The 72,089-nt window shown below is 32.8% G+C and overlaps 2 protein-coding genes and 1 long non-coding RNA gene across 4 annotated transcripts in view; 1 reads left to right on the top strand and 2 right to left on the bottom strand.

Moving 5' to 3' along the window:
• Positions 1-710: 710 nt before the first annotated feature.
• On the top strand, positions 711-33,448 carry LOC143059496 (uncharacterized). Its single transcript, XM_076233005.1, has 20 exons — positions 711-817; positions 1,580-1,640; positions 3,605-4,159; positions 13,095-13,172; positions 13,763-14,317; positions 15,038-15,109; positions 16,219-16,773; positions 19,428-19,490; positions 20,663-20,932; positions 21,261-21,320; positions 22,012-22,236; positions 23,027-23,059; positions 23,682-23,873; positions 25,135-25,332; positions 26,172-26,336; positions 26,821-29,499; positions 30,626-30,978; positions 31,632-31,734; positions 32,481-32,557; positions 33,169-33,448. The coding sequence occupies exons 2-20, from the start codon at positions 1,580-1,582 to the stop codon at positions 33,217-33,219; spliced, it is 6,345 nt and encodes a 2,114-aa protein (XP_076089120.1). The 5' UTR covers positions 711-817; the 3' UTR covers positions 33,220-33,448.
• Positions 33,449-40,867: 7,419 nt separating this feature from the next.
• LOC143058767 (uncharacterized) lies at positions 40,868-43,521 on the bottom strand. The gene is made up of 4 exons (XR_012973222.1): positions 43,414-43,521; positions 42,505-42,587; positions 41,460-41,553; positions 40,868-41,130 (listed from the first exon to the last, which is right to left on the bottom strand). It is a non-coding gene; the product is annotated as an uncharacterized LOC143058767 (long non-coding RNA).
• Positions 43,522-56,208: 12,687 nt separating this feature from the next.
• Positions 56,209-72,089, bottom strand: part of LOC143058730 (lupus La protein homolog) — a 25,867-nt gene continuing 9,986 nt past the window's right edge. For both annotated transcript variants that reach the window (XM_076232179.1, XM_076232180.1), the window contains exons 13-14: positions 67,727-67,846; positions 56,209-56,259 (exon numbers count right to left, since the gene is read on the bottom strand). In XM_076232179.1, coding sequence (XP_076088294.1) covers positions 67,754-67,846 — 93 coding nt within the window. In that variant the 3' untranslated portion in view covers positions 56,209-56,259; positions 67,727-67,753. The remainder of the gene's footprint in view (positions 56,260-67,726; positions 67,847-72,089) is intronic.

Raw genomic sequence — 72,089 nt, forward strand, 5'->3', positions numbered from 1 at the left:
TCAATTTAAAAAGAAAAGACACAATGAAACATGAGGTATATATCTATGTATATACATTTGCATTCGACAAGGCTGTCTATTCAATCGCTTATTTTACAACAAGATTATGAAATAATATTTAAAAGAATCATACAGGCAAGTCAATGTACTCTTGAGAACGTCTAGACTTCTGACTTGCAATCAGTGACTACGATTCGACAAGGTTGTCCAATTAGACCTCTTCTTTGCGATAAGATATGAACAAATATACATCTTCATTCTACCAAAAATATAATGGAAAAATATTCAAAATCTAATTAAACATCCTTTTTTGTACAGTTATCAACATCTGTGTTTTAATATGAATAAGTTTATCTCATAAATGACCTATTTTTTTTTAAATTTCTATCGTAATAAAGGATTAAAAACATAAAGGTTATTGTAACTCGAGTTAATTTTCCCGAGGTTCACGAAGGTCTTCTCTTCTTCGGAACATTGTAAGTTAAAATAATCAATTTTCTGACATGTTATTATGATAGATACATCGTTACATCTTTTTTAACAAGTTCAAACAAATTTACAGTCAACCTTATATGCCCCAATGCCGTTTACAATAGAAACAGAAGAATCTGTCGCTGTTTACCTTTTGGGCAAATGCATCTTGACAAGAGAACAAATTCGCTATGCCCGGAGCAGATCCGGATCAAAGAAATCGTGATTGCCCGTACGGAGATGTATTTTAACGGGATGATTAAGAACTGTATGGTCAAACGTTGATGAGGAGACCGATCTGTGTGACGTTATGAGAAGCTGACACGGAAAGTAACTTTTGTCCACGGTATGAAACTTTGTATTTTTAATTTACTCTTATATTTTATTGTAATTTTTTTATATGTATAATTCGAGATTCTCTTGTTTATCTTATTTTTAATGATTAGTTTTTTTTCAATCTATATTTTTTATCACTTCAATTTCACAAAATTTCAATATTTCAATAACTCTATTTAAAAGTAACTGCGTTTCACTAAAATAAAACATAACAATTTTGATAAAATATGAAATGATAATGATAATGACAATAGTATTCATAGAGCATTATGTTATGTTGTTAAACAGTCAATGTGATATCAGCAATATTAAAATGGTCTCACTGTTTAAAAGAACTAGCATCCAGTTGGTTATTTAATTTTTATATATAAATGTAGAAATAGTTTCGAGTCATCTGAAAGTCTGTATACCAAATTTTACAAATGGTTTCGAGAAAAACTAAAATAAACACATTATAAGTTTTTATATTGTGATTTTTCTAAAAATTGATAGATTGATTGTTTGAAAGTGACAGCTAGCTGAGCTGGTGAAACATAAGCTATATATGTTTGTATAATGTAAATAGCTCCTCGTTTAAACTATGAATGAAGAGATGCGATTAATTGATATAGAATTATTGAATATATTAACTTGGAAACCTTTTTTTTTATATTTTAAAAATCAAAGGTTTTTTTTTCTTGAGAAGCACATTATTGTTTATTCTAGGGTGGACTGATAGTTTGACTATTTTTCAGATGAAGATACCAATATTTATAGTTTTATTATTTTTCAGATGAAGATACCGATATTTATAGTTTTATTATGTCTCATTGTACGGAATACACATCAACAAGGTAGGTTTTATTTGTTTTAAAGAGGGGAGCATATATATTCCACGGGAGGTAACTGTTATATGTTCGGTGTATATATTTTCCACGGGAGATAACTCTATTATGTTCGGTGTAATATTTTCCACGGGAGGTAACTCTTATATGTCCGGTGTATATATTTTCCACTGGAGGTAACTCTTATATGTTAGGTGTATATATTTTTCTTAGGAGGTAACTCTTAATGTTGTTATTTCAATACAAGAATAAGACAATGAAACTCATATATGCTTTGTGCAACAGAAGAATAAGAAGATGTGGTATAATTGCCAATGAGACAACTAAATCCATCAAAAGTTCAAATGAATTGTAATTATAGTCAACCGTACGGCTTTGAACATTGAAGTTTATACTGGCAATGAACAACAATGGGCCATATGTAGAGCAAACTCCTCACGCTGTTATTAGTTTTCAATGTAGTGTTAAGTAGTAAGTTGATTGTCTTTTCGTCTTTTTTCGCTTGTTTCCCATAGTACGCCAGTTTTTGCATAACCCTACGATTTTGGATTGTCAATTTAATATCTTCTGCACAATTGTGATTACAAACGCATTGAAAACTGTCCTCTTACCATAACAACGCGTTGTTGCCTGATACCAATGAAATGCGAATTTGCTGGTGTACATCGACATATAACTTTGAAATTATTTTATATTCAGCATAAATGAATAGAATGTCAAACAAAACAAACAAAACTAGCAATCTCAATTCTGTGGCAAGGCTGTCCTTTTTTTTGTATATGAAAAATACTTAAAACCGTTGTATCTTTGCGTTTCGTTAAAGAATGACAGCTGTGGGCATGTCGACTTCAAATCATTATTCCACTCTCTTTATAAAAAATCAGATAAATTGCAATTTGCACTTGAAAATTTTATTTTATGAAATTTAACAACCATTACGGAAGTTCGGTCCCATTAAACAGTTATTCAGTTCGAGAGATTGACAACATTTCGTGTAGAGAAGGTCAACCTAAAATCAAAGTACAAAAATGTACAAGATAATACTATTTAAACAAAAAAACATGACACCGCTCTTTTTTACAACGTGTGTGATTCATCCAATACGATGTAAATAAATGTTTATTTTTTTTATAATATGTTTTAACATGTGCTTGAAATCCATTATGAAAAACAATGAAATTAAAATTAAAGCAATTACATTATATGAATAAAATGTTAAATATATGTTTGTTCGATACATTTTAAGATTTGTGTTCGATATACAAATATGGAAATAAAACATATGCACCGCACCGTACGTAGCCAATATTTTCTTTTATTTCAGTTTCTTTTTTTTTGTGTAAACTCTATACAACTGTAAACATTTTAACAAATGTATTGACTTTCTTTAATAAAATTATGAGAGCGTTTAGAATGCGAACATCTCAATTTTGAATAATTCTTTATTTACTTTTTTACTTTTTTCTATTTCTATATCTTAAATTCAAGTAATTTGTTGGTCTTTTGTAAATAGGACAGGTCTTTTTTAAAAGTCCTCAAATTTTACTCAGTACTAGGAGAACAAAATTTGTGCTCGAAACTGCAAATCCAGTGATTGGTAGATTTCTGAAACTGAGTATTAAAATCGTACTCTAAAATTTTAGAATTGTAAGGCCTGGTTTATCTTAAATGAAATCGATGGAGGGGGCTTTGGTGGTTGGGGGTTATTTGATCTAAATACAACAGAAAGGAAAACAGTCGAGCCTCCACAAGTGGATGAGTCGAAAGAACTCACAAAACTATTCGACCGATCGAGTTATCCGAGGATGCGAGTTACAGCATGTTTTCCGAATTAAATATTGTTCTTAGAATTGTCCATGTTTTAAACTAATCCATTTGAATTGATGAAATAAACCAATGTTGTATTCTAGAATTATTTTGAAGGCTCAAACTTTTACTGTCCAGCTGAAAATGGAATTTGTTTTATTTTGTAGGTCTAAACTGTTATGTTCCGGCTGACATTTTAATTTTATTAGATGGGTCAGACAGCATACAAGACAGAGATTGGACAAATGCAAAGACATTTGTGAAACAGCTCATCAAACAATTTGATGTAGCTCCCGACGCTATTCATATGGGAATTGTAGTGTACAGTTCAAATATTGGAGACTATGTTAGTTTCGCACCTTTTAAACCCAAAACAATGTTAGAGATTATCTCAACGTCTCTTCGGCAACCTAAGCATTCTACGAACACTGCAAAGGGTATCCAATATGCCAGAGAACAATTTAAAAAAGATGGAAGACAAGGTGTGCCTAAAATTCTAATTGTGATCACCGACGGAAGCTCCGATTCTCCGCGTGATACTCATTCTCAAGCAGAATTGGCGAAAATTGAAGGGATTCGTATCCTAGCTTTAGGTGTCGGAAAACAGATTTTTAAAGACGAATTGCGACAGATTGCATCCAGTCCTAGGAAAGTTTACACTGCAACCTCATATATAACTCTACAAGGATTAATATCTGAGATCAGAAACATGGTTTGTCAAGGTAATTATCTGTTTATCTTTACAGCCGATTTCATTGAGTGTGTATGCAAAGGACATATCTTTGGTTAGCTTGCTGGTTAGCTTGCTGGTAAGCTGAACCGAGAATTCATTATTAGGTTAGGTAAAATACCCTCCTTTAAGAGAAGAGTAGTCCGACAGATAACCAATCTATCTGTCTGTTGGAATAGGCTACTTCGAAAGGAGGGTAATATACCTGACCTCATAATGACTTCATGGTTCAGCTAACAATCAAATTAACCAAAGATATTTCATTTCCATACACATTCAATGAAATCGGCTGTAATAGTAATATGGTTCGGAATGTTGCTAACTATTTGAAATTTGCCCAAATTTTAAAGTGCGTGGTTGTGTGGATGTGTGTGTTGTGGCTGGACGGACCAACAAAAACATTGACTTTAATATATCCCTCTCATATTTCTCTGTATGAGAAGTGAAAAAGGAAGATCTATTTATAAGGAGGAATATATACATTTGTTTTTCTATATATTTAATATAAGACTGCTACTGTTGTTTTATAACAAATATTGTACGGTTATTTGTAAACATAAAAAAGGAAAAAGGAGCACATGTAAGACATGTGATATGTTAATCACGACTCCTGATTTCACTAGTAATTTAACATCTAAAACTTATTATACTAAATCTTTCGAGCCTCTGGACTGTTCCACGGACAATGTCGTGTACGGAATCGAATGTACTTTGTGTGGACTACTTTATGTTGGTGAAACTCGTCAAACTTTGCGTAAAAGAATGAATCAACACCGGTCTGATAATAAAGATCCTCAATTTAGAGTTCTTTATAACCATTTTAATCAACCGGACCATGATCCTTCTTTATCTATGAAAGTACGCATCATTGAGAAAATTTATCACCACACAAATAGCCCTGTACTAAGTACTCCTTTCCGCAAAGATAGAGAAAATTTCTGGATAAGGGAGTTAGGGACTGCAATGCCATATGGTTGCAATGACAATATTAAAGGAGTAGGAAATTTGTCAAGTCCTGCCTGCAGTGATATTAATGTAATGAGTTTATTTAATACTACCTTACGACAACAACGTAGTCATGGGCAAAAACATTACCATCGGCCTAATGTTAAAAAGTCTTCCAAATCTAGATCACTCTCTGGGAGCTTTAATGACCTTCATTTACATCTTCATCATCCACTAGGGTTACATTACATAAGAACTATTCTCTTTTCACTGCCAGTTAATTTTCTAAAACGTTTGAGAGATTATGCACTTGACAAAGGAGGCACCAATACATTTTCTGCAATATACAGACTAGTCAGTATTATTTGTGATGTAGCTCTTTTCCGACTTTTCAAACCAGTAAGATCGGAACCTTTACATGAGGAAAAGAGGAAATTCCTTCCTGTTGATTTTGCCAATAGAGGAATTGATGCAATCAATCTCGGCAACGTTCTACATCACAAGGAGGTAACATCTAAAATTCCTATTTATTTTCAAAATCAATCTGTTCCTATTGTATCCTACAGTTACACCAAAACCATTGCACCTAAAATATTTAACTATAAACAAGCATTGCAGGACCTTGACTTAGAACAATACTTAAGAAGCCCTCCGACATGTAACTGTTCCCACTCGCCTTATAATTACAGCCCCTCTGGTCATGTTATAACTGGAGATCTAAACATAATTCAACATGAAAATCTCCGAAAGGTGATTTCTCATGGTCCTAAGTTTAGAGAACCCCAACACATCAATTGGAACCATAACTTCAAAATAATTATGGATTCCATTGAGGACTACGCCAGAGCATGGGCTAAACGAGAAGAAGTTGAACTGGACACTTTGTCAGAATGGGTTAAAACTATCAGGTCTCTGATAAAACGTCGCATTCACAAGTTGAAAAACTGTGTTAACGATCGACCTAAGTCCATTTTCAGAGACAAAGAGGCCATGAAATGTCTATCATCTCTTCATGATACGTATGTTGTTGTTCCTGCGGACAAAGCTTCAAATAATATTGTCTTTGTATGTAAATCGTATTACTACGAATGTCTTGTAAAAGAATTGGGTATAAAGGAGCACTCAGGTAATCCCACATACAAAGACATATCATTTGACAAGGATGAGATTTTAGCAAATCATAAGTCCTTCATGGCTTCCATAAACATTACATTGAACACCAAATCGGAGGACTTACCTTGTTTGTATTGGATACCAAAGCTTCATAAAATTCCGTACAAACAACGGTATATTGCTGGCTCATCTTCATGTTCCACTAAAGAATTGTCCATTAGATTGACTAAAATTTTATCCGCAGTGAAAGAGGGTCTTCAGAAATACTGTGAAACTGTTTACTCGCGTAGTGGTATTAACCATATGTGGATTCTTAAAAATTCTAAAGAACTTCTAGACAATTTTAAATCTCGGTCTATTTCTGAAATTAGTTCTATCAAAACTTTTGATTTTTCAACCCTGTATACCACCATTCCCCATGTGAAATTGAAAAATCGCCTAAAAGAAATAATCCACAATGCCTTTCAACATAAAAATGGTAGCATACGCTATAAATTTATTACTTTGGGATTTCATAAGGCATATTTCGTTAATAGTGACAAACAAAAAGGTAAAACCTGCTACACAAAAGAACAAGTGGTCAGTATGCTGGAGTTTCTTATCGACAACATATTTGTTGAGTTTGGAGGTAGACTTTTTCAACAAACTGTCGGCATTCCTATGGGAACGAACTGCGCGCCTCTCCTTGCTGACCTCTTCTTGTTTTCATATGAATCGGAGTTCCTTCAGACACTTGTCAAAAACAAGAAGATCAAAGAAGCCAGGTTATTTAATTTCACTTTCAGATATATTGATGATGTTCTTTCCATTAACAATCCTAACTTTTCTGATTGGGTTCCATTAATATATCCACCAGAACTAGAAATTAAAGAGACAACAGACACGGCTTCATCCGCCTCATTTTTAGACTTATACCTCGAATTTGACATACACAGTCATCTTAGTACCAGAATCTATGACAAACGAGACGATTTTGATTTTGAAATTATCAATTTCCCCCACCTTAGTAGCAACATACCAACTTCACCTGCATATGGAATATACATTTCCCAACTTATTCGGTATTCAAGAGCTTGCAGCTCCTACTCAGACTTTGTAAAACGTCACCAGTGTCTGAGCAGAAAGTTGATGAACCAGGGGTATGTCAAAGAACGTCTCGTCCTTTTTCTAAAAAAGTTCATCGGAAGGTACCCAGAACTTGTTGATAAATATTCCGTATCAACTTCACAAATAATACACGATGGTCTTGAAGTATAGATTTTGCGTACTGACGTTGTTTATCATCTTAATTACGTGTTATATTATCCCCTTTTTTTTTGTCTTTATTAATATTACTTTTACTGTTGTCTGTTTTTTTGAGATATCCTTTTGACGTAACTCTGTGCTTATGTATCCCATCATACTTTGAACGACAAAATTATTTTATGATGTGACTCTGTACCTATGTATCTTGTCATACTTTGAATGACAAAATTATTTTATGATGTGAATCTGTACCTATGTATCGTGTCATACTTTGAATGACAAAATTATTTTATTCATTAATATTACTTTTACTGTTAACCAACTTTTTTTGTGATATACATTTTACGTGACTCTGTACTTATGTATCACGTCATACTTTGAACCACACTATTATTTTATATTTATTATTATTACTTTAACTGCTAAGTCAATGTTTGTAATATCTATTTTGCGTGACTGTATTTATGCATCCCGTCATACTTTGAACGACAAAATTATTTCATGTCTACCTGTGCGAATTTTAAACGCGCAATTTTACACCAGTACCCATACCCTCCTTCCTTGATGGGTGCATTTTACATAGACAAATATAATCGTATAATATAATCAAAATGAGGATGTTAATTTGATGTATGCCTTTTTGTGCTTCTTCGTTACATTTGTTGTTTTTATAGTGATTAAGATGATAACACAATGTTGACTGCTGTACCCCTATTTTTGACATTTTTACCTATTATGTCTGTTTGTTTTGTTCACGCATCGGTGACTATATAATGGAATTTGATGCGACTGTCATACAAGTGAGAGGTTTAGCTAGCTATAAAACCAGGTTCAATCCACCATTTTCTACATTTGAAAATGCCTGTACCAAGTCAGGAATATGACAGTTCTTGTCCATTCGTTTTTGATGCGTTTTGTTATTTGATTTTGCCATGTGATTATGGACTTTCCGAATTGATTTTCCTCTGAGTTCAGTATTTTTGTGATATTACTTTTTATTTCAGATCGGATTCTGATCAACTTGGTACTTATAGAAGAAGCATTGTCACGGGTTTATTTCCACATTATTACATATGTTCATGCACCTCAAGAGAAAACAAAAACGAATGAAACAAAAGTAGAGCCAAATTATCAAATATTCTTCAGACCACTCTTTGTCTTTCAAAAAATGTCAACCAAATATCTTATTCCAACCAAAACTTTAAAATGCTAGTATGCTTTTGAAAAAAAACCATGTGTCTATATAAAAACATATTGAAAAATAATGCAAAAAAATGGGTACTACGTCGATGATCCTGACTTGGGACAGACGCAGAGACCCAATCTAATTAAAAAGATTGGCAGAGACCTCAACTCTGAGATTTGCTGATACCAAGTTTGCACATCTTGGTAAGAGTATCGTGTAATGTACTTAATTACTTTTATGACCATCTCATAAAGCAAATAGGAAACAGATAGCCACATACTGAATTGTATGAAAGTTGTCTATCTGCAAAGAACCATAACTCTGGGATTTTTCAAAGGATCAGGTTGCTCATCTTCATGTTAGAATTGTTTTATGATGAACAGGTTATGAAGTGTATAAAATGAGATTCGACCTCTGAGAACATAACGATGAGCAACACATATTTTTAAGTAATGGGGGATTTTTCTTTAAATCTGGAAATAATCAGGGGAGAAAAAAAATCCATGCTAAAATTCCATGCTACAAAGTTAACACATTAATAATCTGTAATTGTACAAAAAATAAACTGAATAGAAGACTCTTTAAAAAATCAGTTTGAACCTACAGACGGACAAACACACTGACTTGTTGATTTTTGTATTGACATCAAAACCATGTTTGGGAGAGTTGAAGAAATTGAATATAGCAAATTAAAAGTGAGACAATCAATTGACTGTATTTCAGCTCTCTTTTCTTTCATTTTTTAAGGTTTCGAAAATCTTTCACACTTATGCAATACAAAGCGTACATTTTACCTTGACCTATAATTGTTTACTTTTATAAATTTTCGAACCTACAGACGAACGAACACACAACACAGACTTGTTGATTTTTGTATTTACATCAAAACCAGGGAGAGTTATAAATTGTTATTTGGATGGAGAGTTGTCTCATTGGCACTCATACCACGTCATCTTCCTGTACCTATTTTAAGTTTCAAAACTATGCATTTATTTCTATATATGTTTATGATATATGATAATAAAATATCTGTTGCCGTTCTGGCACAGGTTACACGAAAAGTGTCCCCTTGGCTGCATGCATGTCATAAGTATGTATTTTAATATTCTTTTATAAGTTGTTTTCTCACCACTGTTTCGTACCAAAACCGTTACATTCAAGTTATTTTGACTAAAAGTGACTTTTATCACTCTCTTCACACTATTTTATCTGTGGGAAAAAGGAAACTAATTGTGTATTGCAGAACATTAGTTATCTAATTCAATTACACATGACATAAAACATGTCCTGATTGACAAACATAGTACAAGGTTCATGTCATGTTTTAGTATTGTTTGTGGATTAGTTATATCATTGAAAACCGACCTTGTTTGTTGAGTTTTTTCAATCATTTTAATTTCAATTTTATTAAGAAGACTATACAAGTTCTTTTTTTTCTCGAATAAATGATATATGAAGAAAAATAGTATATTTTCAAAAAAGACAAAAACATACAAAAAAAAAACAACTGCTGAAGATATGTTAATTTTAAGGAAAAAACATTTTATGCTATCAAAACGTGATCATTATCCCTATGTTAAACATCAAACTGTTGATGTTTTTAAAATTCTTCACATTTGAAATAAGCCGTCTTTTATGAAAGTATAGGTTTCTCAAATTTTAGCAGTGGTTAAATTCGTCCAAACTTCCAAGCAAAGACCGAATCAAAAAAAAAAAACTCGGCAAGTAACGGCAATACTTCGGAAAGTTGATCCTTACGTAACACCCTCATAAACCATGCAATTACCGTGATAATTAATTGAAACATCGTGTTATTAATTTCTACAAGAACCATTATTTACCCCTTATTAGTATTAACTATCATAATTGATATATAAACTTTATAAAGTATTGTTAAACACTATTAATATCACAATGAATAATTTGCTCCATCAACTTTTAAACATGAATAACTTGATTAATTGTCATGTAAACATGCTTGTTAATGATCATAGATGGCAAGGTACAACATAATCAACATAAAAATCAAAATACAGAATCACACATATTGATTTAAATTTGATAATTAAAAATAGTTAACAAATACCATTAAAATATGATTTTATGCCCAACCTACGATAGTAGAGGGGCATTATGTCTTCTGGTCTGTGCGTCCGTTCGTTCGTTCGTCCGTCCATCCGTTCGTCCCGCTTCAGATTAAGTGTTTGGTCAAGGTAGTTTTTAATGAAGCTGAGGTCAAATCAACTTGAAACTTAGTATACATGTTCCTTATGATATGATTTTTCTAATTTTAAAGCCAAATTATACCTTTGACCCCAATTTCACGGTCCACTGAAAAAATGAAAGTGCGAGTTTCAGGTTTAAGTTTTTGGTCAAGGTACACAGGCACTTGTCTCAGAAATTTTTTTCCCTATATACCTTAATATAACAAGTGTTATATTAAGGTATATAGAAAAAAAAATTCTGAGACAAGTGCCTGTGTCAAGGTAGTTTTTGTTGAAGTTAAGGTCCAATTAACTTGAAACTTAGTATTGTATGATCTTTCTACTTTAATGCCAAATGAGATTTGTTACCCAATTTCAAGGTCCATTTAACATGGAAAATGATAATGCAAGTGGGACATCCGTGTACTTTGGACACATTCTTGGTTTTTTATTGGTCAACATAATTGGTTACATTTCAGTTGATTAGATACTACGTAAATCCCGTAAATTAATATATTTGAAATTGGTTTTTGAACAACTACAATGTATATCGTAGTTTTCATATCAAAGTTAGATATTTGTTAAATTATAATTCAATAAAAGCTGAAAAATAAACAATTATGTCTACTGAATTTTAAACATAATAAGAAAATACCTGAAAACCTGTTAAAAATATCATTGTAAAACAATTGTCTGATCATGATCAATGTTAATACTTAGTCTAGTTTTCATAGTTACACTGATGGATTTTTTTAACGATACATGATTGACTGAGTTTCTACGAGAAAAAATTACAGCAGATTCCAGCGAGTATGAAGCTACAGGTAGAGTCTTTGGTTAGCTTCCTCGCTAGCTCAACCATGAAATCATTATTATGTAAGGTACACAAGCCTTTGGGTGGAGTCAGTAGTTAAACAGAGAACCAATCAGAACAAGTGATTGTACCATTATTAAGTACATGCACATAACTGTATTAAAATGAACTGAGTAATTGATTGAAATAAAATTGACAAATCAAACACACCTACAACCTGCTTATGAATTTGCTTATCAACAAATTTTGAAAACTTATTTTTAAACTGACTTGTAAAACTAGTTTTACATGACTTGTAAAACTAGTTTTACAATGTTTATATTCTGTTACTTGTTCTGATTGGTTCTCTGTTTAACTACTGACTCCACCCAAAGGCTTGTGTACCTTACCTAATAATGATTTCATGGTTGAGCTAGCAAGGAAGCTAACCAAAGAATCTACCTGTAGCTTCATACTCGTTGGAATCTGCTGTAATTGAATACATAACATATATATAGAAAATAGAAAACTTTAACACCTACATTGCAAATGAGTAAAAATAACTATACAACGGAATTTTTCAAATTTTTATGAGATAAAGAATTTTTCAATGTATTTTTAAACGCACTGTAATCAATTTTATTATATCTTGGGTAAGGATATTATATTGTTTTATGTTTGTTCTTAATCTGAAGACGAATGTTTTGAATCCTTTAGCGAAAAAAACCCAAGAAGAAGTGTCAATAAAAAGATAAACTCATACTCTCTTCATATTAGAATGCTTTGAAAGGGTTTATAGAATAGAAAATAATGGGCAAACTATTGAGAATAAAGGGTCAAATATATTTAAAAATGTAAGAAATTATATAGGTCAATGAAACTAAGATTTGAACATTCTATACTAAATTTTCGTAGCAATAAAGAGTCATAACCTATAATATAATTCAAGCTTCCTCCTAGAAATAGTCGTTAGCCTATACCAAACCCTACACTACCTTCAAGTAGCACGCATTTGTACTGCTCACAATCTATAGATGCGTACGTTAATCACGCTTTTAGAAAAGCTAATATTTGTATCTAATAATGACTGTGGTCTTTAGGTGTGTATGTTTTTATTTTGAGTTGATTTGAATCGAAACAAATACGGTCTTTTAGGACAAATGACACAAACCCATTCGTCATTTTTGAATCCAAAGGATTGTGTCTTAAATGTCATTGATTGGAATTCCAATATATATACTTAGGGTGTTGTTAAAAAGAATCAACATTTTGGTATACTGTATGATCCAAAATTTAAACATCGTATTCTGAAACAGAAAATTACATACATATTTTAACTATGGGAATAATTGATGAACAATTTCGACCTCATTTTATTTGGTATATAGATATATATATTATGTAAATTTCTTACTTTCATATTTTCAAACATTTCTTTCAGTAATTACAACAACTACAAGTCCACCATTACAAACACAAATGGTAACTCTTCCATCGATACACGTTGCCAATCCCACCGGTAAGTCTCGGCTACGCCTCGTATGGCATGATTATTTATTCAATAAAATAATTGAGAGAAACAGAACAACTGATCGTTAACATGTAAGATACCCCATACAATATATGAGGGGTTTTAATAAAGGGATATAGTTTACTGCAAGTTCAATTTACATATCAAAAATTAATTATCACATAAATTAACTGATTTGATTTGTGAAAAACGAACACACTAAAAACAAATGTTTTTCTTGATTATTCTTTTAGAATAGTTCGTACTTTTTTGGCCATATTTATAACGATTATTACCTAGGGACAGATATTATATTTCTAAACTTCGATGTTCGAATCTGAAATCACCTAGTGAGACTAGGAGATGTGAGGGAATTGCCAGGGACCATAGAATATAAACAATGAGGGAATAGGTGATGAGTTCCATATATTGTTTATCTGTAAAAATGCTAATGTTTCTGCTCTTAGATTAAAGTTTATACCAAATTATTACGTAATGAATCCAAGCAAGAACAAATTTACTGGTTTGCTGTCTTTATGTAACGTACAAGTTCAAAAGAAAGGTTATGAATAAAAATCTTGAAAATCTTATTTTTGCAGATAAGGTTTGTAATGTGCCTGGGGATATCGTATTTTTGATTGATGGATCAAACAGTATGAGCAATGCAGACTTTCGGAAACAAAAGAATTTTGTAGCAAACATGATAGATAATTTTGAAATTGGAAAAGAGTTTATACATGTTGGTATTGTTGTATTTAGTACTGTGATTGGAGACATAGTCCATCTACAACCATCAAGATCAAAAGATTTATTGAAAATTTTAGCAAACAATTTACGACATCCAAAAGTTGGAACAAATACCGCTTTGGGTATTGAACGCGTGCGCAAAATGATGCGAGAAGAAGGACGTTCTTTCGCCCCTAAAATCATGGTCGTGGTTACCGATGGTCGATCCGCCTCACCCGCTCTCACATCTTTGCAAGCATCTTTGGCTAAGGCAGAAGGACTGACTGTTATTGCCATTGGTGTGGGAAGTGCAATGTTCAAGGACGAGTTGGAAAATATTGCTAGTGACCAAGGGAAAATGTTCCAGGTTACCAGATTTCAAGATTTGGAATTGATTATAACTGCAATGAGGAATTTGATTTGTCAATGTAAGCACCATTGTGGTTGGTTACCGGCAATGATAGAAAAGCCAGTATAATTATAGATCATTATATACTTTAGTTTAGGTTACGCATGTAGAATCTTTTAAACACATGCGTTAGTTAGTAATTGTTTCGGTAAGACCTCATTTTGCTATTCAAAACTGTATCCAAATGTGTAAAGCGTACTCTTATAAGACGTCATGGATAAAGAATGAAGCTAAAAAGGCTTACAAATGCCAAAAAAAAAAAAAAGAACTTACAACTGCATATGTACAATTGATGAAAAACAAACGATACTTGAAACTTTTTTTGTAATTGAACAAACTTGTCACGCTTTGATTTAAGTGGATTTTAGCTTATAGAAATACAACTTCGTTTTGGGTAAATATTTTATGTCTAACAAATGATGTAATGCTGTTTCTTTCAAACGATAGTCGATAGCATCTCGTTAGAAAATTAAAAACAAATATTGAAGAATTCAACTTTGCATGAGAAGCGTTGGGGATTCGTCGTTTTATAATTTTGAATGTTAAATTGTCTACTTAAAAAAAACAAAAAAACTATCAATGTATGAGGCCAATTTCCGTGTGCGGGATCTGCACGCGGCACTGAAGACCCATTGGTGGCCTTCGGATGTTATCTGCTCTTTGGTCGGTTGTTGTCTCTTTGACATGTTCTCAATTTCCATTTTTAATTTTATGTTAAAAAAATCTATTTCTTTTCCAGCCATAACAACGACGACATCTACGACAACAACAACGACAACACCAGCTACGATCAACGTACCGTATCCACCAGGTGAGATTATAAGGGGGTCTCCACGGGGTTTACTGAATAAAAAATAACGGCAAAAAAAAGCAGAATAAAGGGGGGAAGCAGAAAATATAGCAAAATTGGCAAAGAATTAACGATTTGAGAACAAAGGGCCTAATTACATAGAAAAGAGAAAAGGGGTATACAAAATTAAGAATAAAGAAATAAAGTACCCCCTCAAAGGAAATGTATCAAATTGTGTTGTATTTTTTCCCAAAGGAAAACGATCATTAATTATATTTTAGTATAAAAGATTCATTGTGAAGCACCAGCTAGTCTGGTGCTTTGAGTAATTTAAATGTCTATGTGTCCTCTTTTTTTCGCTTAAAGTAGCACATAAAGGTATATTTCTTCATTACATATTTGAACTGCTTACAATGTAGGTGAAAAATATCTTGTTTGCAAATTTTCGTAAAAACCACCATGGGATCGAAACATTATCGTTTGCCCTTAACGCCAATGATTTTTTTACAAATACATAGAACTTTGTCATACTAGGCTCTTTTATCATTATTATTTAAAAAAAATAATTCCGAGTTGATATCAAGCGACATCCAATTCTTACTCGTTATGAAAGACTGAGGGTGTGAATGGGGTTTACGGAATAGAGAATATGCAGTTTCAGAATCTAAAGAATCATGGGTAATTTTATTGTTCGTACCCCAAAATGAAAATATAACGTTACGTCATTGGTTGAATTTCTATTGTTTATCTCGTTTTAAACCCAACACAACGTTTTGTGTGCACTTTTGGAAATATTACCCAGGATGCATTAGGTTCTGAATTCTGGACATTGTATGACACTTGTGCAGAATAAAGGGCAAAAAAAGAATAAAGAATAATTGGGTGTTGTTAAGAATAGAGAAAAACGTTCTAAAAAATTAAAAGAGTACAGACTTCATCAAACCTATTTTGCTCTGGATGACTTTTCATTTAAAAATTCTGAATGAACGAAAACGTATCATATACATCGACATGTGTTTTTTTAAGAGACAAAATTGTTTAACTACGAACCAAAAAAAAAAAAACTCCGTAGCAGAGAAGCAGAAAGTATTTTGAAATACGTCTGATGACCACTACGTCTTATGTTTCAGGTCTTATTTGTGACGTCGCTGCTGATGTTGGTTTCGTGATTGACGGGTCAAAAAGTATTTCCTCTGGAGATTGGCCAAAGGGACTTAATTTCGTAGCGAACCTAATAAATAACCTATATATCACCCCGGAAGGTATACATGCTGGTATAGTAGTATACAGTACTTTTATAAACGAAAAGGTTCCTCTGAACCCCTTTAAATCAAAGCCGTTATTGATGGCTATGACTAAAAGTTTGAAACAACCTAAACAGGGAACCAACACCGCATTGGGTGTTGATACTATGAGACAGATGTTCCGTAACCAAGGTCGATATGACGCACCCAAAGTTATGATTATCGTAACTGATGGAAAATCAACAAATCCTGGTCAAACTAAAATTCAAGCAGCGAGAGCAAAGGCCGAGGGTGCTATTATTATCACAGTCGGTATTGGAGGTTCCAGTATGTTTAAAGATGAAATCCGTGACATCGCTACCAAGAACAAATACTTTGAAGTGGCAGATTACAGGTCGCTCACAACTATTATTCAGCAACTTAGAGATCTGATTTGTATGGGTAAGTACCTCTATCATTTTAGTGATAGTTTGACGAATCGAAGTAGGCTTATATGTTTTACAAGGTTAGGTTTCAAGTAGACCTATAGAATCGTTCTTTTTCAGTTTATTATGTAAGCCGAATACGCGACTGTTTGTGTCCGTTTTCTAAAAAAAAGAAAATACTTGAAAATCAAAGAATGTTCAATACAAAATTTCCCTTTCCATTAAAAGTTTGTTTGTTTTGTTAGAGAGCAACCATTTAACTTGAAAAAAAGGGGTAAGGATTTTAGTCTGAGTCAGAATTTATTTCGAGCATAGCACGCGCATTTGTTTAATTGTTTTGACGAAAACAATCAAATTATTGTTTTCAAAATTTAATACTGAAAGGCAAGCGGAAAATCTGGAAACAGAATAATTTTTATTCAACAAATTGTTGATCAAAAAAAATATTTTTTTAGGAAAAAAATACACTCCTTGTGAAGTTAAGTGGTCGTTCCCTTAAGTTTTTTATATGGTAGGTGGTAGCTGGAATTGATCGTTGATATCATCTATAATTCACACGTTTTCATCTTTGACAAAATTGTGCACCTGTTTTATCTCCATATTTGGACATATTTCTCCGATGCACAAATACATTTTTAATTTCTACGTGTTCCCAGACAACACCTGCTAATATTATTAATTTCTGTCCTGATACATGTACTATGACATGATGCTTACATGTATTTACGCCTTTTAGACAGATTAATATTATTACAAGTATTGTGTATCGTCATACGCCCATATAAATGATGGTTCTGTCACCTGACCACAAGTCCGCAGTAAATCATTATCCCGCAGTTAATTTCTCTACGGGCATCGGTGATTAACGTTGCAAAAAGGTGAAAAGTTTCAAAGTAAGAAATATGTTTGTCATATTGAATAATTAGTTAACAAATGCCTTTGAGATGATTTTCCTATAATATGTACCTGTGATGAAGTATAGTTATTTGTCTTTGTAAAACAAGTGAAATGTTTATTAGTTTTTTTTAGACTACTTTTAATTTATTTCTGGATCTTTTGATTTTTCCCACAACATTAATTGACATATTATTTTATTAGAACAAGATTTCTCTCATCTGAGCTAAATGCCGTAGAGTTTTTTGCCTGCTGGTTAATTCATTAGAAAACGAATTATGGGCCGCTCACGCATATATTTTTCAAAATATTGATTTCAGTGTATTTTTCAAAATATTATAATCATTAAAAATGCAACCTCTTTATTCAATCAATCTCGGATTTAATATACATTTTTTCAGGAAAACAGAAACCTTATCTTTCTGTTTCTTCTGAAATGCCGGTATCCATCCAACGAAAATTAAAGGTTTTCGTGGCCAATATTTGTATTTGAACAAAATGTCGATCTTGTTCGTAAAATTTTCACAGTAATATGGTGAAGACAATTTTCAACTGGTCTAAAACTAATCAAATTAAAAAAGAGGGGAAAAAAGACGCATCATTGAGTTTCCAACTCTTAACTATTTGTGGGTTATATTTTCAAAATGTCGTAATAAACAACCGACTGTTTATGTTGCTTTTAAGCTGAGTTTTTCTTTGCAATGACTGCTATTTTTTGTACAAAATTATTATTTGTTGAAGCTTTAGATTAAAAAAAAAACATAACACGAAAATAAAATACAATAGAGGTAGGTTTGGGATAAAAAAAAAAAAAGACGGATTTGACTATCAGAAGAAATATATAAAGGGTTGGATGGTATCTATGGGGAAACAGGGGCGAATCCAGTCATTTTAAAGGGGGGGTCCCAACCCAGGACAAACGGGGGGGTCCAACTATAGGTCCCCATTCAAATGTATTTATAGACCCGAAAAAAGGGGGGTTCCAACGACGCGCGAAGGGGTACATACTTTGTTTTATATTACTGATGTAAATAAGGACCTTCGCACTCTTTGTTTCAGTGTTTCACAGGGTATGGCATGACCAATTGTTTGATATTAAATGGACATTAAAGTGCAATTTTAAATGTAGTATTTTTTCCAAAAGTAATGACTTCGTATTTATTTGATGACATCAACGAAAGAGGATAGTACACTGAGAAAATATAAGCACTTTCTCGGGTTTATTTTGGTGTGATGTGTGTATTAATCTTTAGTCTGTGTGTATGGTGTTTTGTGGACTTTTTTTTTGGGGGGGGGGGTCGTCTTATTTCCTTTGTTATTCTATTGTTTTTAATTCTTCGATGTATTGTTCTTGATTGCTACCTGGAATCTTCAAACTCTTGGATCGCGTATCCACTATTTCTCATTCGTCTCAACTCGGCCGATTCCGTACCCTCATCTAACGGATAGAAGGCCTGAGAGTAGCGGATTCTACCGAGGATTGCCGACTGCGCTATTTCTTTGAACGAAATAAGGTTGTCTCGTTGATTTTCATTTTTGGAATATTTTAGTTTAAATTCATTTGCGCTTCAAACATTGCTCTAAAATGTACTATGTATGAAGAATAGCATATACAAGTTTATTATGCTTCACATTTCTAGTTATCTGTCTACACATTTGCATATTTGGATAATTATGTTTTAATTTGAAATGTGTTTTTATGCAATAAATGTAATTTAATAATATGCATTTTATGAATATGAAATACGCACTAAAGTATACCTATTTATATTTCAGTCATTACAACAACACCTCCAGTAATAAGCACAACACCACAACCAGATCCATTGCTACCACCAAGTATGTACATTGTACAGTTAAATGTATACAATATAACATATTGCACGGTTAATATAAACTATTTTTACAAAAGCCGTGGTGTAGTGGTTAGTGCATCGGACTACTAACACAAAGGTTCCTGGCTCGATTCCCGGTCCGGGATGAAAACTTCAGGAACTGAATTTTCGGCTCTCCCTTGACACCATTTGCGAGTATGGCCTTGATGATACGATGATAGTCCGTCGGAAGGGGTCGATAAATGGCTGACCCGTGTTAAGAGAGAGCCATATCTCTTGCACGTAAAATACACCCTTGTAGATTACGAAAAAGAGCAGGCGAATGTCGCTTCAAGGCAGCACTCGCACCCGCAAAGTCGAAAGGCATTAAAATAAGTTACAAAACTTGTTTCCCAATCCATTATGAATAAATAAGTTTGAAATAATGTAAACTATCTATAACTCAATCTGCAGGTGCGTTCGATTCAAAACTCAATTAACTAGGATTTTAAGTTTTCCTGCCGGTAGTGGCTCTTCGTCTTCCACCACCAAAAAGATAACCTGACAGCCACCATTTAAAAAATCGGACTGGAAGTACCGTTTACCACAAGCAATCTTTCAACCAATCAATCAATCTTGATTATGTACAATTAGACGCACAAGTTTAAACATGTGTTTGGTAAGAATTAGAATAGAAAACCACTGCATGGACAATAAAATTGAGAATGGAAATGGGGAATGTGTCAAAGAGACAACAACCCGACCAAAATAAAAAACCAACAGGTGACTAAGTTAGCTTTTCATAAGTAATTATTGGAAAATAACGTTCAGTTTGTTTTCATCTCCCGATTTGTTGATTAGTTTATTTATAGCTTTAGCTGTATCTAAATAATACAATATAAAAAGAAGATGTGGTATGATTGCCAATGAGACAACTATCCACAAAAGACCAAAATGACGCAGACAATAATAACTATAGGTCACGGTACTGCCTTAAACAATGAGCAAAGCCCATACCGCATAGTGAGCTATAAAAGGCCCCGATAAGACAATGTAAAGTAAAGGCCCCGACAATACAATGTTACGAATGACGACATCAAAGTTGGTGCATATTTGAGGCTATCGGTAGCAACCTTTTAAATCGTTGATAAATAAATTATACTTTTGATAGCCATAGCTTACATTTTACTTTTTTAGTTCCTGGTTGTGATATTCCTGCAGAAATCATGCTTCTTACTCACGGCTCAGAAAATATAAATGAGTACAACTGGAACAAAAATAAAGACTTTATTGTTAGCTTAATAAGGAATTTGAATGTCGGTAAAACACAGCATCACGTTGGATACGTTGTATATAGTAACACATATGGCGATACGATTGGTCTAGAACCATACAAGTCAACCTTTGACCTGACAAATATGGCCAACTCTTTGATACATCCAGGAAAGGGAGTTAACACAGCTATAGGTATGTTTATTGTAGTTGATAAAATACAAATTAGAAAAAGACGATAAAATACAAATCAGAAAAAAGACAGAGATCGAGGAGTAAATTTAGTTTGATTTCTTATAAAACAATTTTAATTGGAAAAAATGCAATACAATAATAATTTCAACCGAAAATGAATTATGGGGAATTCACTACCCGGTAAAGATCGAACAAATTATCAATGTGTGTCAGTAATTTATAGTCCATACATATAATAATATTTTATTGTCGTATAATCATTTTCAGTTTTCATTTGAAATGTTTTATAACGTGAAAATAAATAATTTTTATTTATTTTTAATTGCAGGTATGAAGAAACTAAGAGAAATTTACAAGACACAAGCACGTTCGAAAGCACCAAGAATTGGTAAGTACACTTTTTTTTCTTTATTGTGTCTTATTATCAAGTTGCAACGATGGTCTCGTTAGTCTATACGAGATCTTGTGTCTTATTATCAAGTTGCAACGATGGTCTCGTTAGTCTACATGAGATCTTGTGTCTTATTATCAAGTTGCAACGATGGTCTCGTTAGTCTACACGAGATCTTGTGTCTTATTATCAAGTTGCAAAGATGGTCTAGTTAGTCTACACGAGATCTTGTGTCTTATTATCAAGTTGCAACGATGGTCTCGTTAGTCTACACGACATCTTGTGTCTTATTATCAAGTTGCAACGATGGTCTCGTTAGTCTACACGAGATCTTGTGTCTTATTATCAAGTTGCAACGATGGTCTAGTTAGTCTACACGAGATCTTGTGTCTTATTATCAAGTTGCAACGATGGTCTCGTTAGTCTACACGACATCTTGTGTCTTATTATCAAGTTGCAACGATGGTCTAGTTAGTCTACACGAGATCTTGTGTCTTATTATCAAGTTGCAACGATGGTCTCGTTAGTCTACACGACATCTTGTGTCTTATTATCAAGTTGCAACGATGGTCTCGTTAGTCTACATGAGAGCGGGCATAGGCTGTTGCTTCTATCTACAAAATCAAGCACTTGAAAAATGATCATTGCTTGTCCTATATTTTATTCTCTTTTTTATCTTTGATTTCAGGAATTGTCATTACTGATCAAACATCAACTGATACTGCGGCTACAAAACGTGAGGCAGAGCAAGCCAAGAAAGAAGGAATCACTCTTTTAACTGTTGGTATTGGTAACAATATAAATCCTCGTGAACTACAAGGGCTATCATCTTCTGAGAGATTTATCCACAGAACTGACAACTTTAACAGCTTAGAGATGATCATGCCTCAAATTAGACAGCAGATTTGTGAAAGTATGTCATTTAAGGATATTTGCTTGTCATGTTTTGGAATTTTTGTCAGATTTTCGAAATACTCTGGTTTTATCCATTTGAATGCCTCAAAAAATTTTGCCCATGGACCCCCATTTTTCTTTTTATAAATCTTTTACATGTATAATTTTAAGCCATTTGTAAATGCCTTATGAAATCCTATTTTTTTTTAATAGTTTTTAAGAACTTTAACTGGTCGATGGTAAAGCTATTAAAAGTCAAGAGAGAACATTTTCCCGCCAAAATTCCAATGGCTAATATCACGAAAACAAGCGCATTGCACACTTTATTTTTTGGGGGCTTTTTTGATTCCTCAATTAATCACCCAAAAATATATACTACTTTTAAGGAAAGTTATTTATTTTGAAACTGAGAAACTTCCTTAAGGGACCACTTAAGAGGGGTAGACCATGGCTAAATAAGTTCATAATAGATACCAGGATTGAAATTTTGTATTTGTGCCAGATGCAGGGAGAATTTCAGTTTTTATTACATTAAAAACGCATTTATAACAGTCATTTACATAGGGGTAGACCTGGGCTAAAGGATTTGTATAGTTTTTTTTACATCAGTAACGCGTTTACAACAATCGGTTAGATCAATGCTTATTAAGCGTGCTTATGATACAGACCAAAGTTATCTGTGTTTTGTTGAAGCTTTGATAACATTTATGAAAATGATTGACAAAAACGCCGTTTGCATCGTTTGTGTTAGAAAGAAATGCACCCTAAGTGTCAACCAATAACTAAATGTATTGATCTTTTTATTTCAGTAATCATGAAACCTCCAGGTGATTCGTTTACAGGTAAGTTATTGTGTTTTCAATTCGCCTTTTTCAGAATCTAGAGGACTATGGGCAATTTCATTGTTCGCACACCAAAATGAAAATAACGTTATGTCATTGGTTGGATTTCCATTGTTGAGAACGTTTTAAACCAATCACAACGTTTTTATTTATGATTTTGAAAATATTACCCAGAATACATAAGATTCTGAAACGGGGTATTACCTATTCAACGCAACGGCTAAGTACTATATGATGTTTTGTAACGAAAGCGTGGCAGATATTTTGAATGCCTAAACGTGTGGCTGATATTTTGAACCAAACGGTTTGTATAAAATGGCAATACAATTTGATTTAAAACGTGTCTTCTTGATTTTCTTTTTGTTGTAATTCCAAACAACAAAATTGTTTATACAGTGAAACCTGACTAAACCGAATCCTGTGTAAACCGAAAACCTGTCTTAACCAAAAATGTTCGTAAGCACCGTCATATCAAATAATGTGCATTGTGAACCTGATAAAATCGAGCATCGGCCAAAACCGAACAAAATCTGAAGTCCGGAAGATGTTCGGTTTAAACAGGTTGCACTGTGTATACAGTGCGTTGAGATAAAAGTTGTAAAACTCGTATATTTTTTTTCAGAATTGTGTTCTGGTTGCTTGATAGACAAGGGAACAGGATTTAACCCTTACCCAGGAGATTGTACAAAGTATGTACAGTGCTGGCGAGACAATAACAGGGTAATGGGAGCTATTAAATCCTGTCCATTTGGTCAGTTCTGGGACAGAGTTGCAATGGCTTGTCAACCATCACTTAGTGTACAGTGCCCAGCAGGTATGTATAGGAAATGAGAATAGCTATCAAAGGTACCAGCATTATAATTTATTACACCAGACGCGCGTTTCGTCTACATAAAACTCATCAGTGACGCTCAGATCTAAATAGTTATAAAGCCAAATTAGTACAAAGTTGAAGAGCATTGAGGACCCAAAATTCCAAAACGTTGTGCCAAATACGGCTAAGGTAATCTATGCCTGGGATAAGAAAATCCTTAGTTTTTCGAAAAATTCAAAGTTTTGTAACAGAAATTTATAAAAATGACCATATAATTGATATTCATGTCAACACCGAAGTACTAACTACTGGGCTGGTGATACCCTCGGGGACGAAACGTCCACCAGCAGTTTTACGTTGTTTGAACCTCTTTATATAAAAAAGAATGTTTAAACACAAGGCTTTGTAATATTGAAGTAATACAATTTCAAAAGAGCTCTCACGAATACTGACACAAAATAATGTAGTATTGAGAAACAGAGAGCGTTAAAAGGGAGTTGAAATATACCAAATAGACATACGAACTCCTTTGTCGGAAATAAACTGAAAACACCATGACTCAAAAATAGAAGCCAAAAAAAAATGCTTCACCAAAGAACTCATCATTCACTATGTCACATGCGTACTGTAGTTAGACGTCACAAGACTCATCAGTGGAACTCGTGGGAAATTTGTCCAGGAGAGAAATGAACATTCAAGTAATTGTATCATCTTGAATTATATTATATACCAGGAGTTGATTTTTTGGGGTTTTCTTATGAACTCATTTCTTGAAGACATATCCATGGATAACGGGAATATGTAGATCGAGATAAGGAAAATCACGTGACAGAACAGAAAAAGGATTTTGAGTAGGCAGTTATTTTCGGAGAAGGTATAGTAAGCGAAAACACATCGATCACGTGACAGAACAGAAAAAGGATTTTGAGTAGGCAGTTATTTTCGGAGAAGGTATAGTAAGCGAAAACACATCTATCACGTGACAGAACAGAAAAAGGATTTTGAGTAGACAGTTATTTTCGGAGAAGGTATAGTAAGCGAAAACACATATTATTTTTTTTTATGGCCTGACTTATGCGTTTCCCTCAGGTTTAGTTTGTATCCCGGATTTGTTTTTTCTATCGATTTATGTGTTTCGAGCAGCGGTATACTACTGTTGCCTTTATTAGTTTTTATTATAACAAACAAACCCATCAGGGATAGTTATATTAAACTGAAATAGAAAGAGTTATTGTACACTGAAATAATATCCACTTTGCAGACGTATGTCGTCATTCACCTGACGGGTTTACCTATGGTATGAAGAACAAAGGTTGTAGAGCTTACTGGTTGTGTGTAAACGGACATAGTGTTGGATCATGTTGTCCCGAAGGGAGTTATTATGTAGAAGGAATGGGATGCATGAGAGGACAGGCTTGTAAAGAACCTTGTCCACCAGATGGCGGTATTATTCTTACTCGTAAGTATCTATATGATTTCAGTTGATCTATTTTTCTTATTCGTTACTAGAACACCCTTACACTACTGTTGGCAATACTTGTTACCTTGTATTTTGAGGTTAAAAAGTAAAAACACAAAAATACTGAACTCCGAAGAAAATTCAAAAAGGAAAGTCCAAAATCAAAAGGCAAAATCAAAAGTCCAAACACATCAAACGAATTGATAACAACTGTCATATTCCTGACTTGGTACAGGCATTTTCTAATGTAGAAAATGGTGGATTGAACCTGGTTTTATAGCTAGCTAAACCTCTCACTTATATGACAGTCGCATCAAATTCCATTACATTGTCAACGATGCGTGAACAAAACAAACATACTCATAGAGTAAAAATGTCAAACATAGGGGTACAGCAGTCAACATTGTGTTATCATCTTAATCACTATAAAAACAACAAATGTAAGCTATTCTTGAACAATCGAAACTAATGTTTATTTCTCCTTGAAGGGATCATTGAAGATATGAAAACAATAAAATAGAAAATATTTTCATTTTATCTTTTGATTTTGCCATTTAATAAGGAACTAACTTTCCGTATTGAATTTTCCTTGAAGTTCGGTAATTTTGTTAAATTACTTTTCGCGAAAAACCCGTCAAATAATTTTTGTAAGCTACTATACTCCAGAACCTACCAAACACATGCACGGATATCATGTAATGGGATTCTCCGTCTTATCTTAGGTCATGCATGTCAATGAGGCGTTAACACATTCAATCAGTCGACCAAATCATTGCATTCCGAACTTTTCCTGAACAAAGCACCTCTTACATCCTGTCATATGACTAATCTATTTTTAGCTGACTGCAGCAAGGAAGAACACTGGGATCAACGTTACTTTATTGAGAAGGTTCCATTCTATGGGAAGGTAGTAAGGCCATGTCCACCTGGAACAGTTTATTCCACAAGTTATTGTGATTGTGTCGTGAAGGGCACCAACGGCATTATTCCGATACTTCCTGGAGGTAAGTAAGAGTTTATTCCCAGTGTTTAGTTACATATGTCCTAAAATCAATGTGTATGTATTTTTTTTTATAACCCTGAGGTGTCAGAAAACAATTGCGGTTGCTAAATATTGTGTTTTAATATTAAAAACCTCTTCCAATACTTACCTCTGTACTCGTCATGTGTTGGAGCGACTTTTGTTTGTAATGTTATCAACGGGAACTACGTGTTCATTAAATTTTGAGTTGTGCTGCTTTTCATTCAAAAGAATACATTAATAGCACTTTGAATATCAATAGAATTGCCACACAATGCACGTGTTTGATGTCTATGATCTTTTCACATAAATTTGTTTGTTCTTTTTTAAGTTTTATTATTGCAAACAAAACTGTTATGAAACCGATATGCATTTTTAAAATGTCCTGTATTCGACATAGAAAGCAGACATTGGTAGTAGTGTCATATAATTGAGTAACATAAAACTGTTTTGTCTTTTTATTACAGATAAATGCAGAGCAAAGGCTCATTTCAATTTTGACGTTGATATGAAAGATAAATCAGGTGGATCGGTACCGATCTCATACCGTAATGTTCAGCGAACAAGGTACGGAACAGCACACTTTACCGGAAACGGTGAAATGAATTTGTGGAAAAATAGAAACATTAATGTTAACAACAAATTAGTTCTTCGGTTCAAGTTTAAATTAGACAGATGGACGGACCGTTTTGACTACGGTGGTGTCATTGTCGATATGGGGAAAGGTGGCGACGTACACTGGAAGTACGACATTGAATCTGGATGGACAAGAAACATCACTGTTGGTGGCGGCTGGGATATCCGAAATTTGGTTAAGCTTTTCCGTACACTTGTCAGTTCGAGGACAGAACCGGAAATGAAACAAAATATGTGGAAGGTAGCTAATTCAATGGATTTTAAGACATTACTGTATCAGTTAGGATTTGTACCAAACACTTCCAGTGGAATGCAGTTATTAAGATTATTGATGAATGGTAATGGAGCAGGTATCTTACAGAAGATTGTTATTGCACTAGAAAAACAAAAATCACCTTATGATATGCGAATGACCTTGAAAACAATGTTATCTAGACCGGAAATGAGAACATGGATTCTACAAAATACTCCTAAACAATATATTGATATCACAATGAAGAATTGGAATCGTTTCTTAGAATCACTTAGTTTACCTGAAAACCAATGGAAAACTGGTAAAATCACGTGGTATAAACCTGCTGATAAAATTGGAACTGGAAGTATGTCATCTATTGCAATAATTGCTGATTTATGGAGGACGTTTGCTCGGGCGATGGGTATGGACACGCGCGATTGGCAAAACTTGCTTCGAATCACTTTAGGGACAGATATTATAGGAGAAGGAGGCCGTGTAGATGTAGAATTTATAAATGAAATGAAAAATGTTCTTGGAAGAAACAATACTATTTTACAAGCATGGCATGACTTCCTTCGCGGAAAAAATGTGCGTCTCGACTTCGAGGGTAAGAACCCAACGACATCGTGGTGGGAGAAAACATTTGGTATTGGAAGAGGCATGGCGCCAATTCCTGGTATTGATAGGGGAATGTCGGTGGGAATTGTTGCTGATCTCTGGCGAAAATTCATTCAAGAAGCACAACTTCCGGAATCAATGAAACAAAAATTAACATGGACATTTGGTGGACCGGATGCTACTGAGGACGATCTTTTCAAAGAAATAAATACTGTACTTGGAGATGATAATCTCAAGAATAAGTGGATACACTTTATTCAAGGTCATTATGCGCATGGAGGTCCAGGTAAAACAGAAGCCCAATTATGGAAACCAGGCCCAAGGGGAGAATTATTCTGGAAAATCATATTTGGTCAGGGAAAAGATGGCTCTGGAACTGGTCCTGGAACTGATGGCTCACAAACGGGAACAGGTCAGACTTCTGTTGATATTAAAAAGCTCGCTGACTTGTGGAGGACATTTGTAACCCAAAGTAAACTGGAAGGACCACAATGGAAAGATCTTTTAATCTTCACAAACACCGATAAACCTGGATCTAAAAATATAAATGTTAAACTACTATTGAAAGAGATGAAGAACGTTCTGATGGCTGATGATAACGTAGATACTGCTTGGCTGAAATATCTTCAAGACAACGGTATAGATAAATCATGGTTCCTAAGGATACTTTTCTCTGATCAAGGAGGACCTTTCAATGAAAACTGGGTATACTGGTACCTTTATCGTAACAAAGAATATGCCGGAATAGGTAACTCAACAGGTGGTATAGGTGTTGGAGGAAGTGGAGGTGGTGGACAAACAAATAAGAATCAAATCATTGGTTTATGGAGAGATTTTGTTACACAATCCAAACTAGGACCAGAATGGAATGGTATGTTAACATGGACACTCGGAAGTGGTAATAATGGCGGCCCCGGTGAGTACATGGAATGGATATATGAAATCATATCCGTATTGGGAAACAAGGAAATGAGAGGCAGATGGCTTAACTTCCTCAACGCAAAGAATGTTGGGAACGAATGGATAAATTGGTTCATGGTTATATCTGGTGATTCGAGAGGTTCATTTGAAGTAGACCAATCTGGTCTAAACTTGGTAATGAGCTTGTGGAAGAGATTTATAGGCGCATTAAATCTAAATGGACAAGGAGGACAAGGCGGACAAGGCGGACAGAACTGGAATCAAAAACTAATTTGGACACTAGGAGGAGGACTTACAGATAGATATATTGATTGGTCAAATGAAGTCGTCTCTGTCCTTCAAAATACTACTATTCGTGATCATTGGTTTAATTACTTACAGCAAAACAATGCAGGTAATGTTTGGATAAACTGGTTCCGAATGATCCTAGATGTAGGAAGTACATCCAGTTCGTCAGGTAACTGGATATGGCATTATCTAAGCAGTGGAATGTCTGTACCACTCGATGTTCTGGCTAATCTTTGGATACAGTTTGTTTTTGATAGAAATCTGGGTTACGGTCAATGGGCTGATAGTCTTTGGTGGACATTGAATGTTATCCCTGGTGCTATTTCTGCCGATGAATACATGCATCTGTTTAATGAGATGACGATATTGATGATGGACGAGATGATCCGAAATGATTGGATAACTTTCTTACAGGGCAATGATATAACAGCCTCGTGGAGCTCAACAGGTAAGTTTGTCCTTAAATGTTAGATTTACTTATATTGCGCGGTTTTGTCGCTGTCTAATGAAATTGTACCTCTTTTGTATTCATATGCAGTCGTAATGAGAGTTGATCAACATATATGTGATTATAACTGTGTTTGTACTAGGAACTTTTTACTCTTATAGTCACAAAAAAGAATTGGTGTTCCCGAGTGCCAATTGATAGTTTCACATTAAATGCTTTGTTCGGAGTATTTTTTTGTACTGTATTGTGTTAACGTCTTCGTGTTTGCGTGAATCGATATTATCATAGTAAAATCAAAAGTGCTTACAAAATAATCGTCAAATGCACCATAGTAAGCAACTCCCCGATTACAATCGGCAAAATGAAATCAAATGTGGGCAATTCGTTTGAATGTTATTGTTTGTATTACTCTTTTGCTAATAAGAAGACTTATGGTCATGGCTGAAACACAACATATCAAAATCGAACAAATATCCATAAATAATGCTGACAAAAATAGACATAAACTCCAATAAAAAAGGGCTGATCAAAGAATCACTGTTAGGATTAGCTGTCCCTTTCATTCTTTTGAATATTTTTAGTAAAATGTGGACCTTTAAATTGGAACACAAAAATGATAAGGTTCATAGTGGACAAATATGGAACACTTATTTAGTTATACGTATCAACGATATGTTAAAACTGACGACCTAATATTTTCAAAACGAGTTTCTAATATTGGTTTTCTTGTAGTCGATTTTAACATGTTTAAACCGTTCTAATGCCAAACGATATATGCATATTACATTATACCTACTTTTGACTCCGAAATATATGTTTTTTTCGACTGGTTAACTTATTTGTGGTTGACCATACTGATAAACAAAAAATCTGTACACTTTGGGGGAAAGTATACTGTTTTTCGATTATTTTGTCGTATAATGAAAAAAAAAAAAACAGTTTTTATTTCCTTTAAAAAAAAGTTACCGATTAAAAGCTTCAGTTTACTTCTATACGTTGGTCTTGGTTGACCGACTACCAGAATGTTCTCCCAGAGAAAAGTTAACCTGTCGAAAAAATGTAAATTCCGAGGTCAAAAGTCGGTTATATAAAAAAGACTATTGTTCATTTACATATTGTACTTTAGCTGGAGCAGGAATGGCTGGAGGAACCACAGCAGAATCCCTAGACGCCATCTTGAATAGCCTTAGTGGTGGGACAGGTTCCAGTTCATATGGTACTAGTTCTGGCAGTAGCTCTGGTGGATCAGACTTTTTCTGGGGTCTAGGAGGAGACTGGGATATGGATGGTGGATTTTCAAGGAAACGTAGATCAGCTAACAGACAGAAACGGGCAATTGTCGACAAGATGGCACATGTAGCCTTAGTAGGCAATTGTGGGAATAATGTTAAACCATCAATTTCTGTCACAGCAAATGAACAGAATGTCAAAATGAGCTTGTTGACACAAAACATACCAGCTGAACTTGAAATTCCATTGGTGAGTGTAGGGTAGTTTCCCTGAAGTCTAAGCGAAGCGAGGCCATACCTATTTAAAGGATTGATAGCATCTTCTTTTAAAAAAGACTAACCCGTTTTTGTTTACTGTTTTTCTTTATTTTCAGTGATTGTGCATGAAATAGCCAGAGGTTTTATCAAAATAAATGTCTTATATGTTTTCCAATATAATGCTATTATTATATTTTCATCTTTCCGTTCGAAAAATAGAAGTCCTCCCCCGAAGAAAACAAACCAAAAATCGCAAAATTACTATAGATTTGTTTGTGACAGCGTATCCAAAGATACAAATCATTTTAAACCTCGATTGTATTTTTAGATCATTGCCATAAAAGCGGGAGGTTTGGCATGCCACAAAACTAGGTTCAACCTACCATTTTTTCTTCTTAAAATGTCCTGTGCCAAGTCAGAAAAATGGCTATTGTTATATTATAGTTCGTGTCTGTGTGTGTTACATTTTAAGGTGGTGTTTCTGCATGTTCTGTTGTATTGTAGTTCTCCTCTTATATTTGATGCGTTTCCCTCAGTTTTAGTTGGTACCCCATGAATTGATTTTTCTCAATCGGTTTATGAATTTCGAACAGCGGTATACATACTAAAACTTGCTTAATCTTATCCATGTCTTGCCTCTTTTAGATACAAGGATGGAATGAAGTCACTATGGTATATGACGGCAAAAATCTTCATGGAACTGTTCAGAACTGGCAAGGAAAAAAACATAAGAAAACACCGCTAACAGGTAATTAAACTAAACAATACCAATTTAGTAAGGGGGGGAAATGCAATTGACGGCAAAAATCTTCATGGAACTGTTCAGAACTGGCAAGGGAAAAATCAAAGGAAAACACCGCTAACAGGTAATAAAACCAACAATACAAACTATGCAATGAAACATACAAAAGCAATGATGCCAATAACAGGTAATCATATAACGTCTACATAAGGCAACGTAAAACATAACAATTGATGTCGTAAACCGATGTCAAAAATTACTTTTAAATCAGCTTTGGATTTTTAAATATTTTGATATCGAGTATCACTAAAGAGACATTGATTATTGAAAAGTGCCTTTGGTGCAGAAAAAAATGTAATCTTTTATTTATGTTATCACAGAACTATGACTGAAAACAATAATTTAAATCACCTTAATTAATCAATTAAACAACTGGATAAAACTCATAAATAAGAAGGTCACATTCAGTCATGGAGCTTAATTAGATCAAAATGACTGTTAAATGCTGAAATTCAGTTTTATTTTGTTGGACACACAAATTCGTGGATGAAGACACCCGTGAAAACCACGCGAATTGGAACCCACCGAATAAAAGTACTTTCACAGTGCAAAAGATTGTACAAGTGTACGGATTGATATCAGGAGTGTTGGCTAAGTGATATATTTATTAGTAACATACTTAGTAAATGAAAATATCAGAGTAAGATTTGTACTATCAAGATGCTTTAGCTAATATCTTGAAAATTTTGTAGGAAATATTGTACAGAGACAAGGCCTCACATTTGGAGCATGCGACAAATATCCAAGGTTTGCAGGTCAACTTGATGATGTAAGTGAAAATAGTGTCAAACTGATCGTACTTACGGTGTCATGTGAAAGTTGCTAAAATTTTGCGTTGTTGTTTAACAAAAACCCAGTATAAATCATTGTTGTGTAAAAACGCTATATTAACAAGGAATATGCAAATCAGTATAGATCCTGATGTTATTATGACAACGTATTAACAAGTGTTCTGTGAATCAGTAAAATACTTCTGAAGACACCATATTAACATGTGTTTTGTAAATCAGTATAAATCCTGGTGTTGTAAAGGCAACATATGAATAAGTGATCTGTAAATCCGTGTAAATCTTTCTGCTTTACAGTCAACATGTTGCCAAATTTTCTATCTATAAGTGCAAGTGTTGGGCATTGCTCATTATCTTATGATGCCTTATATCCTCGTCATTGGTCTCTGGTAAATATTGGTGTCTTAACTGCTGCTTTGATTCTGATCAACTTGATGGTTCATGAAATCATTCCAATGAAACGCTTAATGACCTTCAGTAATATCAATAAGGGTGGTATCGACTTACTGGGTTGTTTTTTGTATCTATTTTAATAACTGCTCCACATACGACACATGCTTGTTATACATATATTATTGTTTTTCTTTTGTAGATTTTGCTTTACAACTGTGTCCCACTGGCATTAAAGAAAGAATTACCTTGAACATCGTTGCTTCAGTTCCCATCATGCACTCAAGATAGTTTATTTAACTTCATTGTAAAAGAGTCTTCCGGTTTGTCATCAGGTCATAAGCGGGTAAAATGATATAAAACGATACTGCAGTATATGGAAGGAGATACTACTTAGTGTTGACAACAGTCTTTGCAAATCCATTTAAAGTCACTTGGTTGTTTATAATTTTATACATAATAAATTTGTTTTCATACTTTTATCCGTCAAAAAATAAATGAGATTTAAAAATGTCACCCTCATCCATAAAAAAAAGACCAGAGTTGACTTTTTAATAAAAAAAAAATCAACTGAATGTTGTAGATGTTAAAATCAGATAATATAACCTTGATCCAAACGGATACCCGTTAATAAATTGTGTTTCCCAATACGGCCTGTCCACATGAATAATGTAAAACGATTGCGTCCTCAATAGCAGGTACAGCTTTCAATGACACTATTACATCAATGGTTTTAAATGATCGATTGATGTCATCCCTTCGCTAGATTGACGAATGTAATCACAGCTCGCAATATATATATATATATATGGTCCACCTGTCGCACCAACAATACTGTTTTCTTATCTTCGATTGTCGCAAGGCAATTAATCACTGTCGTTTTACGTCTAATGAGTAACATGACAGGTAGAACTTCGAGAACAGGAACTATGGAGCACATGAGTTCGACCCGGTTTTTCTTGAGATGTTAAGCCCAAATATTTGTTATTTGTGTAGTGTTTTTGGTTTAATTTTCATCAATTTAATATTTTAATTTAACTTATGAATTATGATTACTGCGTTGGTTTTTTCATCTTTTTTTCAAAACTGAGGATTTTCAACAACAAAAAAATGAAATAAAACATGCTGAATTAACCTCCCCCAAGTTAGCAGCCCGACATTCAGTGGTTATCGTTAATTACTGTAAAAAAAAATAAGAATACTAATAATATTTCAGAATTATAAAAGATAACCAAAAATGTCGAAAATTATAATAATACTGATCGACGTATATAGTATCGGGCTCCATGTATCGTGTATTGAATTTGGTGTAAACAGGAGGAGACCTTGTTTTTTACAAGCCAAAAAAGACGAAGTATGCTCGTATCATATTCTATTTAAACTATGCTTAATAAAGGCAGCTGTAGTATACCGCTGTTCAAAAGTCATCAATCGATTTAAAGAAATCAAATCCGGGTTACAAACTTACACTAAGGGAAACACATCAACTATTAGAGGAAATTAACCAAAACAACAGAAACACTTAAGTTCAACAAAAACCAAACGACTATGCAACATACAGAGAAACGAACTATTAAATAACAACAAAAATCTTGCGCATTCCAATATTTAAAAAAAGTTTCACTTCTTCTCTTAATAAGATTGAATTACAATTTATGAAACAGTGATGCAAATAAAATATGAGCTTTAGCATGAAAGGTTGGTCATTTAGTGTTTTAGATATAAAGTTGCCCATAGTTGCTTATATCCACTTCATTTGATCCATGGTTGATTGCTGTCTCATTGTCATACAAGTGAAAGGGTTTATCGCTATACAACCAGGTTCAATCCACCATTTTCTACATTTCAAAATGCCTTTACCAAGTCATGGATATGACAGTTGTTATCCATTCCTTAGATATGTTTTATCATTTGATTTCGCCATTTGACTCGGGACTTTCCGTTTTGAATTCCCCCGGAGTTCAGCATTTTTGATATTTTACTTTATACACATCTCCTTTCTTTAAAATTGGACGTTTTACTTAAAATGAATTGATGAAACATGGCATTCTATCTTTAAAGCATCCTTCTGTAATTTATAAAAGAGATGCGGAGATATTAATCGGACATTCAAACGTATAAAGTGAAACAAAACTGACAATGCAATGGCTAAGAAACGAACTAGAAAAAAGAAGAAACAACAGTACACAAAACACAACGTACACAGCTACTTTTGCATAGGTACTATTTCTGTACTAAAAAAATGCAGTACTGGAAATTTACTTTTAATATTTAGTACTATTTCTTTACATTAAAACTATTGTAATATTTAGGTACTTGTATTTTACAGTACTTGATTTGTACTAAATATTTTGGTACAGAAATCATACAATATTCCGTGTTTGGAAATAATTAACTTTGAGAGATTTGAAACAGAAAAACATTCAAAATGCTGAAAATGTAACGGTAGTAACCAATAATCTGTAGTACCTAAATTTCAAGTACAAATAAAGTACTGTAAAATACAGGTACCTAAATATTACAATAATTTAAGAGTAACAAAATAGTACTGAATATTAAAAGTAGATTTCCAGTACTACACATTTTTAGTACAGAAATAGTACCTAGTATGCAAAAGTAGCTGTGTAGGAAATTCAAGACAGAGCAACACGAACCCTACTTAAACCCTGGAGTGATGTCAGGTGCTTCGGAATTTTAATCTTGGTATCTATGATGAGTTTCTTTACTATTTATATACTTGTTAAATAAAGACTAAATGTTTAACAAGTTTATGGAATTCTAACAGACCTTTCTTTTTGACTTGAAAAAAAGGTTTAGACCATCGACCCTCTGTGAAATAATCCCGAAAAATTGAACAACAAAGATAAACTCCATGTCACCCGTATTCAAGGTAAGACTAATAGCCTTCATATTCCGATCAGTGTGAAATCATTGAGCAATCTTTAAATAAAAGGGAAAGTAATGCGACAGCAGTTCGTCGATATTCAAATATCGTAAATCGATATGGACGAGAAAGGTCAAAGTAACTAAAATACAATGATGGAATAGTTATCAAAGGTACCAGGATTATAATTTAGTACGCCAGACGAGCGTTTCGTCTACATACGACTCATCAGTGACGCTCATATCAAAATATCCATATTGCCAAACAAGTACAAAGTTAAACTCATAAAGATAGAGACAGGTTGCGCGCGTAGCTAGGGTAAACTTATTATGCTCTTCATGCCCAAAACACCATGCGAATCATCGCCCAATAAAATATCATATCTGAGTTGGACACAATCGGTGCAGATCAAACGACTGCAAGTATATAGGTATCTAAAGCTACAAGACTAAGAAAACATGAAAGTAAAGAGGCGTATATATCGTATCGATTAACCAAATAATATTGGTATCCTGGTCAACGTATTCCGTTGGAACAAATACTCTATACCCTAAAAGTCTGTTTAATGTGAACATGCAAAGAGCGAAATGTATTTCTGTGGATTCATTATTATTAGTTGAATACCAATTTTCGTGGTTTTCGTGGGTACAGGTCAACCACGAATTCAAATGTTCAACGAATTACACATTTTCTATAGGATGTGTATGCAGAGATAAGTAAAATAACGAAATCAAATACCCTTGAAAATGCAATTTTTTTCTCAATCCACGAAAATTAATGACTCCACAGTAACAAATCGAAGCTAAAATCATTTGATGTTTTATTTATCTAACTATCTAAGCTAATGTCAAATTAAAATCTATAATTCATTTTCATGATTAGAATAAAGGCAACAGTAGTAAACCGCTGTTTAAAAGTCATAAATTGATTGAGAGAAAACAAATCTTGGTTACGAACTTAAATCGAGGGAAAGACATCAACTTTAAGAGGAAAACAACGAAACAACATACTACTGATTTGCAACGAAAAACAAACAAAAATGCAAAATACATGTACATAGTTAACGAACTATTAGATAACAACTGCCATATTCCTGACTTGGTACAGGACATTGAAAGAAAACATTGTGGGTTGTACTAAATTAAGAAATGCATTCTGTGAAAAATTTTCACACACGTACCCAAAATGTTTTGAAAATTAGAAAGGCGAAATACATTTCAGGTATATAAGACATCGTGAAGTTGGCGTACTAAGTTATAATCCTGATACCTTTGTTAACTATTAAGCATAGATCTTCTCTTGATTTTTGCATCTACAAATGAAATTTAATTGGTATCGTTTATCTAGATGTTTAAGTTTGTTTTTTTATTCAACTGTTATTTTAACATTTTAACCAATTCATTAAAATTCAAAAAGTGATATTGTTTTGTTTTTATTTTCTTCATTTTGTAGTCTAAAACAAATTACAAAAATTGATTTGATATTTTTTAAAGTAATGTTTATGAAATATAATAATATATATCTTTATCTGGACGTTTGGTCCTAATTCTCGTTTGTTTTTATGCGTTTTAATCGTGGATAAAACATGAGTGTGATACAATGGTCTTCGAAAGAAAAGGTTTTATTTAGTTGGTTTCAATGAGAGCTTTGAAGATAAAACATAACTTCATTATTTCTAATACTGGATAGGGGGAAAATAGCACAAAGCCATTTACTCCGTAGAGGTTCATATGATATTAATACAGCGGGTTTTGGTCGATCGGTCGAACTTTTCACCTATCTAGTTTGTTTTCTTTTTACATTTTCGTTAAACGAAATTTAAAAAACAACATTGCGAAAGTGAAACAAAACCCTTTGAACGGTGAGAAAACCGGACAGCATGATTTTCATTAGAAGAAGGGCAGTCTTATCTTTCATCCTATACATTTCTAGATGACCGTGTATATTCCATATTATGTTAGTTGGGTTTCATAATAGGATAGTAGGCGGGGCATATTTCAACAGACGATGAAATTGATAATGAACGATTGACATAAATGCATAAAACATATTTAAAGCTAACAATTTGTGATTGTTGGCATTTGTTTTGTATAGACCAATGGAAATAGGTTCCTAATACTAACGGCCTCTAGTTTAAATACTTCATAGACAATCGGTTAGAAAAATTCGTTACATAGTGTGCCAGTGACCTAATACGATATATTTATGGGGTCAGTAAATTCCATATTGGGATTCAAGCTTCGCTTTCATCCCATATGAAATTTACTGATCCCCTATATATCGTATTAGATCACTAGCACATTATGTTAATAATAATACACACTTTTGTAAATACGTTATTCACACATCTCCTCTTTATTAATTTTTGATTGAACTGCCGGGACACTCGAAGCTTTCGAGGGGTGATTCGAATAATGGAGTAAACTATCAGTATAAACATAAAAATGAAAATGTGGTTAAAAAAAATTAAAAACAATACGTTAAATAATTTCGTGTGTCCGAAGCGCTTTTCTGGATTTACCTTCATCAGGAACGCTCAAAGCCAAACATTTGAAATCCGAAGAGATACTGTGGATTCATTTATTTTCGTGGGAACCAATTTTCGTGGATTAAGGAAAATTTGCATGTTCGTGGATATTTGATTTCGTGGTTTAGCAGAAATCTGCTTACTAGCCTATAGAAAACGTGATATTCGTTGAACATTTAATTTCGTGGTTTACCTATTCCCACGAATACCACGAAAATTGATATCCAACGAATAATAATGAATCCACAGTATATGCCAAAATACCTTAAAATAGCCAAATTCATATGATGTATGATTACCAATGAGACGAGTCTTCACATGAGACCAAACGACACAAAAATTAACAACTATAGATCACCGAACGGCCTTCAAGAAGTAGCAAAGCCCATACAGCATAACCAGGTATAAAAGGCATCGAAATGACAATGTAAAATAATTCAAACACTAAAACACGGTATACAACATCTCCGTAAAAATGAGGGTGTGCTACTACATTTGAAATACAAGTTTTCTACAAGTACAACAACACACCCAAACCAAATATTTCTATTTATCGAATAACTAGGTAAAGGTTTTTAGTAGTTTACATATATAACAAATAAAAATAAGGACATTCGATATGATTGCCAATGAGAATACGACCCAATCACTGTTATTCCTGTGTACCTAAATGTAACTTGATTATTTTACTTGACAATATAGCATTTAAGATATTATCTTACCTCCTATACCATTCTAGGAATAAGATTAGTTAAAAGCAACCGCGAGCAGACTGTGTATTTTTCATATTAGGTTAGTAGGCGGGGCTTATTTTAATATACGGTGTTACGTCCCTTTATAAACACAACAATGTGTTGAGGAAAACTCTTAAAAGTTCTACCAGACGAAAAAATTGATGATGAATGATTGAAACAAAATCACTTTCAAAGCTAACAAATTGTAAATGTTGGCATTTGTTTTTGTATAGGCATATGGAAGTAGGTTCTTAATTCTAAGTATTGTAGACGAACTCATTTTTAAAAGCCTCAAGTCTGAATACCACATGTTATAAGATAGTCGGTAAGATAAATTCGTTACACATTGGTCTATTGACTTATTTAATACGATATTTATTGGGTTAGTAAACTCCATATGGGATTCACTGACCCCATAAATATCGTAGTAGGTCACTACCACACAATGTAACTAACACTATTGTATCATCCGCCCAAAAGTCAATAAGTCGTTCGAATGAGACCATGAACTACGCACACATGGTATACTTCCTTAAAGTGTTTGTTATAGTTATATATCTTATGTTATGATAAGTTAGATCAAGTTTATCATCCTTAAATTTTAGCAGTTTACATTGTACGTTGTGAACTTTAAAAGAAACACAATATATCATTAGGAAAATAGAATATCACCGGCCAAAGAAAAACAAACAACACCTTGATAGAAAAAACAAGTGAAACTGTAGGCTACTGTTCACTGATGATAACCCCGCTGAAATATTTCGGTAAACAGGAAGTTGTTGAGTGATGAATCAGAAAACGCATCACTTATATAATCCCTGAAACCAAATTTCAGATATCCTTGTATTGTAGTTCCTGAGAAAAATGTGACGAATATTTTCAACTTGGCTATCATGTGTAAAATAATACTAGTGTTCGGTCAACAGGAAGTTGTTGAGTGATGATTCTGAAAACGCATCAAACGGTAGAGCTGACTTATATAAAAACTGAAACAACTTTCAGAAATCCTGGTATTGTAGTTTCTGAGAAAAATGTGACGAAAAGTTTCAACTTGGCTATCATGTGTAAAATAGTACAAGTGTTCGGTAAACAGGAAGTTGTTGAGTAATCTTCTGTAAACGCATCACACGGTAGAGCTGACTTATATAAAACCTGAAACCAAATTTCAGAAATCCTTGACAAGTAGTTCGAAAGGAGCGACGAAAATATTCATGGAACGGACGGACTGACTGTATGGATGGGCTGACTGATGAACAGTGAGAGGTAAAACAGTAAACCCCACTTTTTTAAAGCGGGTATAAAAACGAATGTAAGACAAACAAGCAACACCTTGGTCAAAAACATAAATTACGAAAATACAAACAATCAACACCTTTGTCAAACATCTAAACGACGAACAGATAAAAAGACAACACCGTTTGTCAATAACAAAACGAATGAACAGACAACCAGACAGCACCATTTGTCAATAACAAAACGAATGAACAGACAACCAGACAACACCATTTGTCAATAACAAAACGAATGAACAGACAACCAGACAACACTTTCGTCAAACATAATAAACGACAGACAGACAGACGAACAAAACCTCTGTCAAAAACATAAACTACGGACAGACAACTAGACAACACCTTGATCAAAAGCATAAAGGACGAAGAGACAAAACGATAACACCTTTGTCAAAAAAATTAAACGACAAAAAGAGAAACAATAGTTTACAAAATACTATACAGAAAATTAACGCAAAAATCTCAATATTTTATATATTTATTTATTTCTCGCAAATATAGCCTCCAAGTAAACCACCCATTGCACACCAAACATTGTGGAATCTGTATCCCCTAATAGCAAAGAAAAACATGCAATCTTCCGCCAAACTAAGTGATCCATTGGGTTCTCCTCTATCAAATGCAAAGTAAGTCATCTTGACCATATCTCCGTTCTTCTTTATCCATCTCCAATCTCCACCGGGCTTATATCTATTGATGTTACGTCCGCCGACATAATAATGAATACCTGTGAAATAAACAAAAGTCACAAGTGAATATCTCGAATTTGAATACGTCTTACATGCGAAAAAGACTGTCTTGAATTTCTGATCCCTTCAATACATTAGTCTTGTTTTCGACTAATCAAGATCGATCGATCGATCAAACGAGAGAGAGAGAGAGAGAGAGAGAGAGAGAGAGAGAGAGAGAGAGAGAGAGAGAGAGAGAGAGAGAGACGCATGCTCACTCTTATTCATTTATTTCCTGTGTAAAATAAAATTTGTTTTGTCTATTTTTTTACTTTTTATTCCTACAGTGCTGTAATAACATTAACTACTAATACATTATATTCAGTACCTGTGTTCATCTTCAATAGTTCATACTTCATTAACATGGCTTCATTTATGTTTTCAAAGGTCGCCAGGTGTGTACCTCGTCGTAAGCATTTAGCCTAAAAGTATAACATTCTGATACTGTAAATAAAAGTGTATATAATTTTATATTATCAACATGATAACTGTACAGTTATTAGAGAACAAATCTCAATCAAACTGAAATTGTATAAAAGACAAGGGGTTGCAGCAGCTACTTCTTTCAAATATAAAAATATAAAAATGTGGTATATTATGCTGTTGTCTGTTCTATGGTCGGGTTGTTGTCTCTTTGACATATTCCCAAATTCCATTCTCAATTTTATTATAATTGCCAATGAGACAACTCTCAAGTGTTCCGCTGTATACTCTAACTGTTAATTAAATAATTGACGAACTCGTATTTTGAAGTGATGATTATGATGTCAGTAAATGTTGCATAAAAGGTATTAATAAAATGTACAAGTTCAAACGTTCACTAACTTAAGTTATTTTATGTCATATGATGTATAAATTGTATTACTAGTATCTAACAAAGTACCACATCAGTCAATTAGATAGAAAGGGAAAAAATGAAAAAATACAACAATATATATATATATAATTTTTGTTTATGTTCTGTATTGATTTACAATTGATTGTAATGATTAATATGTGTTCTTTGTTTGTGTGTTGATGACAATGCAAATTTTGGATTTGATATCAATAAACCCTTTGACTCTTTTGAATAGGTCTTATTTTGGGGTTTAAGCATGACCCGGGGTTGCCGATTATTTGTAAGCGTGACACGTGAAAGTCAAATTATTGTGCCATGAAAACAGGAAATGAAGTCTAGCGGGGCACGGAAAATTACAAAAAAAAAAATGAGAATTGCTTACGTACATAGTGTAAGCGGGATACGAGAATCTGAAGAAAAAAAACAGTAAGCGGGACCCGATACCAGAAACTACTCCCCCAACTTTCCCCCATGGGACCGACTTTTGATTCTTTACTATTAACTGTCTGTATGCGGATGACTGAAAAAAACTTACAAAAGCATCATCGGCCGATATATTATCTTTTTGAATAAGATAACATCCTTTACCTACTCGGCGGTATGGGTAACTGCATTCATCTATAAATATAAATAACTGGTTAAAACAAGATTCGTGCACTCTGGTGAATAAAGAGGAACATAAGAGAGCCAATAAGCTACTTGTATTAAATAGAGTCAGAAATAAAAACATGCGTGTCCACAGAGTCTGGATATTATATGGTACTTTTTATAAACTTCCTGTTAACAAAACTTTGAATTTTTCGAAAAACTAAGGATTTTCTTATCCCAGAAAGAGATTACCTTAGCCGTATTTTGACACATTTTTTTGGAATTTTGGGTTCTGAATGCTCTTCAACTTTGTACTTTTTTGGCTTTATAAATATTTTTATCTGAGCGTCACTGATGAATCTTATTTGGACAAAACGCGCGTCGGGCGTATTAAAATTTAATCCTGGTACGTTTGATAACTTTTTATAATACTATAAGATAAACATATGGCCGTTTCTCTTGTATCAAAAAAAATGGTGACTGCCTAAATTTATTTGTTCATAATGCAATTGTACACTCATTATTTCTTTATAAAAGCAGATTTGTTAAAGCAAAGATATTGTATCTACAGATTTTTTGAAAAATTGATAATGTTTATAATATAAGGAATACTTGTTAGGTTCTTTGGTATTTAGAAGAAATCAAACGTCTATAAGATTAATACAAATTCATTAAATCATGAAAACGGCAATTATTCTGTATTAGTAATATGTGTGTGATTATAATACATTTATAATTCAAATAAATATATATATATATATATATATATATGTGTGTGTGTGCGTGTGGGTGTTTGCTTATGTGTAAGTAATTTCTTTTTTTTTTCAGAAATAAACGTATAAATATTTTGACTTACCTGCATGACATCGAACCAGAAGAAGAACAAACACATGGCAAATGAATTTTATCATAATGAATACCGCATGTATTCCCAAATAAAACTACGTTCTATCATTTGGTATTTATACAAAATAACATAATATCTAATTTCATTTTAATTATGGAAACAGATTTTGTTAAATTGAAACCTATCTTCTACGTACTTTAATAATTTCATTACAGTAAATGTTCTCATTATGACCTGTCATAAATAAAGGCAACAGTAGCATACCGCTGTTCGAAACTCATAAATCGATAGGAAAAAAAATCCGGGTTACAAACTAAAACTGAGGGAAACGCATTAAATATAAGACATGTACATATGTAAGAGGAGAACAACGACAGAACATTTCAAAGTAACACACACAGAAACGAACTAAGCATTAGACAAAATCCGATGAGAATAACAAATATAACATCAAAACTAAATACATGAATTTGGAATAGAAAAGTACCATGACACGTTACACTCAAATATAAGAGGAAACAAACGACACAACAGAAAATAATGCATTCTTCAGTCCTGTTTTGTCAAACTTAAAATTCAAATCCCACGTTATAAAATTCATAACGTGACATTAACAAACTATTGTTATTTCGCTTGAACTAGTTGGAGGTTGATTATTAATTTCATATTTTTTTTACTTCCTCGTTTATCATAAGGCATCATGGATGACGTGCACATTAAATTATCGATTATTTGTGTATCTGATGACGACTTCGTGTTATTTCAATCTTTACCAATAAAAAGTAAAGTGAAAAGTAATTTTCAAAAAGGACAAAATGCCTGTTTGTCCTTTTCTTTTTTAGGCAGACGTTGTCAGTTTAATTGCATGTTCTTTTTGATATTTTTCGCATATATCTATTTCATGTATGGCCATTTAAAGTGGATATGTGAAGGACTTATTCTATGCTTTATCAGATATATATAAGAGTTTTTCATTTCAAATCAATGCAGTTCAAAGTGAAATTGTATATATAGATTAAATTAAAATTACCACTGTTTAAAACACTACCTCTACTAATAGTTCATTCAAATATAAACACAGTTTTAAAGATAATTGTTTATACGCAATTTAAAAAAAAATCAATTGACTGCTAAAAAAAGACACAGGCGAGAAATGAAGAAAATGCATTCATCTATATTTTACAAATAAAGGCAACAGTAGTATACCGCTGATCTAAATTCATAAATCGATAAAGAAAAAACAAATCCGGGTTACAAACTAACACTAAAACTGAGGGAAACGTATCAAATATAAGAGAACTACGACACAACAGAAACACAACATTAAAATGTAACACTCGAATCTACTCGTCATTTAAAATTAAGCTTTCCATTTTCACAAGCCCAGTAGTCAGCACTTCGATTATATGGTCATTTTAATTAATTTCCTGTTGAAAAACTTTAATTTTTTTGAAAACTAAGGATTTTCTTATCGCAGGAATAGATTACATTGACGTACTTGGCACAACTTTTTTGGAACTTAGGTCCTTAATCATCTTCAACTTTGTATTTATTTGGCTTTATACTTATTTTGATCTGAGCGTCACTGGTGAGTTTTATATAGACAAAACGCGCGTCTGGCGTATTAAATTATAATCCTAGTACCTTTGATATATAACTATAAAATAATGATTTTTGTAAAATATGTTAAAGAATATCTTTGAAATACCATGACTGTCATTTATCACTAAAACTGTCAAACTACTGTGACATATACATGTATCTCACGTAGACTATCTAAAAGTTTTTCCACAATGTGGATGCTTGGATTGGTGGACAATAAACTGATAAAATCAACAAAACACGAAAAAAACTGCTGTTGTAATCCGGACAAGTGAAGACATTTTCATAAGAAACTGAAAACTATACAAATGGTATTGTCATAGAGGATATTAGCTGTAGCCAACAATAAAACTTGTGCAATCTTCTACTGAAAAATAAAAACAAAGTGATAAATGAGGGGGGGGGGAATAGGGGGTCCGTTAACATGTTAACAACACTTCTAATTTGGCAAAAATAGTTAACAACAAATGATAAAATGATGATAACAGTTAACACAGTGGGTTGAAAACAGTATACAATTTAAATTTATCTCAGATAACAGATCGCAACACCTAAAAAAGGACAAAAAAGGTAAACACAGGTATTGGTCGCCCTCACAAATATACACACATCAATTGTGTATATGAACAACTATCAATAATAGTTCTAATCTAATTTAGTAGTTTTCGAAATGGTGTTATATGGATCAAAATTAAAATCAAAAAGAGATTGATTATTTTTTATTCCTTCTATATCAAGTCAGTTTCCAATACAAACAAATGATTTGCTAACATGAAATACCTTAAAGAAAAGTAATTAAAATACAGTCCATTTATTACTGTATCTGAATGTTTGAACTTTTGAACATTTTTCTTTTCTGTTTGTAATGTCCCGTATGAGAATATTAGGAGGATTCCGCTTCAAAATAGCAGAATTCCAGGCGGAATCCACCCAAAAGTTAAGGCTTATAGACGGAATTAAGGCGGACATGGAATATTGAAAACAAATCCGCCTTATGTATCAAAGACCTTAGGTAAAATATTTACTACTTTCCTGTTGAGTTAACAGGATTTCTGTATAGTTCAAGAAATATCATAGACGGAATGCTGGACTTAGTTTATTTGTTCAAGTTTCTTAGGAGGAAATTGGACTGATAAAAAATTAAATTTATGAGGCGGGAATTGGTACTCATAATTTTTTTCAAACTTATGAGGCAGAATTGTTCTTTTTTTCAAATGAAAAATATATCATTACTGATGAGAGAGCGCATGCTGATTATTTGGGCCATAAAGCCAGTTTTTGTACCACCCTGAAATCCAACATTTATTTAAAGAGTCTTAGAGATGGCATATGAACTTCAATCAAATTTAAATAGTGTCTATAAATTGATAGCATTGTTAGGTAATTTATAACTTTATGCTATGTGTTGCTATTTATATACATTTATACATATATAAAGTGACTAGACTCAGAAATTGCAGGTTAAAATTGATTTATTTTCAAGTACAATTAATTATTAAGTGTATCTCTATTGTACATTTCTCATAAATTTCTTCAATTTAAAATATAAAATAATAGATAAAAATTGGTGAATATTATCTATTTATCATTATTTGTATCAAATATTTAAGATTTAGGTAATTAATAGTATGATTAAGGAAACATCTCAAGGAATCAAACAACTCCCTAAACAACCCCAACGCTGGTCAGATACAAAATTTGAACTTGCAGACATTACAAGAAAAGATGTCTTATTTATCTTGACCAAAATGTGAATTTTACCATTGATGTAGAGCTGTAGACTTAAAAGAGCCAACGTATTCTATTAACATTAAAAAGTGCAGATATATTCTTCTGATGACATGACTTTTGGATTTGTTAAGATTGATGTTATCATATACTTTGGATTAAATCTTCTAGTAAGTACAAATTATGAATAAGTATTTCCATCTTTTTGAATATTATGAAACTGCTATTTCCCTCAAATAAATTGTGACATATATAAGTACCATGTATGATCAAGAAAATAACTATAAAACCATGCATTTTTTGCAAATACATAATTACTTTGGTATTGTGTACAACACAAAACTTATATCTTTAAGACAATCTCTTTTATAAAATATTATTGAATAGTAGTTTTGGCAAAATTGGAGATCTGTAGTATGACAGTAATAATTAAATATATATATATAGACATCTAGTCCAAAAAGCAAAAAGCATTATCTTTTAAAACTAGTACATATGTACTCAATTATCATGATTATGTATCAAATTCAAGATTTCAAAAATTGCAAGACCTACATGTAAATATGGGCCTATGATGTTAAAGTAAAATAAAAGACCAATACTAATCAAAGTAAAGAAAAATATATACACTTCATGCACAGAATATGGTTTAAATGCATTTTTTTAAATATATATATCAGGACTGGTGAAACAAAAGAAAAATGTTTTCTGATAGGACTGAAGAATGGACACACAATCAAACTTTGAGTAAGTAGTTTTATATGAAAGAAAATCCTTATTAATGCTTTTTAAGTAATTTTTGCACATATTGGACTTTCAAAACATTTTGAAAAAAATCAAAAGTTGTAAAACCATCTGTATTTTTTGTTTAGATATAAACATGATATATATAGCTTTGAAATTAGCAATTTTAAAACGGGGGTCACAGTCGACAGTTCTTATTTTATTGAGAAAAACCCTAAAACAGGTCATAGTGAATTCATTATAATTATCTGCCCTTGATTTAACAGGTTTTTTTCTAAAAATTATAATTACTCTGTATAACATGCTTAACATCTTATTTTGTATAGTTTGATCTTATAATTTTAAGTTTTAGGTGTTTCTGTTGTATATTGAATGATATATGTATGGTAAAAATAGTAAATTCAAGTCAATATGTCAAAATGGTGGAAAAAATACAAAATATATATTGGAATAGACATGGCCAAATTAAATAAACCAATGAAGGGATGCATAAAAAAGTCAACCCACCTTATTAGGCAGCTCACAATTTACCTGTATAACATAGACCAATCTGGAAAATTCTTTTAGTTTGATCAATATAATGCATTGCAATGTTAATTTATGTCCTCATTTTTTAAAGATTATGAACACATTACTGCTTGGTGCACAAAACACAACAGATCCATGCAAGATGGTCAGATTAATGATGTTGTTACAGAGCAAATCAGTTATGCACGAAAGAAATTCAGGTACTTGTGATAATATTTTATATTCAAAGAACACTGAAAAGATCATATAATATGAACAATAACTGAAAATGAAGAAATTGTGAAGAACTAAAAATGTCAAAATTATACATATAATAATTTGTAGTTGCTTAAATACTTTCGATCAAGTTTGATAACAATTCTAGCATTTAATTGTATGAAGGCCTAGTTTTTTTTTGCAAGAAGGCATAGAAATGGTAAAAAGCTGAATCTTTGGAATGAAAAATTTCTTTCATTGAAAGCAGAACTTTTTCATATTGTTAAGGTGGATTTTGTTCCATATTCTAAGGCGGATTTTTTTTCAAATTCTTTATGCATATTTTTTTCCGTTTCTTTAGGCGGATATATTCACTGGGTAAAGCTGATGACCGTAACTGCATTCAAGGTCATCCCAAGATGTCGGATGAAAAATTAGGTCAGTTTCTGTATTGTCTGTTAAAGTGTTTCTATATCATTTTCTTTACAAATCATACATTGAAACGATGTAAATTTATAAAAGAATCACTCGGAAATCACTAATTACTTCCGAAAAATGTGCATGAAACGGGAAATTCGATTTGAAAAAATCGTTCAGATGACCGTAAATCATAATCAAAATATTTTCAAGATGACCGTAACATAAAACAAGGATGACCGTGATTGGTAAAAAGATGACCGTAACTTGTAAAGGATGACCGTAATTTGTAAAGACTGACTGTAATTTATATAGAACGATCGTAACTTTTGTAGGATGACCATCAATTCTAATTAAGAAATATCCGTATTGTATTCAAAGCTTTTTTGTTGAGTTTGTCGATATCAATAGTGGATCGGTTAGCGGATATAAATATGTTTCATAAATTTTTTTATAACTATAATATAATTGGCCGTATTTTGGATTTATGACAATGATAGTAAATTGCATATTTCTCGTAAATAATGAAATATCTAAATATTGATAACGACGGTAAAATTTTAACACAAATTGACAGCGATACGACGAAAATTTGAAGAAACATGAATGTGTCCCTAGTACACGGATGCCTCATCTACACTATCATTTTCTCTGTTTATTGGACTGTGAAAATGGGATAAAACTGTAATTTGGCATTAGAATTAAAAAGATCATACCATAGGGAAAATGTGTACTAAGGTTCAATTTTATTTAACTTGAAGCTGGACAAACGGACAAACAAACAGACGAACAGACGAACGTACACACAGACCAGAAAAACATAATGCCAATAAATAGAGCATTAAAAACATTAATAATACATACGAATATTTGGTAATCGAGTCTGTGTATGGTTCCAGAGGGCAGATTAAAATCTTAATTTGTCTTGATATATGCATGCGGAAACACTTTTGAAATAGAACAAAAGAATCGAAGCTTTGGATCCTCAATGCTCTTCAACTTTTTACTTGTTCGGCTTTATAAATATTTTGACATGAGCGTCACTGATGAGTCTTATATAGACGAAACGCGCGTCTGGCGTACTAAATTATAAACCTGGTACATTTGATAACTTTTATCGAGAAAGCGATAAATGTTTACTGTAATGTTTGATATAGTAACAAAATTTTAAAAAGTTAATAGAAACAAATAAAACGACAATTTTCTTCTCAATTACGAAGTGTTTTACTTTTAAAACACCATTTGCATAAGTTTTCAATGTATCTATTACATAATAATGCAAAACAATAAGATATCTAGTCGACGACATGGGTATCTATAAGTTGGATGTAGAAAATGCATAATCTCCGATTTTTTTTTACCAGGAGAACATATCAATCTTTTAGTTCAGAAATATTCGTGTCTACCCTTCCATTATGTGAATCAAGAAAAAATTCCCCAAAATAGGTAACGATTGTATCGAAAAGAGAAAATCGAGTGCACATTTTTATGTTAGGGCATGTTTGGGGTGTATATTTTGTCTTTAAAACGTACATAGCAAGAGTATTTGATATAGCATCTGGCTTCAGATTCTATCATTTTCATATAGCAAAGCTACAGGTTGACTTTATAACATAAAAAAATTACAGTACGAAAAGATGAAATATATGGGTCAAGTGAAATACCTATCTAGTGAATCACAGAGTAGGTGTGTTCGAATTGCTATTTTTTTCTAAAAGTACTTGACGACAGTCTTTTAATTTGGATGTTGAAAATGGATATCTTCAAAAAATATGATTTTCTTGTGTGTGATAACTAGGGTTTATAATCTTCAACCACTGAAAATGTTTAGTCTGCCCTTCCACGAAATATTTAATTAGAATTTTTTTAAATGTTTAAGAATTTTCGAAAATTCCACCTGACATCCAAACACAATATTTTTTAAGTTTAATCAATGCAGACAAGATCATTAACTGATGCTCATTAGCTAGTAGATACATTTGTCTTTTAAAATATAACTGACATATAACGATCAAACGTAATGGTGCTATGTGGATAAATTTATCAGTTTTCAAGAGCAAAATTGGCAGAGAGTCATCCCTACAGTGGCTTCCATTTCTACGATTGTGAGCATGAACTGGCGTGATAGGGAGATAATTTTGAAAAAGTAGAATCCTGACTATATGAATAACATTTCTGTATATATACAAATAACCAACAACGTTCCCCCTTTTTCGTACAAGACTATTTTAAGGATCTACTTTGCTGGAGCTCACCTTCACTAGTTTAGTCGTATGATATTTTCAAAATATTTCTGTTATTTTATTTGCACGACAAAATGGAAGACGATATAATATCAATTGATGTACATGCATTGGTATTTTAAAAATGTGTATTTATTATATGTCATTAAAAGGAATCCCAGAAATAAAAAAAAATCTTTTGTCGAGCAGTTGCATGGAGGCTGTGCACCGCATTTTTTCATTATACTTGTAAAGTGTCATTTTATCGTGCTTTTGTAGCATGTTTTCCCTACCTATTCATTTGCATGTCTTTTTGCAAATTCATTTAAAAAAAATGAAACCCTCTACTGTAAAAAAGATACATATGGTAATCTTTGCATTTGAAGCACGTCTTATTTTCTTCTACCTATAGGATAATACTCTCATATTAATATGTTTATACAAACACGATTAATCATTTGATACAAAAATGTAATTATATAAACACGGATATTTCTTAGAATTGAGGGTCATCCTTTAAAAGTTACGGTCATCATTTACAAATTACGGTCATCTTAAAAGCAATTACGGTCACCCTTGTTATGAATCGCTGATTCTGTTACGGTCATCTCGATTTTGATTTACGGTCATCTGAGCGATTTTTTCAAATCGAATTTCCCGTTTCATGCACATTTCTCGGAAGTAATTAGTGATTTCCGAGTGACTCTTTTATACATCGGTTCAATGTATGATTTGTAAAGAAAATGATATAGAAACACTTTAACAGACAATACAGAAACTTACCTAATTTTTTATCCGACATCTTGGGATGACCGTGAATGCAGTTACGGTCATCAGCTTTACCCCAGTGTATATTTTCCTTCTCTTAAGACGGTTACTTTTTTGTCGGCCCTAATCCGCCCTGAACCCGCCTGTAATCCATGTAAGAAAGATTTTTGTAAAAGTGGACTTTAAACGGATTCCCTCTAACATTTCCGTCTGGAATGCATGTAAAATACGTCTGGATTTTTTCGTACAGGGTGTTTCACTCGTTTGTAAAAGGTAAAATGTAATGTGATAGGTTTTTTTTCAAAAATAATCTTAGTGAGTTTATTTGAAGGAAAATTAATGCCTTCCGAGAACAAAGCACATTTATTCCGTCGAGGACCATATGATTAAATGATGCAGTTGTTAACTAATCAGTTTAGCCTTAAACCGTGTTGTGTTCGTAACAGGAAAACACGATTCTCATTACAAAGACATTATTGAAAATCAGCAAGTACTAAGGAATCGTTGCCCAACCACAAATGTCTGCAAGTTTTGGGTTTTCATCAAAATAGCATTGTGTAATAGTTTCATAAAATTTGAACAAGGCAAATTTAACATTTCATTTTTTTTTAATAAATAAGGCCGTTAGTTTTCTCGTTTGAATTGATTTATTATCATTTCGGGGTCTTTTATAGCTGACTATGCGGTATGGGCTTAGCTCATTGTTGAAGGCCATACGTTGACCTATAGTTGTTAATTTCTGTGTCGCTTTGCTCTCATTAGCAATCATACCAAATCTTCTTTTTTTTTTATATCGAGTTTATCGAAAGATTGCAGGTATTCTTATGGAGTATTTGCGCTCCTTTAATAGTAGACTTGTTTTTGTACTATTATGAATCACAGTTTATGACCAAACTCAGTAAAGACTCGTCGAAGTTGCATTTAGTTGATAAATTCAACAACACTTACTGATCATGGTGATATGTTTTCGTTAAATAATCGAGCATTTTCTAAATATACTGCTGAAGTTTACCCAAAGAAACTTACTTCAGATAAATCAAATTTAAACGGTAATAACTGTTCTTTCCTAGATTTAGATATTTTGGTTTTAAACGGGAAACTCCGCACTACAATTTACGACAAAAAGGGGCAATTTTTCGTTCTGTATTGTTAATTTTCCATTTTTATATGGTGATGTTCCTTTGGCACCATCTTACGGTGTTTATATTTCACAACTCGTTCGCTATGCCTGTGTCTGTTGTGACGTCTTTGATTTTAACGAACCTAATCTATGTATTACTGGTAAATTGTTAAGTCAGGGATTTCGTTACCATAAAATTACTTAAAACCTTTACTAAATTTTCCATAGATATAATGGTTTGGTTTTGAAGTTTGGATGTACTCGTAGAAAACTTGATTTCAAACGGGATAGCACATCCTCATTTTTACGGAAATGTTGTTAACCATGCTCGGAAATTTAGAAACGATCCTAATAAACTTATCAATCCTTAAAATAAATTTTTCTAAAAGTTTACCAATTCAGCTGTAATAAGATTATTGAATATTGTTTTTATCGGTATAAATATTGATTTTGTAAATTATTAGCAAACTAAATATTACTAGTATGTTTTATACATTTACACATTCATGGATCTACAATATGTCAATAGCTGTATCTTTGCATTGCACAAGGTTTTTCTCAGACTGTTTATGACGTCTTTATACTAAATCCATGTGATGTTGGTTGTGTACGGATTGATAATTTAGTCTTAGATGCAGGATTTTTTTTATCTAAGGAATAACTAATCTTTTTTCTGTCTGTGGGCTGATAAATAAAACGACGTCAGCCAATCAGAAGACACGTTACATTAAAAATCAAATCAAACTTTTAGTTGTTAGTGGCTTTGAACTAGCTGTCAACTGAGTACTTTGATGAGTTTATTTGTTAGATTCATCTATAAATTTCAGAGCTTATTGAACTATACCTGATGGACTTTTACCCTCCGTCAGCTTTGTATTTTGAGATAGAAAGAAGCAAGACAACGGAATGTGGAACCTGTTCTGGACAATATTCCGGGCAGCCCCTTCACTACAGGAGCTTGTTCACTGTGGATACAAGAAGGTTGTCAAGAGTGCAAGTGTTTCAAATCCGCCCTTCCGATTACAGGGTTTACCGACACAAACAGAATGAATGAACGTCTAATTGTATATGACAGCTACTGTATAAATATATATCTTTCAATTACTCATCCTATTTATTTATTTTTTTTGTTAAATATTGCAACATCCTTTTGATTTGTTTCTGACATTATTTTTGTTATTCTACCTGCCATGTTGAAAAAAACTGAAATTGATAAGTTTTTTCCATATTGGTTTCATATAGTTATTTGTATAGAAGGGTCGAAAGAGATAATATACAAAGTTCCTTTGTTTTACCACCGTGTGTATGGTTCCTTTGATATTTAGTTTACTATTTTTGCAATTTTGTCCACCATCTTGGAAAAAAAACAGAAGTTGATTTTCTTCAAGTTGGCTCCATCTGTTATTTTGCTTAGAATGGTAATAGTTTATATACCAAATATCATGCTTTTACCACATTGTGCAGGGTTTTTATATTTCCTGGACTTATAAAGCCAAAAACGGCATTTACACTTATATTCTATTTTTAGCCATGGGCGATGATGGTAGCCATGTTTTTTAACAGAAGATAAAATACAAACTTTGTTCTAGATACCCTAAAGGTAATTCAGCTTAAGTTTGTTTGGAATTGGTTCCATAGTTTCAGAGATGTTTGAAATAGTTTACATCAGACCGGAGACAACATACACTAATTGATGGCAAAGGCTCACCCTCCCTTCGGAATGGTGGGCTAAAAATGAGGTCAAAGGTCAGTCTAAACATCCCAAATAGACATCTTTATCTTACAATCCATACTACAGATATAGTTGACCCTTTGCTTGTAGTATTCAAGGAACACAGCAATAGACCTTATCACTAATCCACTAAGGTGTGGGCATGAAAAGACTCAATTTCATTGTAGGTGGCTTTTTAACATTGGTTTGGATAAATTGGTTGACTATATACAAGCTTATTTCTTAATTCATTCTCCAAACTGTGGGTTGGTTTTCAGGTAAATAAGTCTTCTCGTTTTTAAAAAAAAGATTAAAATAAAATTGAGAAAGGAAATGGGAATGTGTCAAAGCGACAACAACTGGACCATACAGCAGACAAGAGACGAAGGCCACCAAAGCGAGAAACTCCCACATCGGTTGACGTCCTTCAGCTGGCCCCTCAAAAAATATTTATACTAGTACTGTAATAATGTTGAATGTTGGTTTTTCCATTTGAATGGTTTTACACTAGTCATTTTAGGGGGCCCTTTATAACTTGCTGTTCGGTGTGAGCCAAATGCTCCTTGTTGAAGACCGTACTTAAACCTATGTTGTTTTTTCTTTTACAAATGTGACTTGGATGGAGAGTTATCTTATTGGCACTCGTACAACATCTTCTTATATCTACTATAACAGGCAAAATAAGCAAAGAAACAACTACCATTGTCTGACTGAGAATGATTTTATATTTACAAGATGGTATGTTAGAATGTGACAGATCATCTCTGTGATCTATTCCACTCTGACAGATAAAACACTCAAATGTTACATCTTATATGCCTTACAGTTTAACAAGATAAAACCACATCATGTATTCCTATTACAAGTCCAGATTATTTTTTTCTTTAGGATAACATTTCAAAATACAAATCTTTTATTTGCTCATGCTCATAACAGATGAGCACAGTATTCAAAGCTATGAAATACATTAAAATTAATTCTTTCACAATAAAACAAGTTTACAATTAAAAGATAACAGTTTCTGGTATATTAATTGTACATTGATTAACTTGAATTTGGAAAGATGAAATTTCAAAAATTTAAGCAATATTTACTGAATAAACAAATTTCCAGCTCCCATGTATGTACTTTATAGTCTTTGCAATTAGCCATTTTGAAGCCTATAAAAGACAACATGAACTTATCCTGCTCTCACTTAAAATGAATATATAAAAGTGCCTTTTGTAACAACTCTACATGGTCATTATTGCAATTTAAACACTGCTTATTTACTCATTAGTCTTAAAAAAAGACAGACTGGATCCTTACTAATGAATATGGAATACAATTGAACATTACATAATACAAAATCTTCATAAAAAATTCATTTGTGTATGGTTACTATGCATTATCACCATGGTAACAACATATGTCTTTTCAACAATGGTTCCTACATTAAATAATGGTTTCCATGGTAATTTCTGTCATTGTTTTAAAAATAACACGTACAACAACATTAATGATGACTACTGCATGATTAAAAATGAGATATGAATGTCGAGAACACTGAATTTCCATTTAAGGGGGTAGACCTTGGTTCAGGGAGATAACTCTTTAAATCATCAGTACGTTTGTAAAAGTCAAGTTCATCAATGTATTTTAAGCATTTGCCTGAAACAGATTGAAAATAATCTATGTAACCTAGAAGCTTAGAATATATTTTAAAAAATGGTTGACACAAACGTACTGATGATTTTAAGAGTTATTTCCCTTAAACTAGGTCTACCTCCTTAAAATAGAAGTCTTTTGTCTTCTTCTTTTGCTGGTCATGATAAATATACCTGTAAAAAGAAAGAAATAGTTATTTAGGCTGCATAAAACATTAGTTTTAAACCTGTATACATAACAAGTAAAATAACACAAGAGGCTCTCAAGAGCCTGAATCGCTCACCTTAATTCTTTTGGTTAAATCTCTCATCAATGATTATTTTGGCTTTTCAATTTATTTAAATGTTTTTTGAATCGTCCTATTTTCTTCAAAATCCAAAAAAAATAATCATTTTCTCCTATGTTCTATTTTAGCCATAGGAGCTATGTTTCTTGACATACAAGGAAATAAAATATAAAATTTATACTAGATACTCTGAAACTCATTTAGCCTAAGGGACGACATCAAAAGTTCAATGTAGGATAAAAAACTTAAACGGACGACGACGGACGCCAAGTGATGGCATAAGCTTACTTGTCCCTTCGGGACAGGTGAGCTAAAAAATACAGTACTCTGAGGAAAGTTCAAAAAGGAAAGTCCCTATCAAATGGCAAAATCAAAGGCCCAAACCCCTTAAATGAATGGAAAACCTGTCTTAATCCTGACTTGTTACGGGGATGTACAAAATAGTGGATTGAACCTGGTTTTGTACCTCCTTTTTCCTTTTAATGTTAAAATTATTTTGAACATTGAGGTTCGGTTTCTTACAGAAATTCATGCTATGAGGTATGATATTTAAAAACTTTTTATTTTCATCTTAAGTTAGTGTTAAGTTTCTTCCAAGTTGCACAGCCCAGACATCATGTTTTCAAGTTCCATCAGAGTTGGGTTTACATTCATCAGATTCATGTAGGGGAATCCAACATAGTAATCTCATCATCTGTAACTAGATTCTGAATAATAGATAAATGTGAAACATGTACCTATGCTGTAACATGTGTAACAAGATCCTGGAGCCAGTTTCACAAACAAAACTTACAACTAAGATTTATTGTAAGTATACTGAATTGTTCAGGCCTTACAATCAATCTTAATAGTAATTAATTTTGTGAAACTGACTCCTGCTCCTCAAGAACAAATATTATATAACTCTACAGGGAGATAACTCTGTAAAATTCAGCTGAACATTTGAATCACTTTCTTTTAAGATTCTCATTGATCAAAAGTATGAGAATATAACTGAGCACATGTAGACCAGCATCATTTTGTTTTAATAAAAGTCAATTTAGAGTTAAACATTTGTTTAAAGAAACCAGGATCAGCAATAAGTTTTATAATCATTATAAATCTTGAGTCTAACATGTGTATAAACATCATCTCCAGGTTTCAATGAACTTTTTTCATTAGAAGAATTGCACAATAAAGACAAATTCTAAAGATTTCATTTGACAGTTTCATATGCATCATCTACATCTTAATGTTATGCAACTGACCCCCCCCCCCCCTTTTTTTTTACATTTTTACTTATTTAGTTTTGTTTTGTTTACCCATGGATATCAATATAATAGAATTTAATGGGAAGGTCACAAAAGTTAAGAGGTTTTGCTTTATAATAAATGATGAATGAATTAATAATATTAGGACCCTTGTATCAGATTTAAACATTGGAATTGATGTTGACTAAAATTGATGTTTTACTAAAATTTATTTACCTACAAGTATTATCCAAAGAAAATTATTTTGCCAAGTTTAAAATTTCTCTCTCTGATAAATACTTTAAAGTGGTCATATTTCCATAATTTACCAATACATGTGCCTTAAAACTGTATTTTAAGTTCCATTAGAGTTGGGGTTTACACTCATCAGATTCATGTAGGGGAATCCAACATAGTAATCTCATCATATGTATCTTAGTTCTGAATATCAATTCAAAATTTAATATTGGTATAAATAAGAGGCAATAATAGTTCGGAACAAATGTCAAACTTGAAACTAACATATGTGTAGACTATGTAGCTAATAGCACCATAAGTTCTAATTGGAGTCAATTTAGAGTTAAACATTTGTTTATAGAAACCAGGATCAGCAATAAGTTTTATAATCATTGTCAATCTTGAGTCTAACATGTGTATAAACATCATCTCCTGGTATAAAGGAACTTTTTTCATTATAAGAATTGCGCAATAAAGACAGATTGTAAATGTTTCATTGGACAGTTTCAAATGCATCATCTACATCTTAATGTTTATGTAACTGTGAATTCATTTATTTTCGTGGCTGAAGAAAAACTTGCATGTTTGCCGACATTTACTTTCGTGGTTTTGCAGAAGTCTTTATACAAGCCTTTGGAAAACTTGTCATTTGTTGAAGATTTAATTTTGCGTTTCACCTATACCCAAGCAATCCACGAAAATTGGTATCCCTTGAATAATAATGAATCCACAGTAACTCCTTTGACATTTTTACTTATTTAGTTTATTGTGTTTTGTTAACCCATGGATGTCAATATAATTAAACTCATCATAGATACCAGGACTAAATTTTGTATATACGCCAGACGCATGTTTCGTCTACAAAAGACTCATCAGTGACGCTCGAATCTAGGAATTTAGTGAGACTGTCATACAAGTTAGAGGTTTAGCTTTAAAATAAATGAAGAATAAATTAATAATATTAGGACCCTTGTATCAGATTCAAACGTTGGAATTGATGTCAACTAAAATTGCTGTTTTTACTATAATTTATTTACCTACAAGCATTATCCAAAGAAAATTATTTTGCCAAGTTTAAACTTTCTCTACCCCCCCCGAAAAATACTTCAAAGTGGTTATATTTCCATAATTTCCCAATACATGTGCCTTATAAAACTGAATTTCAAGTTCCATCAGAGTTGGGGTTTACATTCACCAGATTCATGTAGGGGAATCCAACATAGTAATCTCATCATCTGTAACTAGATTGTAACTAAATTAAAAAATTTATAAGATGGAGTTATGCTCAAACTATATCCTCTAACATGTCTAAGATAAATATTTTTGAACTTTAAATTAGCATTTTGAAAATTTTATTACACTGAAGAGTAAATTCATAATATTAAAACAGCCTTGTATCAGATTCAAACATTGAAAGTGGTATCCCATAAAATATATTTTGCAGAGTAAAGTTTCTCTCTCCAAAAGTTCTACTTCAAAGTGGTCATATTTCCAAAATTTCCCAATACATGTGCCTTTATACTGAATTTATTTTAAGTTCCATCAGAGTTGGGGTTTACATTCATCAGATTCATGTAGGGGAATCCAACATAGTAATCTCATCATATGTAACTAGTTTCTGAATTTAAAGTTAGATGTAAAATGAGAGACATTTTTACACTGGAACTTATAAAATTTGTGAGCTCAATTTTGATTTAAATATTTTTTTGTAAGAATTAACACTCACAGACTAAAGTTTATTTTAATCATTTTAAATATTTAGTTTAACATTGGTATATATAGGAGGCAATAAAAGTTTTGAAGAAATGTCAAACTTGAAACTAACATATGCATGATCAGGGCTCACAATACTTCAGAATTATAGGGAGAAGTGACTTCTCTTTTTGAAACTGATAGGGAGAAGTGGTGAGATTTGAAAGAGAAGTGCTCATTCGCGCGGTGCGCAACAGGTGAACACAGCGACTTGTTTTCGCTTTTGGGGGTCGGGGAAAGCGAAGTGACGGTCGGGAAATGGACTTCTTCGCCCAAGTTGCCTGGTAGCGTGAGCCCTGCATGATATGTGCAGACTATGTAGCTAATAGCACCACGAGTTTTAATGGGAGTTAATTTTGAGTTTTACATTTGTAGTAACCAGGATCAGCAATAAGTTTTATAATCATTATCAATCTTGAGTCTAACATGTGTATAAACATCATCTCCTGGTATTGATGAAACATACTTTGTTAGAAGAAATGCACATTCTTGGTGGATTATTAAGTTGCCAATAATTTTCATCTACACATTCTAAATATAAAGAAATAGGGAAAACTTTTACATACTAATCCTTCTTTGGTAGCTTTGTATGGAAATATAATTCAATTGTTGACAAAAATATCTGTTTTCGTAAAAAAAACATGTGGGAAGATGGCCGATGAGACAACACAACATGGAAATAAGACTCAACATTTCAGTCTGCCTGATACACTTTTCAAGGGCAACTTTAGTTTGTTGTGTTAAAAAAAAAATTAAAAATCATTTAACAAGTTTAAGGAAACTTTTCAATGAAAAACTAACATGTATTATAAAAGTTCCATCAGAGTTGGGGTTTACATTCATCAGATTCATGTAGGGGAATCCAACATAGTAATCTCATCATCTGTAACTAGATTCTGAATATAAAGTTAGATGTAAATATATTTTCCAAGAGCATCCTCCAGCTCGTACAATTTGTGAGCTCAATTGGGATTTAAATATATTTTTTTAAGAATAAACTACTACTATGCTTTTGTTCTTTACAAATGTCACACTTGAAACTTGCATATGTAGACTAATATCACATATTAATGTTTTAATCAGTCTATTTTGCTTTTAGCATGTGAATAAACCAGGATCAGCAATAAGTTTTATAATCATTGTAAATCTTGAGTCTAACATGTGTATAAACATCATCTCCTGGATTACAAATACAAAAAAAATAAAATCATATTTTATTTGTTTAAACATGCAATGAAACTTTCAAGTTTCTTCAACATATTGAATTATTTCAAGCAAAGACAAACAGGGAGTAGCTCAGAAAAGTGCACTCACACTACAACTTCTCACTGTCAAACTGTTAAACATTGGTATAAATAGGAGGCAATAAAAATTCTGAAGAAATGTCAAACTTGAAACTAACCTATGCATGATATGTGCAGACTATGTAGCTAATAACACCATGAGTTTTAATGGGAGTCAATTTTGAGTTTTACATTTTTAGTAACCAGGATCAGCAATAAGTTTTATAATCATTATCAATCTTGAGTCTAACATGTGTATAAACATCATCTCCTGGTACTTGTGTTATGATATATATATATACTTCATTAGAACAGCAGTCAAGGGCAATATTGAGTTGAACGTAATTTTCATCTACACATTCTAAATATAAAGAAATAAGGGAAACTTTCACATACTAATCCTTCTTTGAAAGCTTTATTTTGAAATATAATTAATTGTTGACAAAAATATATGTTTTCATTGTCTTTCATGTGGGAAGATGGCCGATGAGAAAACAATCTGCCAGAGACAACACAACATGGAAATAAGACTCAACATATCAGTCTGCCTGATACATGTTTCAAGGGCAACTTCAGTTTGTTGTGTTCTAAACATTTTTAAATCACATTATTTAACAAGTTTAACCCTTTAACCCCCAATCCCGCCTGAAGGCGTGATGGCGACAACCATTATTTGATGGCCCGTATGACCCTCCATACTTTTTTTGAACTGCCCCAACTGAACTGTCATGATAGCAGGGACTTCAACCAAGCAGTTCATGGTCCATCAACTCTTCTCAGATGTCTGTTCATGAAAATTTGGCACTTTGAAAGCCGTTTAAGAGTTCAAAATCGGAAAAACGTGAAAAGTAGCCAAAATCAGGTGGGGGTGGGCATCTTTTGATGGCCACTACGTAACTGGAAGTGACTGTTGGTAAAAACTATTATCATATATGCATGCATAGATGGTATAGGAACACAACGAGGTATGATATGGCCAATAGGAATCGAGTCTGTAAAATCTAGGTCACCGTTTTGTCAAAAATCCATAAAAACGGACATTTAGGCAGACCTGACTTGACAATAATAATTCCCAAGCAAGACACTGAAGTCCAATATACTCCCAGCTAGCATGAATGGACTACTGTAACTATAGGGTAATACTTGAATGACAAAAAAACAAAGTCTTGTCAGTGTTCACCTCTCAAGGTCGTTTTAAAATCGGAAAATAGACGGAAAATTAACATTTTTCACGGGGGGTGGGTTCAAACCCACGAGAAAATATTTCACCTCCCACCCCACCCCCCACCCATGCCATCCGCCCCCAAATCCCAATAAGTAGTTTAATAGATGAGCATCAGTTACAGCATCAGGAGTTTGCTCATTTGCATATAATTTGCATATGTTTGCAAATTTTCGAAAATGCCTGATTTTCCAAAAATGTCTTGGGGGCGAATGAGTTAAGGAAACTTTTCAATGAAAAATTAACATATATTATTTAAGTTCCATCAGAGTTGGTTTTTACATTCATCAGATTCATGTAGGGGAATCCAACATAGTAATCTCATCATCTGTATAGAGATTGTAATTATAGATAAATGTTAAACATATTTCAGAGCATTTTATATCTTATAGTATGTTCAGAGTTTGACTTATTGATTAAGTGGCAGTAATTCAGTCATGTAGCCATTAGCATCCTTGTCCTTAAGTCTTTTGATGAATAATTATTTTGTTCGATATTACAAATCACCTGATTTTTATATACACTCAATTATTCTACTACAAAACATATCTGTAAACACTTGTAACTGTTTGCTGAATTCTGTTTATTGATATTACACTGCCAGTTAAAAAACTGAAGTTAATATAAATCTAAAACACCTTATAATTTCTGTTTAAAGCATTAGCAAATGATTAGAGTTCCAAGTGATTTCAAAATAGAAATATTTTGCAATTTTCTAAATTATATCTTCATCCTATCATATAATCTCAAAAATTATTTTCTACTGCTCTTCCAGCTTATCAAAGTTATTTAAGTTTTCCAGTTCCATCAGAGTTGGGGTTTACATTCATCAGATTCATGTAGGGGAATCCAACATAGTAATCTCATCATTTGTAACTAGATTCTGAATATAAATTCAAATGTCAACTGTATCAACACTTTTGTAGAAACATGCGTAGTATTATTTCATTACTAAATTTTCAAATAGTCCAAATATAATTTCATTTTTCTCACTATTTAGTAGTAAAAAACAATCTGGGTTTATTTATTAAGTGTATTAATAAAAAAATTTGTCCCTCCATGTTAATGTAATCCCATAAGCATCTTACTGATCTGTTTTCCTTTCCATTGAGTTCAACCTTTAATTATACATGTTACTAAACATGATTGATTGATAGTTGGTGGCTTTACGCCACATTAGCACCTTTTTTGTTACTTAACATGTATATATGCCATCATAATTTTGTACTTATAAAATATCTTACTGTATTTGTTTACTTTAACTATTATATCTGTATTTATATTGTATGTTTCTCTGTAAACTTGTATTTAGTTTTTAGAGAATAAAGTATCTATCTATCCTATTAAATCCATTGGATGTTGGATTTGTACTGATTGATATTTTAGTCTTGGATCAAAAAAAAAAAAGGGGGGGGATCATATGTGGAGCAGGATCTGTTCACCCTTTTCGAGCACATTCTTGGTTTGGTTTGCTAAGTCTTTAGTTTTCTATGTTGAATTTTGTACTCTGTTTTTTTTTTTAGGAAAATAACAAACCAGGATCAGCAATAAGTTTTATAATCATTATCAATCTTGAGTCTAACATGTGTATAAACATCATCTCCTGGTATTGATAACTATAATAGCAGACATGGAAATACATATGTCTGATTATTTATATTTCATTCTTTTCTAATTTACAGAAGTATTTTAAACTGATTATGTCATTTTATGGTGGAAGACAAAGTACTGAATTACCAAGCCCTGCTCTGTTTTTGCATCAGTTTATCAGAATTCTCCACTGAGGAGGGAACTTCAGTACATCTCAAGTCAATTAATCTATACATAATCTTTTTTCATCAGTGTTCAGTAATTGTGATAATTTATATTTTTCAGTGCGTATTGTAATCTGCTTTGCTTCAAGTCATAGTCAAACAATGAAAAATTAAATTTCTTATTAATAAAGGAAAATAAAAGTTCCATCAGAGTTGGGTTTACATTCATCAGATTCATGTAGGGGAATCCAACATAGTAATCTCATCATCTGTAACTAAGTTTTAGATATATCAGTGTTCTTTGCATGTGCAATTACATTGACATAAGACAATCATTTTACTTGTTTAGGTGCACAAATCTGAAAGTCACAAAATAAAGGCAATACTCTCTTTAATTCTAAAAGGCGAAACAATTTTAAGTGGAACTGCATTCTTGGAAATATTTTCTGCAGGGTATGATAATTATGTCAACAATATTTTAACCCTTTCAACGCTACACAAAAAAATAGAAAAATGGCTGCTGCTGCTGCATTCATTCATTAGAACAGTATATTCCTTTTCAGACTGCTGTATCTTTTTTATTATAAGAGATACAGAAAAGGTTATTGCATGAAAAATGCTCAGGTGAGTATGAACTGTAATGTTAGGCAGTTATTTCAGTAAAATTTTTATCAGGTTACCTGCATTTTCAGGTAATAAACAGGTAAAAGGTGTAATTTATTACATTTGTGTTGAATTTTGAATAAAAACTACTTTTAGTCTTCATCTATTTTGTTTTTTTATCTGCCATATAATAAAGAAGACACCAATTGCTCGATTCCGTAGCGTATTGCACCATACACAACGTATTATGTAATCATGGCACAAATCAGTGGCTCCGTCCTCAAAATTTTCAGTCAACCTCCGTTTTCCCCTTTTTTCTACGTCTCGTAATGATCGATCAAATCATATTTCCCACACGAATTGAATGTAATAAACACATTGAGATAACAAGAAACCTTTTAACTAATCCTCATCGTCAGTTTCGCCATAGAAATGCTGAAATATTTCCATATTTACAGCTTCGTTTCCGATTTCCGCCATTTGCATTTGTCAAAATATTTGTTTTTATTTTCCTTCAATTTTCCTTCTACTGCATGATTTTACAATAAAAATTGCCGGGATTTCAAGCGCAAATGAGACCTTGCATATCTTCGATTCATACAAGGAAAAATTAGAGAGGACCCGAATGAAAACCGAATGGTTTAAGAGTCTTTATGAAAAATCTGTTGTCATCCCGGCATATGCCGCGAATAGCAGTGGCGGACGGCGTATGTCATCGCGGCATATGCCGTGTTTAGCGTTGAAAGGGTTAATTATGAAAGTTGTAAGTTGTGTATTATATGATTATCTCCCCTTAAGTTCATTTTGCTTAACCACTGACAGTGTTGTACATTAGGTAACAAATAAGCTTGAGAAACCAATTTCACATGAATTCATTGGTGTAATGTTAACACAAGAATGTTTACTAGTATTCGATGAATTACAAATTATCTAAGAGGCTTGTATGAACTTTCAAAACTTTGGCAAATTCAAATATCCATGAACATACAAGTTCTTCTCCATCCATTTGTTCTACAAAGTCAATGTTCCCAGAGTAAATTATTTAAGTTTATGAAAGCTTAGTTGAACATTACATCAGAGTTGGGGTTTACATTCATCAGATTCATGTAGGGGAATCCAACATAGTAATCTCATCATGTGTACAAAATCTCCTTTCATTTTACAGTTTAAAGACAAAAACTTCATGCCTTAATTCATTTTATTGTAAATATTCTAAAAAAAAAGTTGAGCTGGTCAAAACAGAACTAGAAGTCATCATCCCTTTCAGTTGATTTTTTATATATCTACGTTTACTTTAAATACAAAAGAAGACCGATAAACAGATGGACACCTAAGGTACTGAAATCATTAATTCGTCTATTAGTGTTTTTTTTTATTATCATGATTATCTCCCATACAAATCATGACTAAATGTTTATTTCCCTTAAAACCATGAGCACATTATTTTGAGTTATCTCCTCATAAAATGAACAATAAAAGAGTTCGCTACCAAAACAAAATTAAGAAAAAATGTAATGACAGAATATAACAAATATCTTCAACCTGCATCAATAATTGGTCCCAAGAGCTATTTCAAATATTCTATGGTTAATTTGTCCAGGATCAGCATCAAGTTTTATAATCATTATTAATCTTGAGTCTAACATGTGTATAAACATCATCTCCTGGTTTTACAAATACAAAAAAAAAAAATAATCATATTTTATTCGTTTAAACATGCAATGAAATTTTCAAGTTTCTTCAACATATTGAATTATTTCAAGTAAAGACAAACAAGAAGTAGATCAGAAAAGTGCAATCAATGTCAAACTGCTTTACAGCTATTTCAATGAGTGTGAAGCTTGCTTGTTAGCTGAACCGTGAAGTCATTGTTAGGACAGGTAAACTTACCCTCCTTTAAGAGTAGACTAGTCCAGCAGACAACCAATCTATCTGTCTGTTGGACTAGGCTACTTCGAAAGGAGGATAGTTTACCTGTCCTAACAATGACTTCACTGTTCAGCTAACAAGCAAGCTAACCAAAGATATTACCTTTGGTTTCATATTGAAATCGGCTTTAAATACATAATAAGCAGTCTTTCTGTTTAGTGGTTCACGAGAAATGGGTGACAAAAATCTTTGTTTGATAGAGAGACGGTCTAATACATAGTGATTACAATATAGTGGGGGTATAATTTAATTACAATATAAAAATTGCCTTTCAATCTCAGGGGTTAAGAAATCCACTAGCCCGACGCCCGGGACTACAACATTTAGACCTCGGGCAACCAAAATATGTAACCCAAAATGCCCGACGGACTAGTAGCAAAAAATTCTTGGCGTTTCTAAAATTGAAAGGGGAAATTTCCCCTCATCACTTTTCTATCTAATCCAATCAGATTCAACTTTGTCATCCGGAATTCCGAGAATTTGAGCTGATTTTGTACAAGTTTTAAAATAGAACAAATAACTCTGGGTGGATCTTGTACTTTCAATATCGATGTCAGTCACTGTGTCAGTACAGGGGGTGGTATTGAACATTGCTTATGCAACCTGATTTTACCTCCTGATAAATTTATTGCAATATAAATGTGAATCCCTTTTGACAGTAGAAACCTGACTTTTGTCAGATATAAATTTGAAACATGTGCTGATAATTCTCTCACACAAACATGATGATGCTATTGTATCTGATAAGACCCCCTCCAATCCTTTTACATACCCACGTATAACAGTGGTCAAGACTTGTATCATCCCCGGATTTGGTCAACTCATTATATCACAATTTTCAGTGAATTTTCAATTATCGATAAATTGAATATATATAATTTTTGAATATCCAATTTGCAAAAATCTACTGTACAATGCCGTGAATGGATAAAAATTGTTAAGTTTATAGAATTCATTTTTATTGTAGCAAACTCTGAATTTGTAAGGCATACCAGGGCTAGCAGGTCAGTTTTGTTGGGCTAGTAGTTCTTCGAACAGGGCTTGTAAAATCTTGCAACCAATTAGCCCTGAGCTAGTGAGCTATAACAAAATTTCTTAAGCCCTGAATCTAGTCCATTTATACTTAATACAATGACGGCAATAATTTAAATTTGTCTTTTATTTCCCAAAGTTATACTTATGACAATAATTAAATTTTTCCTTTATTTACCACAGTTATTCTTACAATGAAAATAATTAAATTTGTCTTTTAGTCATCCATGTTTACTTATAATGACAATAATTCAAATCTGTCTTTTATTCATACAAGTTATACTAACAATGACAATACCCAAGTTGTACTTACAATTTTACAATATTTAAAATCTGTCTTTTATTCATCTCCATCGTCATCATCATCATCATGGTCATCATCTCCTCCACTCTTATCATTATCATCATTATTATCGTCTCGACTTCTTTTACTCTACAAATTACATACATAAATAATCTGATTAAAATACTGAGGCAAAAAAATATAATAAGTGTATTTCCTATTATAGTCCAGCGGATATCAGAATAATTGATCACTTTATGGTTAAAGCATGAAACTTGGCATAGTGAAATATTAAGGGGTATAGACAAAATTCAGATATGGAGCCACGAAAAAAAAATCCAATATGGCCGCCAAATTCAAGATGGCCGACATAAGTATAACATCATTCATTTGATGAAGACTTTCAATTTTAATGAGTTCAGAAGATGTAACAAACTTAATGAAATACAATTAAGATATGTTAGTTATTATTTTTGTAAAACTTACAATAAAGAAATCATCAAAATGGCGTCCAAATTCAAAATGGCGCGTCAAAATGTCTAAGTTTGACAGTACTCGTATGTGTACACCATCAATGTGTGATAGAAAGTTACCAAATCCGTGAAACTGGTCATTGGATATAAATAAAGGCCTTCAGTGTATCAACAAAACATACGTGCATAGATTATATTTCCAAAATAGCGGCAATATTCAAAATGGCGGCATTTAACATGTCAAAATTTTACGTTTCTTTTTAAATATGGTATAAAAGTTATTAAAAAATAATGGATCATTGTTTTCAATACAAGCACGCATATACAAACATATTATTATTTAATGTAACAAGTGACATTAGCTATGAAATAAAAATGGTCGATTCAACTCAAAATGGCATCTTTGACGAGGTTTTTTTCCCCACAGTTACAGGTAATAACCCTAGAAAATTTAACAATTTTCCTGAAATGAAAAAAAACCCCAACATATGCAGTATTTAATTCTACAAAGAGAATTTATTTTTTTAAGAAATAAGGTAAGAAATAAAAAAAACTCCCAAGAAGCTATTTAACATAAATTTAACATAGATTAAAATTATAATGACAATATGATCAAAATGCAGGAAAATCAAAATAAAGCACAGTGACTCAATCAGTTTCTCTTTCACAGTCCGTTGAGCAGTTGCATAATGCTGTACAATTTAATGCTGCTTTCAAGCATTTACATGCTCCTCGACATCATTTCTAACAGTGGATGAGATCTTGGCATGACATTGAAGTGTCAGCAAGCACAGAAAAGAATGGTACCCAAGTACCATCAAGTCTTTGCCAACCAAATAAATCTGGTGATGGCATACATGGATTTGCACCTAAACTATTCCCAAAATAACAATACCTTGGTAAGCTGTACGTTTCGTATGTTGAAGAAGTTCATCACGTGTTGGAGGGATATTGTCAATTGTTCTTGTCTTCTGTGTGAATAACTATTTTCTTAACTCATTCATCGTATAATTTGTACTAGACCGAACATACCGTTACTTTTAAAATTTCCACTTCATTTGGATTCTCAATAACCTGCAGAAATGCTTTTGAAATCTCCTCATGTACGGACCATGTGTCCCAAGCTGATTTCTTACTTTTCACAGAAAAAGCTGAGGCTATGTCACAACCGATAAAAGCATGACACAGTGGAAAGACTTTCGATTCAATGTTCCTATGGCAAGGCACAGTCCATGAACGGATATATCGTAAGTTTTTCCTAGTACCAAAACCTATCCACAGCTATTCAATCTGCAGTCTGTTTGGAATGATTCTTGGAAGGATAATATTTGTTCATGATGAGATTTATTAGATTTGTTAGTGTATACAAAGCATTCAGTGACATTTTCAAATTCATTTACCAAACTATCCACTTCAGGCCCAGCAACCATCCATCTGGATTTTCCGTCAACAGCACCACAATCTGCTTTAACATACGCATTATTTGGTCGTCCGCTTGATTAAAAGCCATACAGGAAAATTTCTTCTCGGTCTTGGTGACAAAAAGGGTTGCCGCTAAGGATTGCTCTGTGGATTTCTGGATTCTTTTTTGGCAACTGAAGCGTATCACGCAGACGAATTGGCAGCCATCGTGAATAGTTGGTGTGATCCAAGTCAAAGAACCAAGGAATGATCTTTGAGAGAGCTTCAATATATAATGAAAAGTTAGCCTCACGTATAGACCTTATAAATATTAATAATGTAAATTCAAATTTGAGAGTTATATACCAGAATTTAAAGTGAAGAGATTGTTTAGATATTTCCAAACACCACTCTTCAAATTCTAAGATAACTTCATCATACCTCAAAACATCTTTGTACGGGCAGTACGCGTTTGACAATAAACGGTAAAGTGTGTATGCTGTAACTTGGTGTGTTCTAGGTGTTGTTGTAACAGGAGAAGCCTTTAGGGATGAATCAGCTGTACCTGGTGATGTAACCTGCGCATTTTCTAAAACACTTGTCCATTCACTATCTTCAAACCAACTACCAAATGCTTTGAACGCAGCCATTTCTATGTGTAGGCCGCCGAGCATCATTACAAAGTGATCCTCGCCATACATCTGAGGCCAGTTTCATTATATTTGTTTTGCTATTGTGAAAAGGGGTTGGTCAAAAGAAACAACTGGAGTTTTGCCTGGATTTAGCTTTCTTACAGCGTTACGAATAATGTTCAATGAGTGTCGTATCAATGCAACAGATTTTGCTTGCTCATGAAACAGAGGTAGAAGGGAAGACACCGCTAGTAATTTATTCGCATCTGGCAGTACTACAGCATGATAGGCGGACCATGAAATATTTTTACCCACTTTAGCCTTAACACTTGATTTTCTGCAACATGTTTCAGCCATTTGAGTTTCCCTTTTAATGCAGCTGGGAATGAGAACATATCAATTGAAAGTTCTCCTTCAACTAATGGGATATCTGGTTCGTTGAATCTTAGTACAGCTGGTGGAAGATTTGAATAACTCTTTGGTAATGGTAAAAGAGAAACTCTCCTTGACTGGCATTTCAACATAGGTTCAGATTGGAGAAATTTTTGAACAACGCCTTGAACATCTTCTGAAATATGTTGGAATAAAGATATATCTGTACCATCGAATGAATCTTTTGACGATATACTGCTTGGATTGTGATCAATATTGTCTACAGCAGATGAAGTAAATACATTTTGTAGTAGATTGGTAGGGCAAACTATACCGTCTTTTACACAACGATCATAAGCCATGGAAGTTGAAATTTCTAACACTCGGTGGTATACACAAATAGTCCAAGTTTGAAGAAAGTATCTACTTCATGTAGATCACGTTTTCTAGTCTTACAGAGGATTACGATTCCCAAATAAGCACAAACTGTAGGTTCATGATCTTTTATGACCGTTCATGTCCATTCGTTTTTGATGCGTTTTGTTATTTGATTTTACCATATGATTATGAACTTTCCGGATTGATTTTTCTATAAGTTCAGTATTTTTGTGATTTTACTTTTTATGTGACGGTTTGATAGTTTCTTTGTACATCTATACATCAGAAGCGCTGTGCTATCGTTAATGTCGACTGAGAATATAAACGATCCTAAATGTTGGGTCCAAACTGAATCATACTGACCAAAGAAAGCAATGACTGGGGTACAGAATTTTCCTGACATCACTTTGGGAAGGTTCCTTTAAATTCCTAATTTGATGCGAAAATAACTGTACGAAACAAACGTAGCTGCTTTTGATATGTTGAACAATTGATTATCAAAGTCTTCTAAGCAGACTATCTTCAATGCAGGACCAGTGTCATATTTGAAAGCAAGAATGTTTATGGTTTCTGATAATAAGACTTTTGACGGCCATTTTGAATTTGTCGGCCATTATGGAATTATTTTTTATTGTTCCTTATTCATAAAAGATTAATTAGCATCATAGCAAGCAATATGCAAAGTTTTGTGCTTTAATTTTCAAATGATCAATTATACCATTTTTTTGGATCTGCATCATGACTGTTTGCGGCCATTTTGAATTTGTCGGCCATTATGGCATTATTTTTTATTGTTCCATATTCATAAAAGATTAATAAGCAATATAAATGTATAACTAGCAATATGCAAAGTGTTGTGCTTTTATTTTCGAATGATAAATTAAGCCATATTTTTGAAATTGGCGGCCATTATGGAATTATTTTTGAGTGTTCCATATTCAGAAATGATTAATTATCATCATAACTAGCAATATGCAAAGTTTTGTGTTTTTATTTTCCAATGATAAATTATACTATATTTTTAGACTCTTCTTCATGACTGTTGGCGGCCATTTTGAAATTGGCGGCCATTGTGGAAATTTTTTTGATGGCTCCATATCCAAAAATATTTAAAAGCATCATAACTAACACTGTGCA

The sequence above is a fragment of the Mytilus galloprovincialis genome, chromosome 14 (assembly GCF_965363235.1).
Source record: "Mytilus galloprovincialis chromosome 14, xbMytGall1.hap1.1, whole genome shotgun sequence".
In the NCBI taxonomy this organism is placed as follows: Eukaryota; Metazoa; Mollusca; class Bivalvia; order Mytilida; family Mytilidae; genus Mytilus; species Mytilus galloprovincialis.

Coding starts and splice junctions, on each gene's coding strand:
- LOC143059496 (XM_076233005.1), top strand. CDS start 1,580: ATGAAGATACCGATATTTATAGTTTTATTATGTCTCATTGTACGGAAT. Junction 4,160..13,094: donor CAGAAACATGGTTTGTCAAG/GTAATTATCTGT, acceptor CATTTCTTTCAG/TAATTACAACAACTACAAGT. Junction 30,979..31,631: donor CTGAACTTGAAATTCCATTG/GTGAGTGTAGGG, acceptor TGCCTCTTTTAG/ATACAAGGATGGAATGAAGT.